The sequence below is a fragment of the Mangifera indica genome, chromosome 1 (genome assembly GCF_011075055.1).
Source record: "Mangifera indica cultivar Alphonso chromosome 1, CATAS_Mindica_2.1, whole genome shotgun sequence".
Lineage (NCBI taxonomy): Eukaryota > Viridiplantae > Streptophyta > Magnoliopsida > Sapindales > Anacardiaceae > Mangifera > Mangifera indica.
In genome coordinates, this window is record NC_058137.1 from 9,911,009 (window position 1) to 9,983,097 (window position 72,089).

Consider the following 72,089-nt stretch of genomic DNA (forward strand, 5'->3'; position numbering starts at 1 on the left):
CAAAATAATCCATTTATATTGTGTCAATGACCTCCTTATTTTTTGTAAGGTCGAGGTGAAATTTATCCACCTCATCAAAAGCTCGCTTTGTTTATTTGAGAGATGGTCTGGGCTTAAAGTGAATTGTTCCAAAAGCAATGTCTACTTCTCCAAAGTGACACATCAAGAAAGGACTTGGTTGAAGGAGATCCTTGGTGTGGAGGAAGGTTCTATTCCTTCTAGATGCTTGGGAGTTCCCATAGTCTCTTCCAAGCTTTCTAAGGAAAATTCTAAGCCTCTAATTGATAGAATCCTTTTAAGGATTAATTCTTGGAAAAGCCATTCTTTTTAGCATTCAAAGTTATTGGTCCTTGCATTTTTTTCTTCTTGCTAAGATCCTTAAGCACATTGATAGTAGGCTAAGATATTTCTTTTGGAGTGGTATGGAGCACAACCATCATAAGGCTAAAGTTGCTTGGGATGACATATGTGTGCCAAGAAAGGAGGGAGGTTTGAGCCTAATGAAAAGCAAAGATTGGAACAAGCCAGCTATGGCTAAACATTTAAGGGAAATCATCTATCTGGAAAGCACTTCAAATTGGGTGGGATGGATTAAAAAGATTAGGCTTAAAGGTTGAAGTATTCAGGAAGTAAGGGCCACCAATGATAGCCTATGGTTATGGAAGAAGCTATTAAAGCTTAGGGAGGTCATGAGAAATAATGTGAAGCACATAATAGGGAATTGAGAGCAAGCCTTTCTTTGGATGGATAATTGGCATTCGGTAAGACTGCTTAAAGAGAGATTCGAGGAGTAACTCAGGGATGGACAATAATTCGAAGGTTAAAGATATCATCAAAGATGGGAAATAGCAGTGGCCCATGGTTAACGTGGCCTATATTTGGGAGGTTAAATTTTTGCTGAAAGAAAATCCAAGAGGTGGTAGGGATGTTAAAAATGGACCTCTAATCCAACAGGGAATTTTTCAATAAAAACCACTTGTAATGAAATTAAGGAGAAAAAGTGAGAGGTAACATAGGACCACTTGGTGTGGCACAAAAAATTTATTCCTCGGCATGCCATTATTCTTTGGATCGCCTTGAAGTAGAGATTAAGGATGAAAGATAAGTTTTGTAGGATAGGGTTGATTTTGGATGCCACGTGTCCTTTGCAACAATGTTGAGGAGGACATAAACAACCTCTTCTTCAAGTGTGAGTATAGTCACTATATTTGGAGAAGTATTATAGAGATAAACAACATGACTTATGTAAGACAAGATTAAGGGAGACTCATCGAGGACATAGCCGAAAATTGGAAGGGGAACATGCTTAAGCATATTATAGGGAAATTGGGTCGTAGCGCCACCATCTATGCCTTTTGGAAGGAAATGATCAATATAATCTTCTCAAGAGGATGCATTCTAAAGGAAATAATCAAGGAGAATGTTCGTAGGCTTATGAGAGACAAAGGAGCAGAGATGTCTAACATCAAACAAACTAGGGAAGTGTTAGATTTGAAACAAATAAAATAACATACCTTACTGAGTATTCTGTGCAAAGTTACAACAAGATTCAGAAAGCAGTGCAGCAAGGTAACAACTTCAAGATGAAAGAAAGAGAGTTGAAAAAAAGATAAATTTTGTTTTGTTTTTTCGGAAGTGTTTTTTCTTCATTAATTAAGGATACTTATACAAGAAGACAAGTACAAACAAGCCATACCAATGACCATACTTTATATACAAAAGTTCCTTAGTTTAAGGTAAGCCACACATTTTACTTGCTCAAACTGAAGTGACTCAATCAAATACAAAATGCTTAACCAAAAAAACAGTAAGCAAGTTACAACTCTAATATTCTAGTTTGCTAACATTCCTTAGAAATTGAAGTTGTTACACCAAGCAAGTGTCTCAATTTTTCAAATTGAGATTTAGGAAGAGGCTTGGTTAGAATATCAGCAACTTGATCAGTGGAGTTGCAGTGCTTTAAAGTTATTTCTCCTGATTTTTTAGCCTCTTGGATTGCATGAAACTTTACACTTATATGCTTGGTTCTTCCATGTTGAATGAGATTTTTAGCTATTGAAATGGTTGATTTATTGTCAACATAAATAGTAACACTCTTGGAGAAATGACAATCCAAATTTGTGAGCAGTTTCTTCAACCAACAGCTTGGTTTGCTGCATTAGCAGCAGCTATATACTTTAATTCAGCAGTGGATTGAGCAACAACCTCCTGTTTTCTTAAATTCCAGTAAAACATAGCTCCTCCAAAGTAGAAGCAATATCTAGAGGTGTTTTTATAATCATCTTGGCATCCTGCCTAGTCACTATCTGAGAACCTTATCAGCTCATCCTTTTGTTGACAAGAGAACCATAAGCCGTAGTCATAAATGCCTTTGATATACCTTAAAATTCTTTTGGCAATTGACCAGTGGAAAATGCTTGGTTCTTGCATAAATCTGGACAGTAAAGAGGTGGCAAACATTAAATCAGGTCTGCTAGAGCATAAGTAAAGCAAACATCCCATTAATCTTCTATATTGAATGGCATATACTTTTCTAGCTCCATCATTTTTCATAGGCTTTATATTAACAGCAAGTAGAGTGGAAACTGACTTGCAATTTGTCATATGGAACCTACTCAATAAGTCTTTGGCATATCTTTCTTGCAAAATGAAAATTCCATCAGGAAGTTGGAGAATTTCCAAGCCAAGAAAGTACTTCATCAGGCCAAGATCAGACATCTCAAATTCCTTTTCCATGCTGAGTTTAAACTCCAACAATTGAGCAACATCTCCTTCTGTCACCAATAAGTCATCAATATACAAGGATACAATGAGTTTAACTTCATCATTTTGTTTCTTGATGTACAAGGTAGGTTCACTTTGATTGCATACAAATTTTAGGCTTAGCAAGTGACCATGTATTCTACTATACCAAGCCTTAGGAGCTTGCTTAAGCCCATAAAGAGCCTTGTGTAACCTATAAACACACTCTTCTTTTCCTGGAATTACAAAGCCTTCAGGTTGATGAACATAAATTTCCTCATCCAGAATTCCATTCAAGAAGGCTGATTTGACATCAAAATGATGTATCTTTCAGCTTGCTTTAGCTGATAAGGCTATTAAAAGCCTAATTGTGTCATACCTTGCTACAGGAGCAAAGGTTTTAGAAAAATCAGTCCCAGGTTGCTGCATATACCCTTTAACCACCAATCTGGCCTTGAGTTTGTTGACTGAACCATCAGGTTTTAGTTTTGTTTTGAATATCCATTGAACCCCAATTGGTTTGTGGCTTACTAGTTTTTCCACTAAGCTCTAGGTTCCATTTTTTGTGATCATATTCAATTCCTCTTTCATGGCATTTAACCATTCATTATTTGAGGATGCTTCTTCAAAGTTCTCTGGTTTTTTCAGAACTAAATTACACCTCCTATAAATGTCATCAAGTGACCTCATTCTTGAAGCAGGAATTATCTCGTCATTGTTGCTTTCATGTAACAAACTTTCAGCCTTGGAAACTGATTCTGAAGAAGTTATGGGCTGAGAATGGTCATCTAAATTATTTTCCCAATTCCAAGACTTTGCCTCATCAAATTCAACATTTCTACTAACCACAACACTTGAAGTTTGAGGAAGGAATATTTTAAACCCTTTTGAGACAGAACTATAGCCAATAAAAAATTCCAATGTCAGCCTTGGAATCCAGCTTTGATCTTTTCTTTTGTGGAACAAAGATATAGCAGATACAACCAAAGGTTTTTAGATGATCCACTGATGCTTTTCTTCCATGCCATTTTTCAAAAGGAGTAGCATTATCTAATGCTTTGGAAGATAGCATATTCAATAGGTATATGATAGTATTGGCAGCTTCTGCCCAAAACCTTTTTGGTAGCCTTTTTTCAAATAACAAGCATCTTGCCATTTCCATTATTGATCTATTTTTCCTTTCACTAACCCTATTTTATTGAGGGGTATAAGGAGTGGTAAGTTGATGGATAACTCCTTCATTTCTACAATAATCAGCAAATGCATGAGAGGTGTACTCACCTCCATTATCAGTTCTTAGAATTTTAATTTTAGTTGCTGATTGTTTTTCCACTTCCAATTTGAATCTTTTGAAAGTGTCTAGGACTTCACTTTTTAGCTTGAGAAAGTAACCCTAACAATATCTAGTTAGGTTATCAATAAAGATTAGCATGTATTTGCTTTCATTCAATGATAAGGTATCCATAAGACCACACAAGTCAAAATACAGCAGCTGAAGTTTTTCATTTGCTCTCCAACTGCCTTTTGTAAAAGGCAGCCTAGCTTGCTTCCTAAATTGACATACTTCACACAACTCTTTGGGGTCAACTATGGCAAGTAAATTCAGAACTAGTTCATCATCATGCATACTTTTCAAAGTAGAAAAATTGAAGTGTTCTAGTTTACTATGCCACAATTTTGATTCATTAACAACTGTGTTTGCTGAATTAGCTTCTAGAAATTGCCATTTGATAGCAAAATTATTGTCTTTCATACCCATTAACATGACCTTAAGACCATTCTTATCAAAAATAAAGCATGTATTATTCTCAAAGTTGAGAGAATATCCATTTTGCATTATTTGACCGACACTCAGCAAATTGTGACTTATATTTGGAATATGAAGTACATCATGTATGAGTTTGGTACCTTTTGGTGTCTTGACTAGGACTGATCCTTTGCCTTTGACCTCCAGCAAGTCTCCATTTCCTATTCTGACTTTAAAACAGAAAGCAGAGTCAAGATTGGTGAAAAGTGAAGCATCATGTGTCATATGGCTTGAACAACCACTGTCAATCAACTAGGCTGTAGGTGTTTGATTCTTTTTTAAAACATGACATGAAGCCATAAACAAACTTTCATTTGAGACTTCTTGATTTTCAATAATTTGAGCTTGCTAAGTATTCTGACCTTGGCTTGATGGCTTGTTTCTACACACTTTATCAATGTGTCCTTACTGATTACATAGCCTGCATCTTACATTTGGCCTAAACTAGCAATTGTTAGGAGAATGACCTTTTCTTTTACAGTGAGGGCACAAAATAAGCTTTCCTTCCTTATCAATTTGTGACTTGTTCTTATCTCTTTTTTCATCTCTTCTGCCAAAAGATTGTTTCTTGTTGCCATAATCACTCCTGTTTTTATCTTGAACTCTTATACTCAAGGCTTGCTCAGTTGAATCTTTCTACCTTAATGCCCTTCTTTAGTCTTGAGCTTTCAAGGCATTCAACACCTCAGATAAGGTGAGTTCAGAGAAGTCTTTGGAGTCTTCCAGTGAAGAGATCTTAGCTTCATATCTCTCTAGAACAGTGACAAGTATTTTTTCCACAACCCTTTGATCAGAAAGGGTCTCTCCCATCAGCCTGATTTGATTCACCACTTTGAGCACTCGGTCTGCATATTCTTTAACAGTTTCTACTTCCTTTATCTTCAACACTTCAAACTCTCTCTTTAGGTTCAAGACATTCATTTGTCTTGACCTCTCATTTCCTAAGAAGTCTTCCTTCAACCTATCCCAAGCTTCTTTGGTTGTTTCACATAAAACAATTTTTGTGAAAACAGCATCAGTTACTACTTGATGGATCATAGACAAGGTTCTAGGACTCTTGGTCATCTCTTCTTCATGCATTCTAATTTGGTTCAAAGTTGGATTAGGTCCCAAAGGAGAAGGTTGTTTCTCCTCCTCAACATACTGCTACAATCCTAAACCCCTCAAGAATGCCTTCATTTTTACTGCCCATATGTGATAATTCTCACCATTGTATATTGGTGGTGACATAGAAGAAGACAAGGATGCCATGGAGCAATAATTGAGTAAATGGTTTTTAAGACTGGTTTATTATTATTTTTTTGGACAAGTTTATACACCTCTTAAGATCTCAAAGCTTTGATACCATGTTAGATTTGAAGCAAATAAAATAACATACCTTACTGAGTATTCTGTGCAAAGTTACAGCAAGATTCAGAAAGCAGGGCAGCAAGGTAACAACTTGAAGATGAAAGAAAGAGAGCTGAAGAAAAGATAAATTTTGTTTTGTTTTTTCGGAAGTGTTTTTTCTTCATTAATTAAGGATACTTATACAAGAAGACAAGTACAAACAAGCCATACCAATAACCATACTTTATATACAAAAGTTCCTTAGTTTAAGGTAAGCCACACATTTTACTTGCTCAAACTGAAGTGACTCAATCAAATACAAAATGCTTAACTAAAAAAACAGTATGAAAGTTACGACTCTAATATTCTAGTTTGCTAACAAGAAGGGCAAATTTTGGTGAGAAGATGGTATCTTCCTAATTGCATTTTCAAGCAAGGCGATGATGTCTCAACAAGGAACCAATGAAGCACAATTTTTTTGAGCTAACCCTTGTGTTTGCTTTGCAGGTTTTGCCCTTAGTTATTGCTTTTTTCGTTGAGGTTGCAAGGCCTAGATTGTTGGCTTATTGGTTTATATAGCATAGACTAGTTGAAGTTATGGCAATTAAGAAAGTTTATATGCTTCAGAGGAGGATTTTGCCTAGCTGAAGTTTTTCTTTTTAAGCCCTAGTTAGTAACTGCTTTCTACCTCAGATGGTTACTACAATCTACATAATGTCCCAAGTGTAATTGTTATTTTTTGATCTTGCTCCTTGGCATCCAAATGCTGCCTATTATGCCAACTCCATTCAATAACAGTATGGTAATTCTACTCTTCTCTAGTTGTTGTTATGTCCATTCGAGCTTAATTTCCTTCAAAAAAGATGCCTGTAGATGTTAGACAAGGCATATTTAATAAAACAGCTCCAGGAAATCCCAGCAAAACTAGTAGGTTACAATAGTGTTTATGCAGGAAAGCTTCTGCACCTGCTGCCCATATTGAAGTTGCTACTGCTATTTCTGCATATTAGAATATAGAAACAACCCTTAAATGATTACCAAAAGGTGAAGCTTGTTGCCTCTCAACATCAGGCACATTCTGGTCTAGATTTGTAGCAAAGTTTCAAGCTTCTTATAGCTCATTTTGTGCCCCAGATTACCTCCTCATAGAGCAAATAGTTATTACAGATTGTGATCTTGCCTACTTAGTTTTCGGCTGCCTGTTGGTTGAGCCAAATTTCAGCCTCTTTGCATGGAAAGTCTTCTTGAAGTGCTATGTGTTAATTCCATTATGTTGCCACTATTTTTGTCTTGAAAACTTATGTGTTGTATAGATCTTACTCAAAGGGAAAGCATTTTTAGATTGGTTGTACAATCTCCTCCCTCTTGAGCTCTATCTTTAGAAAACCTTAGATAGAAGCTCAAAAGGTAGATTTCTTTTATGTTGGTTTATTGGCTTTGCTCTTGTTTGTAATCACTGTCCTCTGTTTGGAAAGGCATTGTTTTGGGCTCTTTCTTCTAGGCCTGTGTTTTTCTTTTTAATATATTTTTTGCTTAGCGAAAAAAAAATAACTTAAAATTTTTTGGGAAAAAGACTATTTTCCATCCATTTTTTAGCCCTATCTCAAACGCACACCCATGTCTGATAAAAAACCCAAACACTCACCCAAAGTTTAATCTGTTTGCTTCCACCCACATATTTTCTGTTAGATTAAAGGGTAAATTCATCATTTTATCAATAATATTAAATAATTAAAATTTTATCCCATTTACCTCTCTTTAATTTGAAAAACTAACATTTATCCCCTGAATTAAGTTTTAAAAAATTCACTTTTCCCCTTGAAATGCACCATTTTTTCGATGATGGCAGAAAGGTTTTCGTCCAGAGGTCGACCACCTTTGGACGATAATGACCTTTGGACGATGATCGTCGTCCAGATATGGATGACACTTTGTCGTCCAGATCTTTGGAGGACGAATCGTCGTCCATTCTGGACGACAAAGCATCGTCCAGAATAGACGACTTTAGACGACGCTCATCACTCTACCTCCAGCCACATCGTCACCGGTGGTCGGAGGGAAAGTGAAAAAAAATTAGGGATTTGGGGGGGTGAAAATCACTTTTCAAAGTTCAAGGATGGGGGTAAAAGTTAATTTTTAAAATCGGGGGTGGGGGAATGCGATAAAATCATATAACTGGAATATAAAAAATAAAATGATGATTTTACCCCTCTATTTAATGAAAAACTTAATGATGATTTAGAGATCGGTGGGTGCTTGGATTTTTCATCAAGCGTGAGTATGTTTTTGAGATAGGACTAAAAAATGGGTGGGAAATTGTTCTTTTCCCAAATTTTTTTACTTAGATTGAGCTACTAATTTGTGGTATAAATTACAATCCATTGTTGAAAAACTGTTAACACGGTATGCAAAATAACTACTTGTAACTTTCTGTTTACCAATTGTTATTTTAATCAAAGATCGTAAAATATAGTCATCATTTTTGTAAAAAATTTAATTGGGTATAACCAATCTTTCAAAAATTCGCAAAAGTTAAAATGTAACAAGTAATAGGCTAAAACGCTTATTCCCACCAAAGTTTTAGTCTATTATCAAATTTTCACCTACTAAATTTTAAAAACTTAAATACCCATCTGTTAACTATTAAAATTAGCAAAATTTATTAAATTTAATAGCATAGTTGTTATTTAACCATTAATATTAAAAAAATAAAATAAAATTTTATCTTGTTTCCAACCCTTAACGTTAAAAATCAATAATTTTTCCTTAAACTTAAGTTTTGAAAAGTTATATTTTTACCCTCTAAGGTTTCAATCTTTTACTTCTTTAACAACCAGAATCTGACTGAGAATCAATGACGCTCTCTCTTCTTTTTCTATCAGTGCTCTCTCTTAGTCCATGGAGACAATGAATCAATAGAAACAATGAAGATGACAAAGGGTGTTCAGCGAAGACAATGAATCGACACGTGTTCTTTGTTGGATTGAATTGGTTTCATCATCTTGGCCAAATACAAGCGCCCTTCATCTTGATTGAATTGAAGACGAACACAAGCTCCAAAGAAAAGGTCATCTTGACTGAAAAGAAGACAAACACAATTGCCTTTGTCTTATGAAATTCAGCCAATCCGGTGGCTGCTTCTATAATCAAGAGTGATCGAAAACACTGAAGAAAGGTCGTCAGTCTCAAAAATGGTAGTCAAAGCTTTTGTTGTCATTGAAAAATGGGTTGCTTTTTGAGTTAACCCGATTAGAGAGAAAATACAACTTTTTAAAACTTAGTTTTGAGGGGAAATTGTTAATTTTTAAAACTAAATGGTGAAAATAAGATAAAAATTTTATTTTATTTAATATTACTAGTTAAATGACAATTTTACCCTTAGATTTAACAAAGTTTGTTAATTTTAATAGCTGACATAACCTTGGATGGGAATAAGTCTTTTGGCCTAAGAATATTACATAACTAAAAATTTGGATCATAATTTTTGTGGTTTTTAATATATCAATGTCACTTTACGTGGCATCATGTATGTGATAAATGGTAAATTTACCCTTTCTATAATCAATACGATATTGACATTAATACAACACCAATTGAGATTTAAAATTATGGTTCAAAATTTGTATATAATAATAGCATTAATGGTATTTAATAAAAAACCATAGTGCATACAAGGGCAGGGGATTGGGATTCGAGAGAGAAAGACGAACATTAATATATAAACCATTTGTAAACCAGCCAGGTGAGTTTCTGATTTTATAAACAAATGTATAACAATTCATCTTGCCCAAAATGAGCTGAAATTTGTGGAATTTTGCTTCATATTATTGAAAAACAAGATCTTGGAAGAGTTTGATATCCCAAGGATTTTCCCAGGGTGTTGACAAATTAATACTCACAATTTTGACATCTCATGGTCCAAATTATCCAAAGGATTTATGTGTCAGTTTGAAAATGACAAGCTCCATCTTAGTTTGGTAACAGAGAAAGTTAACAGTTAAATTTTCTTGAGTAAGACTAGAGGAGGTCCTTGTAACAATTATTCGAACCCCTGCTTCTTGTTTGTGGATATTAATGAATCCATTTCAGACAATCACACCAAATACATTTTTTCCTTGTTGTTTGTGGGGGATGCAATTATAAGTCTTGTTGAAAATGAGAGAGGCGAGGCATCTTCTAGGAAAAGATATAAAGTTGAAATACTTAAAGATTGATTTTAAAAAAACCTCAATTACGACTTCTTGGCTTAGCTCTGCAAGTTTTTTTATTAGTTTCGGAGTGAGGACCCCATGACAATTTTACAGGCCATCTTTTATGAAGCCTCTTGTGTCATAAAATAATTGAGACTTCCATGATCAAAGAAGCAGCACCCTCACGGCATCTCTAGGAAACAATATAAAGCCAAAGCCTAAAATGCAGAGAACTTAGATGGAAAGACTCAATTATATGATGCCTTAGTCAATGACTTCTTGCTCTTCTTCCACTGTTGCACATCAATACCTAACCTTGCTATTCTAAATTAAATATGATGCCTTAGTCAATGCAGTCAAGGTGAAAGTGTGTATAAAAAGATTTTCATATGGAAATTTTCTTTTCAATAATATTATATATATAAACTATTGACAGCAATACCTAACCTTGCAACTCTAAATTAAATTATCAAAAACAGGAAAATTAACTAATCAATATTATAAATTAAAGTAAAATAAAATAAAAAATAACAGTCTAGGAGAAAAAGATTTTCTGGATCTTCATGTTAATTATGAAAAAACCCACAATAGTGGATTCATTATCATATCTTAGTAAGTAATATTTAAACTTATTTACAATTAGTTTGCAAGTATGGCCAACAAAGTATAAGAGAATTATTTAACCTTTTTTATTTACTACTCACTATCTAAAAAATCTTTTAGAAACCAAAATCATGTTTTAATACTAATTTATAACACATTCTCTAGAAATACTACTTTTGAAAGAGAAACGTTATTACACTTGATCAATTTAATATAATAATAATTTTAACTTACATAAATTTAAGATAAAATTATAAAATTATTTAAATATCCTTCTTTATAAATATTTTAGCATAAACAAACAACTATGTCCAAAAACAAAGAAGTATAATCTATCATAAAGTGTGTAGTAAAACTTAACATAACATATGTGGAAATAGTCTCCTAAATACTCTTATCACTCAAAAGATAATGATCATAATGTCCTAATGTCAGTTATATGTTCAATGACCTTACATTACAATTGTAATCCTTACCTGTTACGTGCAAAATATAAAAATATGAAATTAAGTTATATTTCACCCCATAAATAAGAGAACTTAACCTACAACTTAAATGTTTAACTCTCTTATACTTTGTACTTATTCAAACTTAACTTTGTGCTCAAGAGTGCACCTTTAGACATTGAGCTTGGAGAAAGTGGAATTTACATGACTTTGCAAGCTGAGAAACAAAATTCAACACCAATAGTAAAATCATAGAATACTAAACTTCTACCTAATTTTCTTAATTTGATCACAATAGGCTATAAAATCATATTATGTATGATTTAGGAATTAAAGCACACTTGTTTGTGTCATTTGTTTGTCTAGAGAAGATTGATTATCAATCCATAGTGCAAAGTCTTCCTCCCTAGGTTTTGTAGAATGTGCTTATAGTACCAAATAACTTATGCGCCTTTTATAAATAGGTTAGGGGATCTTGTTTGTATTAATTTATTACCAAAGGGTTAAATGGTCAATTAGGTTCTCCCACAAAAAAGCCCAATAACCTTTATATCAACCCACACATACAATCCGAAATTAATAATTACAACATCAAGTGTATTGATTCGCTTTTGAGTGATCATATTGGGCCCATAAAATAAAATCTTTCTAAAGTATACATTCATTCAGTTTTATTAAACAATAAATAACTATTTAATCAATATATTATTCCAATAGATTTATCTTGTCTTGGGAACACTTTTAGTCCCTGTGCTACAATAAGTGACTCTTTTAGTCCCATTCAGCTACCACAGGAACCACTTTTAGTCCCTATGCTACAATAACCCACTCCAACGATATAAGCACTGTCAAATCCCTAGGAATCCACTACATAGAAAAGAGAAGACAAAAACTTAGTCTAATGGAAAATTGATATGTTATTCAATGAATGAAAAACTAATACAAATCATACTTATATATGGTAAGGAAATCCCAAGTACAATAGGATTTTAATAAAAAAAATATATATAGAAATAGGAAAATAATAATAATAATAAGAATCCTAAATAAATGAGGATAACAGCTAAAATTAAGAATAGATAGAAATTCAAAAAAAAAAAATTAAGATAGTACTTAAAATTAGGAATCCAAATAAACTATAACAACTACCTTCTAATTCTAAAGCTTTATCAAGTCTGAATCATTGTCACAATATCTATACAAACTATTTCTTACAAAATGATGTTGCAACCAACTGCTATATATTTGACATATATAGAATCTCCCTTAATTATTTATTTTAATTTTAATATAAAATCAATCAATTTGTATAAGAGAGATTGTCTATGAAAAGGTTTTATTTAGTAGACAGCAAAAGAAAGAACAAATTTTGTAAAGAATGAGCCAGTTTTTTATTAAGCAGAAAAAGGAGTGTCCACTGTGTTTACTATTAGATATTTAAGCCGATTCTTACCCAACCCATAAAATTTAGACTTCATAAAATTAAGGCCAAAGGAGTATTTCCCACCCAAATTTTAATACAAAGAAAATACATACTCATGGGGTTTGAAAAACCCAAGTACCTACCCATAAGCCAATTGTTGTTAAAATTTTCTATTAGAACCAAAAATAAAATCGTTGTTTTACTAATAATATTAAAAAATATATATAATTTTATCTCATTGTCCTCCTAGAGTTTTGAAAACCTACATTTCAACCCCCAACCTCAACTTTGAAAAGTAACTTCCCCCCCCCCCCCAAATTCTAGGGTTTGCTCCAAACTCTGGCAGCTGTGACAGCTACAGTCAATCAATTCCTGAGTCGACTGGTCTTCTATGCATCTTTGATGATGCCAGATGAAGGTTGATAAAGCCTTGACAACGATGAAGCCCAAAGACAAAAGGGCTTTTTGAAATCGAGTCTAATCAATGAGAATCTGTCACAATTTTTCATTGATTTAGCTTTGGATCTATATGATCATTGACGAAGGCCTATTCTTTGACCATGAACATGATGGATTCTTGCCGTTTAAAGTTGATTCAAAGAAACTTCTTCGTCTTCACGCTTCATTGACAATAATAATGGGAGACACACAAAAGACAATTGACACCTCAACTGATTGGCTACCACCGTCATTGTTGCTAGAGTTTGTAGCAAACCTTAAGGATCTAGGGGAAAAAAGTTACTTTTCAAAGTTAAGGTTGGCAATGAAATGCAAGTTTTCAAAACTTTATGAAAGAAATAAGATAAAATTATATATTTTTTAATATTATTAGTAAAATAACGATTTTATCTATGGTCTAAATAGAAAATTTTAATAGTAATTGGTCCATGAATGAGTATTTAAGTTTTTTAATCTTCGTGAATGTGCATTTGTCTTTGCATCAAAATTTGGGTGGGAAATATTCCTTTGACCTAAAATTAATAGACAAAAATGATAAAAGATAATGGAACCTAATTATTGATACTTTCCTAGACTAAAATTTATTATTGAAAGAAATTAATTTTCAATTTTTTATTAAAAAGTAAACTTTTATTATTATTTTTTAAAAGATATCAAATTATCACCTAACTTTCAATAATATTAAATAGAAATCAAGGAAACTATACATACACATATAATGTAGGTACATAAATAATGTATTATCATATAATTAGATGATTTTGATTTAAAGATAAAGTAACACTCAATCATATAATGACATATTATCTTTATACCAAAAATGTGCACATATAGCATTGCTCAATGTAAATAATGTGGTAAACCTTTTATTAAAAATGCTAACATGATCATTTTGGTGGTTTTTTTAAGCAAAAAACCTTGGATTGCTCCAAAGGCAGACATAAACCACTAAATCAACTCATAAAAACTTTAAATTATATTATTTAAGTTCCCCAAATTTAGTTTTACAACAATTTAAAAAAAAAAACACACAATCAGGATCAGCAAAACCCATCCAAAATAAGTAAAACTCAACCAAAGTAATTTTTTGTTTTGTTTTTTATTGTTGGGAAATTTTTATATTGAAAGTTTGGAGTTTGTTTTTTATTTAAACTTAACAAGAAGCTCATGAACAATGGTAAATAAGAATTTCTTTGGATTTCAATAAAACATTAGTTTAATTAAAATGGACAAATACACATAAAAAGGGAAACAAGTTTTATCATTTGAGATATTTTTTATTCAAAAAGGAAAGAATTTAAATGAACAAAATATACTTAAAATTTTGAAAGAATTTTTTTAATTCATGTGTTGGTCACGTGAATTTGGTGACTTAAGTGTGGATGAGTTCTAATTTTGGTTGTGTTTGGCCTATTTTTTATGAGGTTTGTTTTCTTGGTGGGTATTATAGTTTTTGTGGAAAAACATTTGGGGACAATGGTAAAAAATTAAAGATTAGATCCGTTTATATACAACAATTTATTAGTTTGTTGTTTATAACAAAAAATTAAAAAATCCGTTCCGAAGAAAAAATTGTCTCTTTAATAATAATAATAATAGTAAAACAAAAATTCATGTTATTAACTTTTATTAACATTAAAGATTAGATCCGTTTATATACAACAAAATATAAGTTTCGCGTTTATAATAAAAGTTTAAAAAAATCCTGTTCAAATGAAAAATTGGTCTCTTTGATAATAATAGCAATAATAATAATAATAGTTGGCTTCCTATGCTGTTTTCTCAACAGGTAAAATAGAGAAGGAAAAAGGCAACTTCCTGGAGAAGAGATGAAAGAGATGCAATTATGCAAAGATAAGTATAAAATTACCCAAAAAACAATTTTTGAAAGACCTACAGATGAAAAAAGCACGTCGGTTAGTATGAAAGTCTCTATCCGTACACTTCATACCTATAATATTATTCAATAAAATATTATCCTTATGATAAATTCAATTTTAAAAATGATGAATTGAATGGTTGGTGGTATAGATTTTTGTCAATCGCTTTGGATGACTTAGTCCTACTGCCCTTATCATTTATACTTTTTTTTTTTTTTTTCAAAAGACTTATTCCCACCCAAAGTTTAGTGTATTCCTAAATTCTCATTTGTAAAGTTTTAAAAACTTAAATCCTTACTTATATACTATTAGAATTAACAAATATATTAATTTTAGGGATAAAATTGTTATTTAACTAATGACATTAGAAAAATAAAACATTGTCTCATTTTTCCTCTTAAACTTTAAAAATTAACAATTTCTTCTAGGTTTAAATTTTGAAAAGGTACATTTCCCCTATGATATGTTTAGAGTTTCTCTGGTGATCTCTCTCTCTGGTGGCAAACTTGATGCTCTCTCCCTTCTCTGACAACAAACGTCTTTGTTGTCAATAAAGATATTTCATCATCAACAACAAAGACGAGATTTTTGTCTCTGATGAAGACATTTGTTACTGGAATAGGGAGAGAGTGTCGAGTCCGTCGCCAGAGGGAGCAATCCAAAAGAAGGGAGAGAGCGCCAAAGAAACTCTAAATCTAGCAGAGGGGAAAATATAAACTTAAGCTTGGGGGGAATTGATAGTTTTTAATGTTTTAAGGAAAAATGAGATAAATTTTTGTTTTTTAAATATCATTGATTAAATGACAATTTTACCTCTAAAAGTAATAAATTTTGTTAACTTTAACAACTCATTGATAAATATGTGAGTTTTTAAAACTTTGTGAAAATTTGGAAATACACTAAACCTTGGGTGGGAATACGTCTTTTGGCTTTTTTTTTTTTAAGCACAATGTTTGAAGATGACAACGCCACTTATTAAGTTGAGAAATTCTAAGTGTAGAGAGTTTTTAAATATATATGTAAGTGTGTGCGTGTATATATATATATATACACATTTATTATATAACAAATTGTTATTTTATTCTTAATTTAAAATCATCTAATCACATAATTATAAATTATTTGTATATTTAATTGTGTATTAAAAATACCAACACAATTTTAACTTTGAAAAAACACTTGTTTATTAATTTTTTTTTTTATAAAATAGTTAAAAACAAAAAATTGCTCAACTAATTAATACTTTGCCTAAAAATAGTAAAGAAAATTTGCTAGTATAAATATAGATAAGGGTCAATAATAAAATTATATGCTTTGAGGCAATATATAATTTTAAAAAATATTGGAGGTGTTAATGATATTTTTGGGGGGATTAGAAAAATTAAAATATGTTTGGATTTTTTTTAAATTTTACAATTAAAATATCCCAAATTTAAAATTGAACAAAATGTTAAATGTAACAAAGCAAAGGTAAATGTTATATTACAAATTATTAAAATTATAATTTTATTTTAAATATATATAGAGAGAATTTGATAATTTTCAAAATAAGATGAAAAAATATTCATTTGTCTTTAATAAGTTTTTAAAAGTATATATATTTTTACAATCTCATAATACTATTTATCAAGGTTTTAAAAACCGAATTGAAATATGAACAATTTTGTAGTCTGATTCTAATGGAATTGGTTCAACTATTTTGATCAGATGGTTTAATCGAATTTTTAATTTTATATAAAAACCTAAAAAATTTTGATTTGATTATTTGTTCAAGTGTGTATAAAACAAAAAGAAAGATAGGTACATCTTACCATGTTTCAGAATTTAGAGAGTTAACATAGTTAAAATTTTAACTCATAAAATCATTACACGTGTTCAACGATCAATTATTTAGGCTGTTCCAGATTTCACGTATAAATTGCACATGATACAGCATGAAAATTATATAAGCTGTTGAAATAAACTAACAATATTAAACACAATAAAAAAATATTATGATTGATTTCTTACAAAATAGCCATTAGAATTAGCATCAGCGTTAGAATTAGCATCAAAACCTATTTGTTTATTATTTTCTTACAATATCCTACATTTTTCTTTCAATAAAGGCCAACCGGCTATTTTCCACCCGAGTTTTACTTTAATCTAAAAAATATACTTATTCTTAAAATCCAAACACTCTCCCATGGGCTAGTTGTCATTATAATTTTCAGTTATAAGCAAGGGTAAAATCGTTGTTTCATCACTAAACCCTAAATTTTTAAAAGTTAATACCATTTTCTTCTCAAGTTTTAAAAACTAACTTTTCACCCTATTCTTAAAGTTTGAAAAGTTTAGATTTCATTTATAGGGTTTGTTTAGCTTCTTCGGTCACCACCATTCCGACCATCGGTTGGCTTTTTTCACCAATCTTCTAGATCCAACAATGAAGGACAGTCACCCAACGACCATGAAGGACGATGATTGTCGTCATTGCGTTTGGAAGATGCAACAAAAGACGACTCTTTATCATCCTTCATCGTGTTGTCTAGACACTACGATGCTTCAAATTAACTAAACTTTAAGTGAGTTTAACTAAACTAAACTATGATCACAAAATAGTGTAAAGATTTGTGCAAGTTGGAGGCAAATGTAGACATAGAGAATGGAGATCTGTGATTAAACATGAGCAAGAGAAGGCAAGAGAAGAAACTTAGCAGAACCAATAAACAAAGACACTAGCTACTAGAAAAGAGACTCCATAAAGACTAGGAAATAGAAGGACAAGAGGTTGGAGATAAGTAGGAATAAATTCTCTCTAAAGAAAGGAAAGGCAAAGAAGGCATTGAAATGTCCAGAAGAATTATGGAGCCAGAAAGATTTATTTGAATGAGTGATTCACAGTGAAGATTTCGGTAAAAGAAGTTGGCTACTAAGGGCAGAAGAAGAACATTTGCAATTTGAGATTTTTTTTTTAATTTCAACTCATTTGAACCGGGCAACAAGTGAACTGCAGAAAATTGGGAACCAGCTGTGAACTGTTGGTTCACCCATGGTCTAAATGAAAAATTGCATAAAATAGTTTTTTGTTTTAAAGTAACCGTCTAAACCACCAGTTCATAGTTCTATCGATCTAGTACGATTTTGCAAACAATGTTAGTTATATCTCAATTTGCGTGGGTATTATAATATTTTAGACATTGTAGACAAAATAATAGTTGCTTATACTACTATCATAATATATATTTGAATAAAATAACATAAATACACTTTGTTTGTCAAAAATTAAACAAAAAATTTATAGCTAACTTTTAAAGAAGAATTAGAAAAAAGTTTTTCCATATTTAAAAAGTGAAAATATATCATTTTATCATACCTAAACTAGTAAATAATAATTTGGCCCTTTTTAAATATGATTAAATTATTTTTTGGATAATCTTTAGGATGAGTCAAATTTCCACACTATAAATTCAAAACTAACCCAACTCCTTAAAAAAATAGAAAAGGCCAAAAAACTTATTCCCACTCAAGGTTTAATGCATTGACAAAATCTCACCTACTAATTCTAAAAAGTCCTAATACTTAATCGTCAATAGTTATAGTTAGTTATAATAAAGGTATAATTATCATTTAACCAGTAATATTAAAAAAAGTAAGATTTTATCTCCTTCCCAACTTAATTTTGAAAACCAATAATTTTCTCTTTTGAAAACCTACTCTACCCCACTAGAGTTTTATTTTGTTTTACTCATTCCAATTGCCCCCTTATCTTTGAAAAACACTACAACTGAAATTTGAAGTTTTTGTGGCTAACTTTTACACTTCTCTTCCTTTCGGTAGTGTTTGTGAGTTTTAACTCTGTTTTCTAACTCTGTTTTCTTCCTTGTCTCTAGCCCTATTTTCTTGCACTACTATCAATTTTTTCCTTTTTTGGGCAACTGTATGTTCAACCTCTCCTCCCTTTATTTTTCTTTCCCATCTTACACTCTTTTTGTTCTTCATTTGCTTTCTTATAGGTTTACTTTCTTCCCACCACCTCTCATTCTCTTTTTGACTGACATGTTGTATCATCAAACTGGAAATTTTAAGTGAAAAAGAAGATGCAAATAATGTCATGCATGTAGGTAGAACAAAAATCAAATCATGATTAAGACATATAAAAGAAGGAGGAAACTTTTACCTACTCTTTTGCCTCCTATAGGGATATAGGATAATGGATTAAGCTCCTCACTTGAAGAACCTCCAAAGGAGTACACCTTCCAAGCTAAATCTTAAAGAGAGGGAAGAGTTTTTAATTTGTTTTGAGAGAGAGTAAACTGCAAGAATGCTTATATTTTTCAAAATAAACTAAAATGCACTTTATATAATGGTGATCCATTTTGCAATTTCAAAATTCTTATTTGGCTCAATAAATTCATAATTTGAAGCCTTACCATGCATATATATGAAATATATACCTTAGCCACTTTAATTTCATCTTACTAACATCTTAACATTAAAAATATTATTTTTACAACCAAATAACATTGTATATGATTTTCATTATCCTCTAGAAAATGCTAGCCATCCTTGGATAATTAATCCTCCATTTAGAAAGCTTGATTTATTGGTAAGATCCTTTAAGTTCACCATGGCATAGCTGTGAGTCCTTTTTTAGACGATCTGAAAGTACATTAGAAACTTAACAACTATGGTAAACATCTAGCAATGTGTCATAGCCCCTAAACCATAATTAAAAAAAATACTCTATTGAACCTAATATCTCTGATCATATATTCCATGTAGGTAATATCCTTCCGTTGTTCAATCTAGATCAATTTCAAACTCATGGATTATCGAAGTTCTAATGTTGATTCTTTACGAATTATCGATTTAAATATTCTAAACATGTCATAACAAACATCCTTCGTATGACTTGCATTATACTCTAGCCAGAGATTCGATTTTTAATATTTATCGATGCTTGCTTCAAAACTGAGATCTAGGTTGAATAAATGAATATTCAAAACCTAATACTTTCCAAGTCAATGGATCATATCTTGACCATCATTCTTCTCCATATATAAATAGCACATGACCAGTATGACTTGTCTTATGGATACGGTTGATCCCATATACATACACCAAATGAATCATACATATTTGTATTAGATCTGACTATGACATTCAGGTCAAAGGATTACTTCGTACACTAATATAATCTTACGATAAGTAATTGACTATGATTTAATAACCATGTGACTTATCATTATTTGGTCTTGTTTGAAAAATGGTTCTCTAACTGTTAATCCACACCAATACCATAATGACATGATGTAAGCGAAAATAATACTAATCCAGGATTATAAGAAAAACATACCTGGTTTACTTAATCTAACAATTAATGATGATTGGTGATTTGATGCAGTCTTGACGATATCCACAACACACTTTGTTGATTTGCTTCCTTGTTTCTATAAAAATTCTTTTAGAGAATAGAAGAGAAAGAGTATTGTGTTTTCTGTGTTTTAGTGTAAGAAATCTCTCTCACAATGGAAGTTACGTCAGTTTAAATAAAGAGGGAGAGTGACAGTTATCTTTAATAACTGCCAAGGGCAAAATCAAAATTATTGCATATTATGGGTTAACATTGTATTTGTAGCCTTAATGGATCGGGTCAATCCATCATAGGTAGACTGGATTCAATATCTACCATTCACACATGATGGAGTGATCCGAATCACAATACTCTTCCACAGAAATCTTACAAAATAGAGTAATTCATACTGGCAAATGTGTCATGTGACCCTATGAGCAACCTATAATTGTGAGCTAATTTACTATACATCTTTTAGAAATAACATAGTTCCTTCAACCCAAAAAAAAAAAAATAAAGTGTTAGTCTCACAGTACCCCAAACTTACTCAACAACACTAGCTCTCTTTAATCCCTCATTTATTATTGTGTTATATTCCTATGTATCCAATAACCACTCAGTCGACATCTGAATAACCAATGATACGCAAATCCTTTCTTTGGTAGCACAAATAATAATCCATAGTGTCTTTCAGATATCTCAATATCCTCTTGATAGCTTTCTAGTGTTCCCTTCCTAGATTTGATTAATATCGACTAATCAATCCGACAGCGAAGCATATATCGAAGCCAATACATATCATCGCGTATATGAGACTTCCAACCGTATTTAAATAAGGTACTAAGGACATTTCATTTCTTTTGTTTTGAGTCTTTGGACACAAATCTTGGCTTAACAAATCACCTTTTGACACAAGATTATCTATTATTAAATTCAAGTAAAGATCGATGATCATCAACAAACCTATATAATATTAGAATACCCTTACTAAAATCGATTATTTGCACAGATATGCTGCTATATTTGCATTTGAATTGATAAAGCATTTGAATTAATTGACCCTTGGTACCTCATCCACTTATCAGATGGCTTTCACAGGGGCTTGCAGTTTGTCATGTTGAATCATTTTAGAATCTTTTGGATATAACGCTCTTGTGATAGAACCAAAAGTCTCTTTGAATGATCCCTTTTGATTTTTATACCTAAAATATAATCTGTTTCACCCATATCCTTCATGTCAAAATTTACAGATAACCAATTTTTAATGATCATCATATATTCCAAATCATTCCTAGCTATTAGCACGTCATCCATATAAAGAGATAGAATTGTAAATTTGTCATTAAACTGTTTAACATAGATATAGTGATCTTGTTCTAACATCTTAAAATTATAAGATAATATTGTCTTATGAAATTTCAAGTACCACTGTCTTGATGATTGTTTTAGGCTATATATTGATTTTTGGAGCTTGCATACTTTGTGGTTTTGGCCTTTTACCACAAAACCTATAAGCTAATCCATGTAGATTTCTTCATCAAGCTCTCCATTAAGAAAAGCTATTTTAATCTGATGCAATTCTATATCTAAGTATGCTACTATAGCTAGAATGACATAGATTGAAGTAAATCTCACAACAGGCAAAAAGGTTTTTTTATAATCTATACCTTCTTGTTGGGTATAGCCTTTTGCCATTGGGCGAGCTTTGTATCTATCTATTGAGCTATCTACCTTTCGTTTAATTTTAAGGATCTATTTATTCTCAATAGGTTTTCGACTGAGCTGTAAGTCTACTAGACTTCAAACTCGGTTAATTTCCATGGATTTCATTTCTTCCTCTAATGTTTCTTGCCACTTTTCCTTATTAAGGGATGCTAAAGCTTCTTTGATATTTTTAGGCTCATCGTTTTCAGGAGGAGCAGTTATGAAAACTTTATTTTCAATTTAGAAATGTCTCTTAGAGATTCGAGAACGTTCGCTTCTATGCAATTAAGGATCTTCACTCCCACTATCCAAAATAGGTTAGAGCATAACCTTATTACTCTCACTATCTATAACAGGTAAAGACATCGTCTCTTGTGACACAACTAATGGTCGTTGAGATGAACCTTCTCCACATTCCTCTTCTGTTTCATACAGATGAAGATTTTTATCAATATCACCATTTTTAAGAAATTCATCTTCTATGAATGTCACATCTCAGGGTTCTATTTTAGTCATTCTTCCATCAGAGTCCTCTCCTATGAACACGTACCCTTTAGAGTATTCAGAGTATCTTATAAAAATACATTTCTTACCTCTTGGACCTAATTTACCAAATTTATGGAATGTGTCATGGATATATGCAGTAGACCCCTAAGGGCGCATCATATTTAATTCAGGTTTTCTACTTGTCTATAACTCATAAGGAGTGGAAGTTACTAACTTAGTGGACACACGGTTAAGTATATAAGTCACAATCATTAAAGTATCTCCCTAATACGAAATTGGAAAATTTGCTTGTGCCATTATAAACTTAACCATTTCTAACAGAGTTCAGTTCCATCTCTCCGCTACACCATTTTGTTACGGAGTTCTGCGAATCGTTAATTGCCTCATAATTCCTTTTTCACTAAATAATTCCTTAAATTTGATAGAAAAATATTCACAATCTCAATCACTTCTCAAGGCTATTATTCTTTTATGTAACTGATTCTTAACCTCATTCATATAATGTCTAAAGCAATCTATTGCTTATAACTTATGGGAGATCAAATAGACATAACCAAAACGTGAATAATCATCTATGAAAGTGATGAAATAAAATGCTCATTTTCTAGCTCTAACATTCATAGGGCCACAAATATCTGAGTATACAAGTTACAGAGGAACTTTAGCTTTAACAGCTTTGCCAAAAGGTTTTCTAGTAGTTTTTCCTGCTAGGTAATACTCACAAATAGGCAAATCTAATTTCGTAATAGGTCCTGATAAACTTTTACGGGCCAGTCTGTTCATTCTCTCTTAACCAATATGTCATAGTCTAGCATGCCATTTATTTGCAACCATATCTAGACTATTAGGAGTTGTAAATAACGAAAAACTAACAGAATTATCATTAATATAATACAAGGTGTCCAACACCTTAAAACTTTCAGATAGAAATCCAAATCCATAAAACACTTCATCATAATAAAGTTTGACCAACTTTGCAAGAAAATAAAGCAATATCCTAGTTTTAACAGAACCATTATAGAGACCAAATTTCATCGAATTTCTGGAGCATATAAAACATCATGTACGTACAAGATTTGACCACTACACAAAACCAATTTGCATGTGCCCATTATAGGACTTAGCAACATATGTATGAGTATTGGGTCTAGTAGCCTCTAGGTGTTTAGCTTCCAGTTCAAGATGGCGAACAATGTCATCAAAAATCCTGATGTTGTCATTATAGGTCATATTCACTTTCATGTGCTCCTAACTATCAGACAGAGATCGTATAACAGCCTGTATTTGTTGTTCATCAGTCAATTCATGCCTAGCTTTCTTCAGCTCAGTTATCATGTTTGACATTTCCCTCAGATGTTGCTTCATTGGCTTATTGGAAACTTTTTTATATGTATCGAACTTGATGGTCAACTACCTTAGTTTAGAGACAGTCGTTCCTCCAAACTTTTCTTTCAATGCCACCCACATAACATTTATAGTTTCAAATTGCTCTTACTAATAAGCAATATCATTATTCATTGAGCTGATGAGTATACCTATGGTAGTCAAATCTTTCTTTTTCCAAGCATTATAAGTGTCCATATCACACTTATGTTGGGCATTGTTAGGATTCTGCCCCTCAGCCAACTAGGGCTCTTCCATGACCTGATTAACATCTTCCAAGGCATCCTGTTCATATAGGATATAGTGCATTCTCATTCTTCACATTTTATAATTGTCCTCATTCAGTCTTTCTCCTTTATTTGAATTAGTAATTATATTTTTCGAAGCCATTTGTATATATAACTACAGAGATACACAACACAACACCAATAATAAGATACATACACATTTTATTGTCGTAATTGTGCATTAAAAAAATAAAATATTCCACAGAAGACATAGAGTCAAAAGTTTACTATGTTCCTAATCATCGTCTATGGCACAAATGTTTCACATTTTAACAATTAATCCAATCGCGTTAATGTATATTTTAGAGGAGAATAATTAAATTCTATCAGTCTCAGAATTCTCATAAATAATCATAATATATATTATATTTTATCAACATAAAGTTGAACATATCCATAAATCAAAGAGGTTCAATACCATAACATATTAATAAATGAACAAATACCCATGAGAATAAATATGGACATGAAATTCAATGACTATGACTGACTTTTGAACTATCCTTGGCTTGAGATTTGTACGATTTAAAACAGGGCATCTTGATAATCAAACGCTCTCCATATTTATAGGGATTTGATCTCTATCAATCAGATTGTGAAAAGACATTTTCTCTATCTCTAAAAATATTAGGAGTAACTTTATCTAAGATAAAGTTATTATACTGCTTGCGATAACTTACATGCCTCGTACTTCATTTATTTGGGAAAATAAAGAGAGATGTTGATTTTCTTATATTCATTACAATTATGCGTTCTTCAGCGAGCTATAATTCATCTACACGTTGCCAATAATTCTTGAATTTTTTGTCTTCAATAAGATTAGAAATTATTGATGTCTAATAATCTGGTAATGACCTTAGTAATCTAGATATCCTCTTATTTTCAGTTAATTTTATGCCCTTGTCTTTTAAATCATAATATCTCTCATGCATGACACCAAGGTGAGTGAAAAGAATGTGCACTGGATTCATGTTATAGTTCAGATAGTAGTCTTTAGTCAATATGTTCACCCTATATATGACTAACAAATGGATAATAATAAATTATACATGCATAACAATATAAACAACACATGTTCACATGTTTAGCAATGTATAATTCAAAACCATGATCAAAATAACATTTATAAGTGTTCAATTTATGCATAAACAAATCACATAAAATAGAATTTGAGTTAATATAAGCTCCCAGACATAAATAGAAGCAGCACACACTCCTACTAGGCAAAACACTGGCTCACGCACAACCATGCACCGAAAAACATAATTCATGTGTCGAAACTAGGTCGTCACATGCTGGAGTAATGTCTCACGCGTTGGTCAAACATTAACCATTGGCTAGTCAATTGTTTGACCATTAACCAATCACCATTGGTTGGGTTGACCTGTTGACTAAATGGGTTGACCCATTGACCAATAGGTTTTGAGTAACCTATTAACCAATTAGGTTCGACAATTGGGTTTTCCTAACCCAATTGCGACCCGCGATGTAGTATGAACCCTAATATTTTGATGGAAAATTGGTCGTCTATCGACCACCTAACAACGATGATTTCATAGGGCTTTTGAATCTCGTTGTGGTAGATGCATATTTATGGAATATTTGATGAAGACGTTGTCGGATTTTGGTGAATTAGGTGCAAGAATGTCACGACTTTGGGTGAAAAATAGGCCACTGAATTTTGTCTAATTTCATGCGAATTTGGTGCAATTTTTTCTAATTAAACATGCATCTCATATCCAGAATTCATCATAACATGATTCTAGGCAGCAATTTCACAAAATTGCAATGAAGTCATCAATAATCAGAATATGTTCATACGTATTATTTTAAAGCAAATTACTATTCACACAAATTTAATCTCTAAACATGCTTCTTAATCATGTTTATTTCACCAACATCACAATTGCACAGATATAATAAGGCTCTGATACCAATGTAAGTGAAAATAATACTAATCCAAGATCACAGGAAAAACATACCCAGTTTACTTAATCTGACAATTGATGATAATTGGTGATTTGATGCATTTCTGACGATATCCACAACACACTTTGCTGATTTGCTTCCTTGTTTCTGTAAAAATTCTTCCAGAGAATAGAAGAGAAAGATAACTATGTTTTTTATGTTTTAGCATAAGAAATCTTTCTCCCAATGGAAGTTACGCCAGTTTAAATAAAGAGGAAGAGTGTCAGTTATCTTTAACAACTGCCAAGGGCAAAATCAGAAATATTACATATTTGCAGCCCTAATAGATCGGGTCAACCCATCATGGGTGGATCGGATCCAATACATAACCATCATCATTACCCACACTAATGTCATCTCATGACATTCAACAAATATATTTGATATACCTACTATCTGATATATTTGCCAAAGTTATATCAAGTTCGTAAGGAATAATTTGACGACTTAGTAAGTATATTAAGTGAGTCATCTGGACAATTCATAAACATTCTTTATATCATCGTAAATAAAAGAACAACTCATGCATATGAACAAAAAAACTACTTCTTTTATTAATACATATTATCTATACAAAATAATACACTTTTTTAGAGAAAATGATAATACATTAGGGGGTGTATATGAAAATTTTAAATTGTTAAGGGTGTTTATGATATTTTTCAAAATGATGACGTCTCAATTATAATATTTTATTAGTAATTTATTATTTTAATTTTTAAAAGGAGTATCATACAATATAATACACTATATGGCAAATTGAGTTTTTGATATATGATACAAAACATGATTCACTACTATAATTCGAATATTTTAAAATCATTTTATATATATATATATATAAAATTGAATTATAGCTTTATAAAACATAATATACACATTTAAAATAAATATAAAATATAGATATACAATATACTTGTACAAAAAATGACAAAATAAGTATGAAAAACAAGTTGTATACCTAATTGTTTATTGAAATATTTTGTCAAATATAGTTTTATATATATTTTCAAAATACGGTTTACGATATGGTTCGTTTTGAAAATCATTCAAACTGCAATCTGAACTGAAAAAAAGGGTTTGAAAATTTTCAATCTAAATCGAACTATTTTACAAACTAAACCAAACCAAACCATAATTTTTAAGCGATTTGGTTTAATTTTACAGTTTAAACGAAATTATGCACACCCCTAGTCTTTACGGCTTTTAGAAAGAATTTAAAAGCTGGCACCTTGAAAGGACCTGGACCTAAGTGTTACTGTGAGATTCTATTGGACCTTTTGAAAATAATCCTCACCGACTAAAAGGACTTAAACTTAATAATGTAATAAAAATCATTTTCTCAGTTATTTATTTGATGTGTTGTTGAACCCTTTATGTCAATGCTAATGTGAAATAACTCAAACCACAAGGAGTTTAATGGCTTCCTCTTCCTCTTCTTCTTCTTCTTCTTCTTCTTTTTATTCCACTACTCCTAAACCAAAATACAAAGTCTTTATTCGTTTCCGAACTGGGGACACCCGGACCAGCTTTACCAGTCATCCGTATGAAGAACTGTGCAGGGAAAATATTGCTACTTTTATTGAAGATAAACTTATCGAAGGAGATCAAATTCCTTCAACTCTTTTCTATGGAATCAAACAATCGAAGATCTCGGTTGTCAGTTTCTCTGAACCATATGCTTCCTCCATATGGTGTCTCGAAGAACTCGAAAAGATTCTCGAGCGCAATTACCAGTATCGTCAGATTCTAATCCCCGTCTTCTATAAAGTAGATCAACAGATGTAAGGAACCAAACTAGCTCTTTTGTTGAAGGATCTTCTGAGCTTGAAGAACGGTTTAAGGATGATCGAGAGAGGTTGCAGAGATGGAGGATCTCTCTGAGGGCTGCAGCCAACACATCTGGCTTCGATTCAAATATCTGTAGGTAGATGTTAATTTATTTATAAATGCCTTTTACATAGTAATTTTACTTTCAGCTGTTTAATTGTTAAATTATTTATTTATTTTTTCAATCTTTGCTTGGAGTTAACTTTAACAATATGCGTTTGAAAACATACTAATTGTGATTTTGTTTATTTATTTATAAAAAGAATTTTTTTTTTTTGTAATTTTATCATGTAGTTCTCTTAAAAAATAATATCTCAAATTTATTAACAGAATAAAAGAGAAAAACTGAATAACTTCAGTAGGCAAAAACTAGAAATCCCAAAAAAATATTAAAATAATATTAATTTTGTTAGTTGGCAGTTTTATTTTGGATGAATTTGAATAAATTTTACGTTCCTTTTCTTACCGAGTTATATTGATTTGAGTATATTTATTTACTTTATCAATTTTACACACTCTAGTTCCTAAAGAGAAAACCTATTAAAGTGAGAATATGATTTACAAGGTAATACAACATTTGTCTGAAACATTAATTTTTTATAGTTTGTATAGAATGTGTTTTATTTATTTGGAATCTAAAATTTATTTAGTTTATTTTTGGCTAAATCATTTGATCGGATTATTATAATTTTGTGTAGAATGTGTATTTTTATGATCTATCAAGTATGTTTCTTTTTTTTAGGCTTGAGTATTAAATTTTCCATTTAGCATTGATTTTGTATATACTTATTGGCCAAAAGACATATTCCCACCGATGGTTTGGTACAAAAACAAATACACACTCACGAGATTTTTATATCCCAAATACTTATCCAAAGTTTAGTCTATTTTCATACACCAAAAAAGTTTTTATTAGTTGTAAAGATAAAATTGTCATTTTACTAGTAATGTTAAAATAAATAAATTATATCTCATTTTTCTCTTTGGTTTGAAAAACTAATAGTTTTCTCTTATGATTAAGTTTTAAAAAATTCACTTTTCCCTCTAGGGTTTGAAAAACAAATCCGGCCAACTAATACGGTGAACAACGACCTCCCTCTTTGATATTTCTCTCTTGACAACTCTTTCTCCTATGACGACGAAGGAAAAAACCTTTGTCTAGATTATTGTATGATTTGGTGTCACAAGAGAAAGAGTTATCGGGAGAGAAACGCCAAAGGGGGAGGCAACCATTCACCAGATTAGTTGAGTAGATTTGTTTTTCAAACCTTAAGGGGGAACGGTGAATTTTTCAAAACTTAATCTTGAAGGAAAATTGTTAGTTTTCCAAACCAGGGGAAAATGAGGTATAATTTTTTTTATTTTAATATTATTGATAAAATGATGATTTTACCTTTAACCCTAACATATTATACTTGAGTATGTGGAAATAGACTAAACCTTGCATAGGCATTTGAGTTTTTGAAATCTCGTGTGTATATTTGTCTTACACCAAGCCTTGGGTGGGAATATGTCTTTTGGCCATTCATTATTGATATCTTTTGAGTTTCACATAAGATATTAATAATTAATATCTTCTAAACCTAAAGGTTACTATTAGAAAATAATTTAAAATGAAAAAAATATAAAAATTTATAATTTATATTTTAGGATCTAAAAGGTGAGAGGGTGAGGATGAGTTTCTTTTTTAGGACATTTGATACTAGATAAGTAGGTAAAGGTTAAGATTTCAAGTGTTTTAGGGTTGGGGTTTTTAGGTGTGGTGTGTAGTTTGTGTTGAGGCTAGAATGTGGTTTCGTTTTAGGCAAATTTTGTGTTCTATGAACAGTACCCATTGGTGAACAGTAACTTTCGGTAATAGACAGTAACTCTAAAATGAAGAAAATCACAAGTAGCTCACACAAACAACCAAAGCTCTGATACCAAATGGTGCATATTTCATCAAAACATACAACAATCAACCAAAACCAAGAAAACTGTTTTTACTGCTTATTTGATATGTGCAGTTTTTTTGTTCATTTAAATGGGTAGCCAAAATAATCTCTAAATCAAACCAAAGTCATATCAATACAAACACAACACAAAGAGTTTTCTTTCAAGCTATGGTAGCCCTCAAGATTCAATAGATAAAGTAGTCAAAATGCTGATAAAAGTTAGTGGCAGAAAACATAATTTTAGAGTAACTTTTTGCCATAAGTAAAAATCACACACATGCACACTCTAATTTGGATTTCTAAGGAAACATAAAATGTAACCAAAGCATAAAAGAATGTTCCACCAACCTTAATGGATAAAGGAAAGATAAGTGAAAGCTTCAAAGCTTCTCAACAAAGTTTATAAAATTTCCAATAATAACTAATGAAATACATGGTGTGAGGCCACCTTTTATATAATGACAGGTTGGTGGCAAAGTAGACATCCTAGGTAAAAATCAATTAAATTTTGAACTGATTTTGATGGTACCCAATTTAAGGTATACACAACTGTTTGGAGGGTATATCCCTACAATGACATCGACAAGTCTATAAAGCTTACCATTGATTGTACCATATCTAATAAAGTACGATAATTTTTTTAAATACACTATTATGTTGAAGTGTGTATAGAGGTGTCATTTGAGAAATTATTTCATTGTCTTTCAAGAATTCCTGAAATTGTGTACTCAAGTATTCTCCTTTACGATCTGATCGTAGAATTTTAATACTTTTTCCAGTTTGTTTCTCTACTTCATTCTTCAATTATTTGAACTTTTCAAAGGATTTTGATTTGTGTTTTATTAAATACAGATACCCATATTGAGAATAATTATTAGTGAAGGTAATGAAGTAATGAAAACCTCCTTTGGCCATATTATTAAATGGTCCACATATATCTATATGCATTAACTCTAGTAATTCTTTAGCACATTCCCGTTTATTCTTAAAGGGAGATTTGATCATTTTTCCTTGAAGGCATGATTCAGAAGTTAGATAGGATTCAAAATCCAATGAACTTAAAGTCCAGCTTTCTCCAAGTTAAATCAATCTTCTTTCTCTAATGTAACCTAATCTATGATGCCATAAAACCTTAGGGTTTGTTTAACTTTGAATTCTTTTATTAATAACAAAATTTATATGATAATTATTCAATTCCAATACATACAAACCATTTGTATTTATAGCTTTGCCCACAACAGTATTTTCACAAAATATCAAACACTCGTTTCCATTAAATTTAACATTGTAACCAGGCTTACATAATGTATAAATGGAAATGATGTTTATAGTGGCTTTGCAAAATACAAAACATTATAAAGCCTAAAAATATGCTCTGATAGTAATCTAACTTGGCAAGTTTCCATGGGTTCAACTGCAATCATTGCTCTATTTGCCATCTTCAAAATCATCTTGCCTTGTGATAAAACATAACTATTCTGCAGTGCCTGCATAGAAACACACATATAAGACGTAGCTGTTGAATCTATGATCTAGGAATGATTATCTAAATCCAAACTTAATTCGAATTCAATGACTCAACAATGGATTATACTTGTTTTGTTCTTCTTATGGTTGTCCAGGTATAAGGGATAACTCCTCTTCTAATGTTCATCCTTTTGGCAATGAAAACACTTTCCTTTTTCTTTTGCCTTCTCCATCTTGGTAGCATCTTTCTTAAAATTCCTTTTCTTGGATCCAACATTTGAACCTTTCTTTTATTACTTTTCGGGCCCCTTATTGGCTTTACTAGTAAAAGTTGCATAGACAACCACATGTCTAGAGTCATTCTTCCCTTGCTTATAAAACTCTTAGAGCTCATTGAGCAACTCAAAGAGTGTCCACTCTATCGGACTCAAATTATAGTTGGTTATAAATGGTTTATAAGTTGGTGGGACAGACTATAGAATCAAATTCATTTTGATATGGTTTGGTAGGACCACAAGCCAAACGTCCAATTGTCATAATGCATTGATCATCTTTATGACATGTTCATCTGGGGGCATACCTTCTCTTAATCTCATATTAAAGAGCGAAGTGCGTAGCTCATACTCAACTATTCTTGAGTTCTCACTATACAACTCTTGTAAAGCAACAAGGATATCATAAGCCCCTGAAACATTTTCATGCTTGGTTTGGACCTCCATTTTCATTGAGGCTAGCATGTAGCCTCGAGCTTTCCTATTATCTTCAACTCATGCCTTGAAAGTCTTTCGTTCCTTATTGGAGACATCTGGAGCTATATCAATAAAAGGCAGTGCTTCCAAGATGTAACCAATCTTTTCAAAGTCTAGTACTATTCAAAGATTTCTTAACTAATCTTTAAAGTTGGGTCCAGCCAAAATATTATTATCCAAGATCCTTAAGAGTACATTGTTGGCTTTTCTTCAAATATATCACAATTAAACGAAAATATTGCAAAGAGAAAATAGTTTTATTAGTTTATCAAATACATGAATTTAAACCTTTCTTAATTTCATAATCTTATGAGCTCCCACAATTTTATTCGACTCCTACACTCCCTTATACAAGATCCGAAAATTCTGTTAGATTAAATTTCTTAGTAGGGAATTGAATTTTTGTTAAACTTAATCAGCCTCACATAATAGAAATCTTGGTTAATTAAATTTAATAAGTAGGAAGCTTTTTCCATTTATATCCCTATATAAGACTTGATTCATTTAGCATGTCCTTCGCTCCAGATACCTCACATAATAGAAATCTTGACAGCTTTGGCTAGTTAAATCAAACCATCACACTTTCCAGAAATGGCATTTTCATCATATCCTTACATAATAGAAATCTTGATCATGATAAAAATAATCATTCAAGAACAAAATAAATTTAATTTCATGACATAAATTCTACATCCATCACATAATAGAAATATTGAGATATTAAAATTTATGTTATAGAGTTTAATTATCTCATCATGAGAGGTATAGATTTAATAATTTTAATTAAGTTCAATTAAGCATGACATACATACATTTCATATATGCATAATTTAAAACATGGTGGGGTGGTTACGGGGTCAAAATGACAACCTGATGGTAAATTATTCACCTAGGTCTATGTCTTTATGTGGATCGCTATTTGGATCATCTTCAGATCCCCGTCTAATTGCTTTCATTACATTTGAAATTAAGGTGCACAGACTCGATAAAATAATATTAAATAAATGGGATGGGTTATTTAATACAAACCCCTTAATTAAAAAAAATACTACAACCTAATTATTTAAACATTGAAAAATGGCCAATTACACCAATGATCATCCCATAATCATCCATCTATCCAACATTCACGTTAACATTTAATATAAATTATGAACTCAACTAATTCATAATCTATTAAATATTAATTCATAATATATGACCTAATCAAAATCATAATTAACAACATGAAATGAGTCAATCATTTAAGTATAAATAGCATGACGTATATTATTAAAATATTCATAATATTTATTTTAGGTAACATTTACCTAATATTAGACCATGATAACTTTCACATTTAATCAACATTAAGTGTTAGTTGACCTTGTGTATCTTTATCAACTTATACACTTAATCATATTAATGCAAGTTGATACTTGTACACAATATTTCATTCAACTATTGTACCTAATCTCATTAATGCAAACTGATCCTTGTACACAATCTTTCATTCAACTAAAGTGAACAAAACCATGCACATCATCTCATGGCTCATATACATCCATTACCATTCAAAACAACATGCAAATACTTTCACCATGCATCATATCCTTTTAGATTATATGTAATTATATACATTAATCACATACATCATAATTTTCACCCAAATGTCTTAATTAACATTAAAACATCATTTGGCATGTCCAAATGTGAACTTAAAAAATGATCCAGAATTTTTTATGAACAATTTCAACATATATATGCAAATGAATTAACATATCTCCATACGTCAAACATTCCTATGCATATACCATACGTGCAGTCTCTTAATTCATGCATTTTATGTACAATACACAAAATTAGCATAAATTTTTCAATGTATATCATCATATACATCCAGCCAACATGCATTAATAAAAATTCCAGGATTTAAATTTCAATTCTTAAGCCAAAAAGCACATGTATGTCTAAATCAAGGACATAGACATGCATCCTATGAACACTACATCATATACATGCCTTAAAGCACTTATTCATCATCTTAAAATTATTAGAACATGGAAAAAAGAATAAAATTCACCCAAGAAAGATTCAGCCAAGAGTCATAAAGCAAAACATGCTTGAAAAGCTTGATTTCCTAGCAAACTAACAACATGCATGTACACACATGATACATATACATACCCTTATGTATAAAAATCATATATTTAGCTTCAAAAAGACATGCAAGGTGTTGAACCATGCTCTAATACCATTTGAAAATTTTAGGCGAAAAAGAAGATGCAAAGAATGTCATGCATGTGGGTAGAACAAAAATCAAAGCATAATTAAGGCATATAAGAGAAGGAGGAAACTTTTACCTACTTCTTTGCCTCCTATAGGGATACAAGATGATGAATTAAGCTCCTCACTTGCAGAACCTATGAAAAAGTGCTCCTTCCAAGCCAAATCTTAGAGAGAGAGGAGAGTTTTTAGTTTGTTTTGTGAGAGAAAGTAAAGTGCAAGAATGCTTATATTTTTTCAGAATGAACTAAAATGCACTTTATATAATGGTGACCCATTTTGCAATTTCAAAATTCTTATTTGGCCCAATAAATTGATAATTTGAAGCCTTACCATGCATGTATATCAAATACATACCTTAGCCACCTTAAATTCATCTCACTAACATCTTAATTGTTAAAATGTTATTTTTCAACCCATTTAACATTTTATATGATTTTCATTATCCTTCGAAAGGTGCTAGACATCCTTGGATAATTAATCCTCCCTTTAGAAAGTTTGGTTTATTGGTGTGACCCCTTAGGTTCATGATGGCGTAGTTGTGAGTCATTTTTCAAATAATCTGAAAGTGCACCAGAAAATTAACAATTATGGTAAACATCTATCAATGTGTCATAGCTTCTAAACCACAATAAGGAAATACTTCATTAAGCCTAATATCTTTGATTGTACATTCCTTGTAGATAATATCCTTCAGTTGTCTAATCTAGATTGATTTCAAACTCATGGATTGTCAAAGTCCTAATTTCAGTTCTTTGCAAATCATCGATTTAAATATTTGAAACATGTCATAATGAACATCCTTCATATGACTTGCATTATACTTTAGCTAGAGATTTGATTTTCAGTATTTATCGATATTCGTTTCAAAATTCAGATTTGGGTCGAATCAATAGATATTCAGAACCTAATACTTTCCAAGTCAATGGATCCCATCTTTACTATCATTCTTCTCCATATACAAATAACACATGATTGGTATGGCTTGTCATACGAAATATGGTTAACCTCGTATATATACACCAGATGAATCATATGTATCCATATTAGATCTAACCATAATGTCTCAGGTCAAAGGATTACTTCATATACTAGTACAATTTTACGATAGGTCATTGACTACAATTTAATGACTATGTAACTTATTGTTATTTGGTCATGTTCGAAAAATGGTTCTTTAACTATTAATTTATACCAACACCATAATGACATAACCATTGTCGTCACCTACACTAATGTCATCTCATGACATTCAATAGAGGTATTCGATATGCCTACTATATAATATAATTGCTCAAGTTATATCGTGCTCATAAAGAACAATTTGACGACTTAGTAAGTATATTAAGTGAGCCATTTAGATAGTTCATATACATACGTTATATCATCACAAGTAAAGGAAAAACTTATGCATATAAACAAAAAGACTACTTCTTGTATTAATAATTCATATTAATGTACATACAAGATTAAAATGCCCCCTACAATTGACAATATGAATGGTTCCTAAGGCATACACTAACACAAACTGCTCTTCATTCTTAAAAACACCATTACCATATTCTTTTATTGAAAACACTTCTTCACCTATCATTTGACAATCTTCATCTAATTTCACTTCTCTATCACCTTTCAAAACGCTTTTATCTACAAAAACTCCACCATTTTCCTCAACCAAAATTTCTAATTTTTCTGTCTCTTTACTCTTTTCTCGACCTTTCTAAATTAAATTCCCCTTACTTTAATTCCTTCAAACTCCCTTCTTCCCAACATCTACTTCATTTCCCTTAGCTTTATCTCCATTTCCTTCACTAAGTTCACTTATTTCACACTCATTTTGCACACTTTCCTTCTTTTCACAAATGCTATCACAATAGTTTTCCTTAAATTTCTTCTCTTTAGCTCCAATTTCCCTTTCACGATGAGGGTCACAATCCGATGAATTGTATCTTCAGTGTGATCACCAATGAATCCTCCAAGGTTACAATGATAAATTTATAAGTGAAAAATTAATGGTAATTTACTTGTTTTTTACTAGCTCAAGATTTTAATCCATTAGCAAAGTTGCATTGGGTGCGAGCTTATGGTTTTTTAATTTAAAGGGTGAGTATGTATTTCCCAAAACTTTCAGTGGGAAATAACTATTTTATAATTTTAGTTAGTGTGAGCATTTTCCTAGAAAAAGATGTGAAAGAGATGCAAAGCAAAGGCTTAGACACAGTGGAGAGAAATAAAATTTGGTCCCTTAGCTATGACCTGGATGGTGTATTCCCAATAGAATGTGATACTAACATTTAGGTCTTTATCTGAGTATCAACTTTCTATGACTTATTTGAATATATAAATAGCCTTAATCTATTAATTTTTATTTTTATAATTTTCTTATAACTAATGGAGCAGTTTCAAATACTAACTAGAATTTTTAATTAGCAGTTGTCTAATTTTTTAATAATTCTATCAATTTTTAATTTTTTTTATATAACAAAATATTAATGGTCTTTATTAGGGGTGTTTACGGTCCAGTTTAGTGTGGTTTGAGAGATTTTTCAAACCAAACTGAAAAAAATGATTTGAAAATTTTTCAAACTAAACTAAGTCAAACCAAATTGAAAAAATACAGTTTAGATTATGGTTTGAACTATAATTATTGGTATTTAATAATACACGATATGTATTGTATCCTACAATATAAATGAAAAATGATACGTATTATAAAGTGTATCAAATTAATACGATACAGTAAATGTATCCTACAATACAATACATATTATCTATACGAAATAATACACTTTTTTAAAGAAAATGATAATGCATTAAGAGTGTATATGAAAATTTTTAAAATGTTAAGGGTGTTTATGGTATTTTTTAAAATGATGACATCTCAATTATAATATTTTATCAATAATTTATTATTTTAATTTTTAAAAAATATATCATATAATATGATACACGATATAATAAACTGGGTTTTTAATATACGATATAACACACGATTCGACTACTATAGTTTGAATCTTTTAAAATTTTTTATTTATATATATATAATTAATTGAATTATAGTTTTCTAAAACATAATGTGCACATTTAAAATTAATATAAAATACATATATATATATATATATACACACACATAATATGCATGTACAAAAAATGACAAAATATGTATGAAAAAACAAGTTGTACACCTAATTGTTTATTGAAATATTTTGTCAAATATAGTTTTTTACATATATATATATTATAAAAATACGGTTTACGATATAGTTAAGTTTGAAAATCGTTCAAACTGCAATCCGAACTAAAAAAATAGTTTGGAAAATCCTAATCCAAATTGAACCATTTTACAAACCAAACCAAACTAGACTATAATTTTAAGGGGTTTGGTTTGATTTTACAGTTTAAACTGAAGTATACACACCCCTAGTCTTTATGACTTTTAGAAAGAATTTAAAAGCTGGCACCTTGCTAGGACCTGGACCTAGGTGTTACTGTGAGATTCTATTGGACCTTTTTGAAAATCTAACCTCACCGACTAAAAGGACTTAAAACTTAATAATGGAATAAAAATCATTTTCTCTGTTATTTATTTGATGTGTTGGTGAACCCTTTATGTCAATGCTAATGTGAAATAACTCAAACCACAATGAGTTTAATGGCTTTCTCTTCCTCTGCCTCCTCTTCTTCTTCTTCTTATTCCACAACTCCTAAACCAAAATACAAAGTCTTTATTATTTTCCGACGTGGGGACACCCGGAGCAGCTTTACCAGTCATCTGTATGAAGAACTGTGCAAGGAAACTATTGCTACTTTTATTGAAGATAAACTTATCAAAGGAGATCAAATTCCTTCAACTCTTTTATATGTAATCAAACAATCGAAGATCTCGGTTGTCATTTTCTCTGAACCGTATGCTTCTTCCAGATGGTGTCTCGAAGAACCCGAAAAGATTCTTGAGTGCAATTACCAGTATCGTCAGATTCTAATCCCCGTCTTCTATAAAGTAGATCAACAGATGTAAGGAACCAAACTGGCTCTTTTGGTGAACGATTTTCTGAGCTTGAAGAACGGCTTAAGGATGATTGAGAAAGGTTGCAGAGATGGAGGATTGCTTTGAGGGCTGCAGCCAACACATCTGACTTCGATTCAAATAATCTGCGTTTGAAAACATACAAATTGTGATTTTGTTTTATATAAAATGATGATTTTTTTTATTTTATCATGTAGTTCTCTTAAAAAATAATATCTCAAATTTGTTAACGGAATAAAACAGAATAACTGAATAACTTAAGTAGGCAAAAACTAGAAAGCCCAAAAAAATATTGAAATAATATTAATTTTATTAGTTGGCAGTTTTATTTTGGATGAATTTAAATAAATTTTATGGGCTTTTTCTTTCCGAGTTATATTGATTTGAGTATATTTATTTACTTTATTAATTTCCCACACTCTAGTTCCTAAAGAGAAAACCTATTAAAGTGAGAATATGATTTACAAGGTATTACGAAATTTGCATGAAACATTAATTTTTTAAAGTTTGTATAGAATGTGTTTTATTTATTTGGAATCTAAAATTTATTTAGTTTATTTTTGGGCTAAACCATTAGATTGGATTATTAAAATTTTGTGTATAGTATTAAATTTTCCATTTAGCATTGATTTTGTAGATACTTATTGGCCAAAAGACATATTCCCAAAGGTTTGGTACAAAAACAAATAAACACTCAAAAGATTTTAAAAACCTAAATATCCACCCTAATTTAGCCTATTTCCACACAACCAAAATTTTTTTATCAGGGTTAAAAATAAAATTGTTATTTCACTAGTAATATTAAAATAAATAAAATTATATCTCATTTTCTCTTTTAGTTTGGAAAACTAATAGTTTTTCCCTGGGATTAAGTTTTGAAAAATTCACTTTTCCCCTTAGGGTTTGGAAAACAAATCTAGCCAACTAATATGGTGAACAATGGCCTCCCTTTTCGATGTTTCTCTCTTGACGACTCTTTTTCCTATAATGACGAAGGATAAAACCTTCCTCTAGATTACTGTATGATTTGGCACCATAAGAGAAAGAGTCATTGGGAGAAAAACGCTAGAAAGGGACGCAACCATTCACTAGATTAGTTAACAGGATTTGTTTTCTAAACGCTAGGGAGAAAAGTAAATTTTTCAAAACTTAATCTTGGAAAAAAACTGTTCGTTTTCCAAACTAGGGAGAAATGAGCTATAATTTTATTTATTTAATATTACTGATAAAATGATGATTTTACCTTTAATCCTAACAGATTACACTTGAGTGTGTAGAAATAGACTAAGCCTTGCATAGGCATTTGGGTTTTTGAAATCTCATGAGTGTATATTTGTCTTTACACCAAGCTTTGGGTGGAAATATAAGGAACTTAGAAGACATATTCCCACCCAAGGTTTGGTGTAAAGACAAATACACAAAGGCATAATTTCAAAAACTCAAATATCTACCGAACGTTTAGTCAATTTTCACACACTCAAGAATTTTCTATTAATTTGGAAATATTAAAATAAATATTAAAATAAATAAAATTATATCTCATTCCCCCTTTAGTTAGGAAAATAACAATTTTCCCTAAGTTTAGGTTTTGAAAATTTCACTTTTCCTTTTAAGGTTTGGAAAACAAATTTGACAAATAGCAACCTCCCTCTCCAACATTTCTCTCCCACCAACTCTTTCTTTCGTGATGACAAATCATGCGATCATCTAGACAACGAAATATTGTCTCGTTGATACTTCGTCATCTAGGAGAAAGAGTCATCAGAAGAGAAACACCAAAGAAGGAGGTTGTTGTTGATTGTATTAGTTGGCCAAACTTGTTTTCCAAACGCTAAGGGGAAAAGTAAATTTTTTAAAATTGAATCCTATGGGGAAAAGAGATATCATTTTATTTATTTTAATATTACTGGTAAAATGATAATTTTACTTTTAACCTTAATAGGAAATTATTGGGTCTATGGAAATGGACTAAATCTTGGTGGGTATTTGTGTTTTTGAAACCCCGTGGGCATATATTTGTTTTTGCATCAAACCTTGGGATGAAATATGTCTTTTGGCTATAATGAATAAACATGATATCATGAGAAATTGGTGCATATTTCATCAAAACATGCAACAATCAATCAAAACCAAGCAAACTATTTTCACTATTTATTTGGTATGTGTAGTTTTTTTGTTCATTTAAATGGGTAGCCAAAATGATCTCCAAATCAAACCAAAGTCATATCAATGCAAACACAACACAAAGAGCTTTCTTTCAAGCTATGGTAGCCTCAAGATTCAGTACATAAAGTAGTCAAAATGCTGGTAAAAGTTAGTGGTAGAAAACATAATTTTAGCACAATTCTCTACCATAACCAAAAATAACACACATGCATACTCTAATTTGGATTTCTAAGGAAACATAAAATGAAACCAAGGCATAAAGTAAAGTTCCACCAACTTTTCCACCACCAATCTTCCACCAAGAATGATTGGATAAAGGAAAGATAAGTGAAAGCTTCAAAGCTTCTCAACAAAGTTTATAAAATTTCCAATAATGACTAATGAAAAACATGGTGTGAGGCCACCCTTTATATAATGAGAAGGTTGGTAGCAAAGTAGACATCCTAGGCAAAAATCAATTAAATTTTACCAAAACCCCGTAAATTAAGCCAAGCCACCCTCATTCCCTAATTAATAAATACAAGACAAAATATGACACTTTTTTCCCTAAATCTAGGAACCATTTCTTGTAAATTTGTAACCAAGCTTCCATTTAGTTCTAAGTGAACTAAATGTACAAGTTTGAGTTATAAATGGGCTTCAAAAGAGGCTTAGGTAGATTGGGCTTGGAAATGCATCATGTGAAGCTTATTTAGGGCCAAAAGAGCAAACTACTCAAGGGGTTCTTGAGTCAAACTAATGAGGCTATGCCCAAAAGTGAAGTTGGGCCAAAATTGAAGGTGCAATGCTTCCTTTGGCTTGGGAATTGCTAGAACTTCATCCTTCTTGGTTTCAAAGGCTACATGGAGGCTTAAGGATGACTTGGAACCCAAGAATGACAATGGAGTTGTGTTTGCATCATGCTCCCATTGCACATATGGTGAGATGGCTATCCTCCACATATGGTGACACTCACACTAAAGGTAGTTGAAACTCCTCCCATTTCATATGAAAGATTCACCTTTTGGTTTATCTTCCATCAATGCATAAACTGGTTGATGACAATTAAAAGCTTTTTCTACTTGTGTTCCACTCATAAACAAACTTTCTTTCTTGATTTCTTTTCCCTTGATAGACTTATGAACTTGTTGTGGACTAAGAGAGTTTAAAGTGATAGTCTTGCCATTGAATCTAAAGGAGTAAATATTCTTCTTGCCATCATGCTTCACTTCCCTATGAAATTGCCAAGGTCTTCCCAATAACAAGTGACAAGCATCCATAGGAATCACATCACACAGAATCTCATCATTATAATGCTTGCCAATGGAAAAGGAAATCGGCACTTGCTTTGTAACTTGTAAGCTGGTTCCATTACTCAACCATTGTAGTTTGTATGGTTAAGGATGTGGCATGGTTGATAATTAATAATTACCTCCAGTAGTGTACCTTGATTGAAAAATATGAAGTCTTTGCTCTTTATGAAGAAGAGACTTGGCATGCAAAACCCTTTTAATGTCTAACAACTCTCCTTCATTAGTACCTTAGATGATCTCTTCTTCTTCTTCACTCTTGGCATTACCAAATTCATGGATGGAATCTTTATTTTCTTCTTCTTGAAGGGACTTCTTAATGGCTTGTATCTCCATTAAGGTCAAAACTTTCTTGTTAGGGCATTCAGCTTGGAAGTGTCCATAGCCTTGACATTTAAAGTACTTTTTATTTAAGAGATTGGTCTTCACCATTTTAGGTGTGTCCTTGGTTGACTCTACTACATTTTCCTTGCCATTCTCCTTGAAAGAAGAATCGACAACCTTTGTGTAGGATAGAAAACCTTTATGGAAGGTAGTTCCCCTAGTAAAAGATGTGTTTTTGTTAAATAATGTCCCCTTAGAGAATGACTTGGAAACCATGGGCTTCATGGCCTTCTTTTGCTTTTCAACCTTAATGGCCAACTTGCATACATCCTCAAAGGTGTAATAAGGTTGTAACTCAACCATATTAGCTATGTCTTGGTTTAATCCACCAAGAAATCTTACAATGGTTTGTTTTTTAACCTCCGACAAGTTACTTCTTATCATTAACTTCTCAAATTCTTTAAGGTAATGCTTAACACTATCACTACTTTGCTTGAGAGTGTGTAGTTTGAGGTATAGATCTTGTCTATGGTTTTTGAGAAGAAATCTCTTCTTCATAAGCTTCTTAAGCTTTTTCTAATATCTAAAACTCTCTTTGCCGTCTTTTTCACTTTGCTTTTTCAAATTCTCCTAACATAAAGATGTATAATCTTTGAATTTCAAGATGGCTAGTTTACTTTTTTTCTTATCTGGGTAACTTTTATACTCATACTCTTTCAATGGAATGTAACTAATCAACAAAGTCATCAGGGCTTATACTTCCTTCAAATTTTAGGATATTAATTTTTAATCCCTTATCATCATTCTTATTTCTCCTTGGTGCCCTTTCTTGTTCTTCTTCACTTGTTTTATTAGAAAGAATTAATTCCTCTCCACAGTGCCTAGGAGGAGCATGTGGTTTAATGTGCCTTCTTGGAAGGTGTTGTGGGGTCAAATGAGGTGGAGGGGGTGCATGGGTTTATGTTATAGCCATGTCCCTAAGGTATTGCATGACTTGAGTTAGCTGGTCTTTAAGCTCCTTAATCTCCCCTTTTAACTCTATATGGCCAACTTCCCAAGGGTAAAAGGGTGAAGGGGTTGAGGATGAGTTTCATTTTTAGGACATTTAATAATAGATAAGTGGGTAAAGGTTAAGGTTTTAAGTGTTTTAGGGTTGGGGTTTTAAGTTGTGGTGTGTAGTATGTGCTTAGGCTAGAAAATGGTTTGGTTTTAGGCAAATTTTGTGTTCTATGAATAGTATCTGCTGGCAAACAGTAATTTTGATAATGAACAGTAACTTTGAAATGAAAAAAATCACAAGTAGCTAACACAAACAACCAAAACTTTGATACCAAATGGTGCATATTTCATCAAAACATGCAATAATAAATCAAAACCAAGAAAACTATTTTCACTGTTTATTTGGTATATGCGATTTTTTTGGTTCATTTAAATGGGTAACCAAAATGATCTCCAAGGCAAACCAAAGTCGTATCAATGCAAACACAACACAAAGAGCTTTCTTTCAAGCTATGGTAGCCCTTAAGATTAAATAGATAAAACAATCAAAATATTGATCAAAGTTAGTGATAGAAAACATAATTTTAGCATAACTCTTTGCCATAAGCAAAAGTAACACACATGTACACTCTAATTTGAAAAGGTATAAAGGAAAGTTCCACCAACCTTGTGGTCTTCCACCACCAATCTTCCACAAAAAATGAATGGATAAAGGAAAAATAAGTGAAAGCTTCAAAGCTTCTCAACAAAGTTTATAAATTTTCAATAATGACGAATGAAATATACGGTGTATGGCCACCCTTTATATAATGAGAGGGTTGGCGGCAAATTAGACATCCTAGGCAAAAATCAATTAAATTTTACCAAAACCCTTTATATTAAGCTAAGCCACCCTTACATATCATACCTCATTCCCTATTAATGAATACAAGATAAAATAGGACACATTTTTCCCTAAATCTAAAAACCATCTCTCCTAGCTTTGCAACCAAGCTTCCATTTAGTTCTAAGCCAACTAATTGTACAAGTTTGAGTTAAAAATGAGCTTCAAAAGAGGCTTGGGTTGATTAGGCTTGGAAATGCACCATATGAAGCTTATTTTAGGCCAAAAGAGCAAACTACTCAAGGGGTTCTTGAGTGCAACTAATGAGGCTATGCCTAAAAGTGAAGTTGAGTCAAAATTAAAGGTGCAATGCTTCCTTTGGCTTGGGAATTACTAGAACTTCATCTTTCTTGGCTTCAAAGGTTGCATGGAGGCTTGAGGATGACTTGAAACCCAAAAATGACAATAGAGCCTTGAATGCATCAGAAACACAAAGCATATTAATAATCACTAATGCCTTTTCAATTCCCAAAAATATAATATTGATTTTATTTTTTGGATAATATCTTTTAGCTTTGCAAGATATTAACTATTAATGTTTTGTAGAGAACTCAAAAATATTAATAATTAATAAATATGATAGCATGTGAAATACAAAATATATTAATAATCATTAATATCTTTTCAGTTCCAAAAAATATGATATCAATTTTTATTTTTTAATCATTTGAATAGTATCAAGTCATGTCAAGTCAACCCACAGGCTTGGTTTCCAAGCCTTAGCACAACCCAAATAACTTGCAGATCTGACACGTCTCGCTATAGTAGTGGGTCATGCCACCTATGGGTCCATCATCATATACAACTCTATAAGGAGTTATTATAACACCCCATTTTTAAGTAACCCTTATAAGCTTAAGAAAACAATCATAAGGGGGTGTTTGGGTCGCACTAATGTGTGATTAATTATTTTAGTAATCTATCTTTTATTATTTTAATAATAAAGATTCTAGTTATCATTTATTACTAAGGTGATGTAATAGGTAATATAAAGAATCATCTAATTATCATATTCGTCTAAAATATTAAAAAAATACCAAGGTAATTTTAACTTTATTAAATTTTATCCTTACTTATTAGATTTTTAAGACTAAACTACCCTTATTTTCAATTAAAATAATTAAAATAATTAAAAAAATAAGAAAATAACCACAATTTAGTGACTTAAAAGAAATTGAGCATCTTTTTGGGTGATAAACAAATATGACTAGAACCACTAATTTGTAGAAACCAACAACTGATGTTCAATAGTCACATCATGATATATAAAATGATGATGGTTTACAAGAAGTGGAGCCACATGGTTATGTGGAACATTATGATGATGATTTATTAAGAGTTTAAAATGTTGGCTTCAATCCAAGAATTTGATGATGATGACTTGATAGATTTGCATGATGTCAATGTATTAGAGACTATGGAGGAATGGGTGCGCGGCAATAACAAAAAAGTTTTGAATTGAGGTTGCTTTGATCATGGAGACAAAGGATATTAATTATGTTAACTTTTCATCTATAGTCTTATAAATATGAAAGATCTATCTAAGAGAGAAGAAAAGAGGTAAAAACATAGATAAGCTACCTTAAAAGGTAATTCTATATTTTTTTCAATACATATCAATTAATACCTATATTATGAATGTAGACATTTTAAGTAAGCCACATAAAATACCTCTTATTTTATATCTCTTTCTTCATAATTTCACTTTTATCATATTGTATTGTAATACACACATTAGATTTTTTTCATATTCTAGGAGCTATTACTTTAGCTTAAACCTAAACCTATTTGCACAAGAGTTAAAATTAATAAAACTATATGTACAAATAATATACATAATTTTTTATATAAATAATGACATGTCCCTATATGATTGACTAATTTTGGATTGAAGATAAAATAACTATAAATCATATTACGATATATTATTAAAATTGCCTACATTTGTTACCTATAAGAAGCCGCAACAATAAAAAGATAATTTTCAAGTTGGAACTTCCGCAGAAAGTGAAAGCTGTTAATATAGCATGACAAACACGGTAGTCAGACTAAGTCATTCAAAGCCAAAGTAACCAAAGGCTAATGGAACTTCGTTGAAGATTACATAGTATTCCATTCTGCTACGCAACAAAATTAAGTAAAATCAACGAAGCTATAGATGCTTATAAACAAGGGAACGAACTTCCACAGAAAGTGTCAACACATGACAAACACGGTATTCCATGTACCAAAGGCTAATGGAACTTCGTTGAAGATTACATAGTATTCCATGCTGCGACGCATCAAAATTAAGAAAAATCAATGAAGATATAGATGCTCATAAACAAGGGAACGAAACTTCATTTCATCAAGAGAAGTTCTCCCTTGATTAGTCCACGTACGGTAAAGAAAAAAACTAGTTTTTAATGTACACGAACGTAACTTCAAGATCCTAATACAAAAACAAAGGAATGAAAAGGTTAAATTTATAAACTGACGGGCCCAAATTAACCTCACCTATCTCTTATGATTCCGAGTTTTTATAATTTTTAGGGATGCAGGACATCTTCCGGGAAAAACAGATGAAATAGAAATAAAGTTTAATTTCACTGAAAGCGTGGCAGGTAAATTAATCGGAAGTTGTGAAGCTTCATAAAAATTCCAGAGAAATTGCTATATAAGAAGAAAAAAAGATGTTATGTTCCAATTAATCAATGCCTTTGATTTCATTTCATTAAGTGAACATTTCAAATCTCTCGTTGTTCTAGCTTTGTTATATTTTGTTCTTTAAGAGAGAAGACAAATAGAGATGGAGAATCATCAGAGTACAGAATCATCGGCATCTGACAAACATACAACCATTCATGATTGTGCTGAGTCAGGGGATATTGAGGCGTTTCAGAAGCTCCTTCAAGATAACCCGTCTCTTCTCAATGAAAAAAATGCAATTGTAAGGCTAATTTTTTATTAATTTTTAATTAATATATATATCCACTTGAAAGCATTAGATTTTTCAGTTGGTTCTTAAGAAGTTTTCGAAGTGGAAGTAGAAAAAGGGTTTTGGATAATTAAAGAAGGGAAGAAAAATTAAGTTTCTTTGCAGATTAATTAATCTAAGTACAATAAGATGAGTGTGTTTACCATCCAATTTATGAATTAATTTTGGATTAAGTGCAGATGTTGGAGACACCGCTTCATCTTTCTGCTGCTACCAACAGGACAGATATAGTGAAATTTCTGCTTGAGTGGAAAGGAGATGATAAAGTTGACTTGGAAGCGAGAAATATGGTATGTGTTCTACAATAAAGTTGACATGGAAGCGAAAAAATGCTAGTAAAAAAAAATCTGTTGTATAGTTTGCGTTTTTGATCTGTTGAGTTTTGCAGTATGGAGAAACTCCATTGCATGTAGCAGCCAAGAATGGGTGCAACGAAGCAGCAAAATTACTTCTTTCTCATGGTGCTCTTGTTGAAGCCAAAACTAAGGTGCTCTATACATATTTGAACATTATATTCTCGTTCAGAAATGCTTCTTCTGAAAAATGTGAGAGTGATATATTTTTCTTCTTTTTTTTCCACCATTTTTACATGCAGTATGGAGTGACACCATTAATGCTTTCTGTTTTACACTCAATTCGAGCTAAAGACTGTTCAACTGTCGAGACATTGCTTGAGCACAAAGCCGATTGTGATGCTACAGATGATGTATGCATTTTATATTCTAAAATAATTATTTTTTTTACTTGCTAGCTAGCAGAAATTGAAGTAACTTTGAATGCAGAAGGACATGAATCCTGTAGATTATGTTTCAAAAATCCAAGGTAATGGGAAGTTGCTTGATTTAATACTCCCTCGTCAACAAGAGGAACGACAGAAGAAGTTACAAGAAGCATGTAGCAAGCAAAAAGAAAGGATGGATGCCCTCGAAAAAGAGCTGTCAAATATTGTGGGTATGGATGAACTCAAGATGCAACTTCGAAAATGGTCAAAGGGCATTCTTTTGAATGACAGGCGCAGGGCCATTGGATTGAAAATCGGCACTGCTGGAAGACTTCCTCACATGGCATTTCTAGGAAATCCAGGAACGGGTAAAATTGGAACCATAAACCCTAAACCAAATATTTTTGTTTAATTAAATATTTTTTTTCATAATTGACAGGTAAGACTATGGTGGCTCGAATCCTTGGTAGACTACTCCATAGTGTGGGAGTTTTGGAAACCGATAAAGTAAAAGAAGTTCAAAGGACAGATTTAATTGGTCAATATATTGGTCATACTGGACCAAAGACTAGGAGTAAGGTAGAACAATTTGCTTTGCATATCATATGTTAACATTGGAAGAAATTCATTCATTAAAAACTCTATATAATTTGATGGACTTGTATTCTTTGTTTACCTTAGATTTTATGTTTTATTTTGACAAAAAATTAGTTAATTTTATTCTCAGATCAAAGAAGCCGAAGGAGGCATTCTTTTTGTAGATGAAGCATATCGACTAATACCTGAGGAGAAAAGTGGCCGTGATTATGGATTAGAAGCCTTAGAAGAGATAATGTCTTGCATGGACGATGGAAAAGTTTTAGTCATATTTGCTGGCTATAATGAAGCAATGAATCGTGTAATATCTTCTAATGAAGGTTTCAGCAGAAGAGTTACTAACCTTTTTAATTTCAAAGACCTGAGCTGTGAAGAATTAGCTAATGTTCTCTGTATCAAGATGAAAAATCAGCCGAAGGATAGCTTGTTGTATGGATTTAAATTGCATTCAGATTGTACCGTGGACGCCATTGCAGAGTTAATAAAGACAGAGACAATAAAAACACAGCGTATGAAGATGAATGGAGGTTTGGTGGATATAATGTTAAATAATGCCAAGGGGAATTTGGATCTTAGGCTTAGTGATGATTGTGCAGAGAGGGATGAATTGCTTACTATCAAATTAGAGGATTTTGAAGCGGCCATGGAGTTTATACCCGAATAAATGTTTGGCTTTATGCCTTTTTGAATATTTGAGTGTTGGGAAATTTTAATTTGTATTTGCAGCAAGTATTATAAGAATTTTAAATAATGAAATTAATTTTTACACTTTCCTTGTCATTCCTCTCTTTACTACTTACTAGTATTTCACTTTGATTAACTAGTTCTGAATACCCTCACGATGAGCTACTCTTTACAACTAGTTCTGAATACCCTCAAATGAAATTTTTTTAATGATAAAATACAACCTGTCATGTGCGTCTTTGTGTTTATCAAAAATGATGGTTCATGTTAATAATTGAGGACACTCACTCTTAGTATTTTCCCAAAACATGGACAAGTGAATTGTGTCACCAGCCATGCAAGAAAATGAGGTGGAGTATACGTCACCACCGCCGACCTAAGAACCGTCATGAAACCTGGCACAGGTTCTCAGGATAGTATATGTCTAAAATACCACTTGCTTTGGCCGCCAACGCCAAGACAACAAGAGTTGGTAGTAGACTTATTTTGGTGTCCTTTAAGTTTGTCTTCTACGGAAAGATAGTAATGCCACTTTGATGTAAAAAAATTTAAGTAGGTCATTTATGATTTTCAGAATGTAATGAAGTTTGGAACCACTAGCACTTTTTTGTGATCAATGAAGAAGGATAATAATATTGGAATCTGTGAAAGATTCATAAGAACATGATTGATAAGTTAATTAATAAGAACAAAATTAGCCAGGTAATCCTATTATAAAATAAAATAAAAAATAGCAAAATAATTTTTTATATATGAATTGTAATGAACTGGTAGCGGTGGAAAATGGATGGAGGGTGGGTGGAGGAGAGTGGCAAGTTAAATTTTTAAAGAAAGAAAGAAAGATTAATGGATGGTTTTGGATCAGTTTATGGATTTCTGTAAATACTTTAAGTAAAATAGTCCAAATTACTCTTACCTAACCCTAATGAATTGTTAATGAGAGTTTACAAATTTTTTGAGCGGTTATCTTTCGTAAATGCGGACAAATGTGAAAACAATAAAATAGAGGAAGGCAAGACAACTTGTCGGGAAAAAGAATTAATTAGCAGTCAATAGCGAATATATGTACAAAGGCCGCGGATTCTGCCTTGAATATTGTCAGGAAAGTTGACCAAAAATAGGAATGAATAATTTAGAAAGAAAGACTTTTAGGGCAAATGAAAAGTAGGGTTGCTTTTGGCTCAACTTTTCTATCACTTAAATTTTCAGGAAAGCAATTCACTTGGATATTTTCAAAGAGCATTGACTAAAAATAGTGATGAATAAAAGTCATATTTAGATTTATTTCACTATATATCACACACTTTTTAATCTGATTACCGAATATTCCTCAAGAATCACTTTTTTCATTTTTTTTTAATGAATTAAACTTTAATATTTAACTTAATTTATAATATTTATTTATTTTTATTAGTAAACCAGTGTTATAAACTCTTTGATGACATGTACGTATTTATGTACATCACATAAATTAAAATATACTTGCATTGTTATTAGATGAACCACCCAACAAAAGATTCTCCAATTATTATTATATATAGTTACAAAAGAAATGGCATATAGTAAGTTGTTTCAACAAATTTTCATTTATGCTTGTCAGTACAAGATGTAAAATGTCAAGGCCAAAGATGTAAATTCCCATTGGTGTACACGTGGCTTGTATTTGCCTGATACATGTACATGTAAACTTAACTTGAATTGGTTAACTTTAAATTGATAAAAAATACACAAAATCTAAGTAATAGATTCTCTCTCCTGCTCTTCGATTTTCATCTCGAAACATTTTTCTAAGTTCTTTTTTTTTTTTTTTTATATGGCCTTCACAATTATGTTTATGGTATTAGAGCCATTTGACAAGTGTCTATGATGGAAAATATTTAAGTACCTGTTTTTTATTCTTCCTTTGGTCTTTAGAAAGGTGTGGATTCTATGATTATCTTTACAAATCCTAACTTACAAAAAGGCTCTGCTTCTTTGTCAATCTCCTCATAAAGTCTACGAGCCATCTCACCAAAGTTGTCTAAATCAAACTACTGGTTTTAGAAATATCAAGTGTTGTCTAATGTTGCAAACCATGATCTCGAGGAGCATCTCATTGGAGTATTATTGCAACCTACTCCATTCAATCATGTGAGGTTTGAAGATCCTGCCTCTTCAACAATAGTGGTAAAAAAATGTTAATCCTAAGTATGTTCTTTGGAAAAACATTGATAAGATGTTGCTTTGTTGGCTTATTGCATCAATTTGAGAGCAAATCTTTCTTGTTGTGTCTAAGTGTCACTTTGCGATTGAGATATGAAATTTTTTAGAAAGACTTTTGTTAATGCCTCAAAAACTCAAATTTTACACATTAGAAACCTATTGCAAGCAACCAAGATGTCTCAAAGATGAAAGGGTATGCAGAGACTCTAGAGTCAGTAGGTTATCATGTTAGTGACTTAGAGCTTATCAACCATATTCTTGATGGCTTAAGACCTGAATATGATGTAGTGGTGGCTAGTTTGATCACTAGGATAAAATCTAGTTTTGAAACTCTTAGTCTTGAAGATGTCATGTACATTTTGCAAAAGCATGAATTGGGTTTAGGGAAAGTCAACACTAGTCTAAGCTCTAATATAGCTTTTGAGTTTCATAATGCAATGGTTAACATAACTAGTCTGATTAATCCACATTATCTATCTCTTGCTAGTTATTATGATAAGCATCTAAGCCAACCGACCATAAGTTCAACTTATGGACAATGAATCTACTACTTTAATACCACCACAAAATCAATTTAGGTCTACTTTTCAGCCTAAACCACAAAACTTAACAAACCATCCTATACATCAGCCTAGTTATCATTATAGTCATTCACCTGTCATCAATGGAGGAAAAGGTGGGGGCAAATTTTCTAGGAGAGGTAGAATAGTTTGCCAAGTGTGCAATGAGATTGGTCATACAATTTTGCACGTTATTCCTCATTGTTATTATTTTGATTTATAATTCCCTTATGTTGTGTGGAAATTTAATTCAATCTAATAGAATTACTTATCTTTTTGCATTTAGGAAGGTTTGAGCATTTTTGGAGTAAGTTGGGTCAAAAAGATGAAAAAATTGGAGCAGACCTATTAATCTGAAAATTCCGTGAAGCTGACTAGGCATGGGCACGTGAAATGACGAAAGCAGAATTCAGAAATAAAATTTGGATGTCCAGATCAGCTGCAAAGGTCCACAAAATATCAAGATTTACTTCCTAGAAAAGGGATAATTACTAGCTAGAAAAGAGGATTAATTGAGATAGATAAGGAAGGATATTTTTTTAGGAAGGATATACATGTCCTTTCCTTTCTTTTTGGGAAGATATGTATCACTTTGCTTGGTTGGATTAGGAGATTAGGATTGACTTTCAATTTCCAAATTTTTAGTAGGGAGATAATATATATATTTTTATTATTATTTTGTTGAGGGAATTTCACCATTGTAATTAGAGAATTAGAGAGCAAAATATGGTTTACAATGGCTGAATAATTTTTCTTGGTTGAAGGGATTTGAAACCATGGAACTACAATGATTGTGAGATTTATTTTTGTTCTTTAATGCATCTTTTTAATTATTTGAGTATTGATTATCTTTCTGAATTATTTTTCATGATTGTGTTGATTGATTTTTAAGGTGCGCAATTAGTTTATCAATTAATATAATCTACAACTAGTTTAGGTGCTGAATTCGTAATTGTTCAATCCATCTAATCAAAGTGGCAGCTAGGTTTATCATTTGTTGCATCAGAAACTATAAATCCTAGGAAAATAATCAACTGGATTAAATGCAACGTCGTACGTTTGCGTTATCTTGCTTCGTTGGTCTTTCTAATTTGTAATGCTATTGTTTAATTAAATTCAAGATCGTATCTGAATTATTAATCAATAAGAGTTAATTGAAATATATGTTTTTGGTTAACTAATCATAAGGAAGGACAGGTAAATTTAATACCACAACGAATATTTGAATAATTAATTTGATATTTTGTTTCAATGATTAATCATAATTCCAATGGTGGATGTGACCGTAGACCAAGGTTTGTTTAATTGATTATTCGTTTTAATTTATTTCGCTGAATTTTTTTATTTATTATTTCTAATTTGCATTCAATTCAAAACCCCCCTTATTTCCTTGTTTCGATTTAATTGTGACAACATACTAATCAAAGCTCTTTGAGAGAACGATCCCTACTTTCCTTTACAATATTTTTGTTGCAGGAATTTAGGATTTAATTTGGGTGTCAACGACAGCACGTACCACATACTCTGTTGATGTCCCTTTCAAAATACAACCCCTACAACATCTCATCCACATCAATCCAATTCCAACTACATTTCTACTGCTTCTTAAAATCATTCTTACCTTTTTAACAATAATCATTAGGTTTATTATATACAGAATACCGTACAATCACTTTTCACAACTCAAATAACCAATTCTGCCATTGTTCAAAATTACTCTTGGTACATGGATTTAGGTGCAACTGACCATGTAACTCATGACGTATCTCAACTAACTACAATAGCCAACTACAAAGGGAATGATCAATTTTAGGTTGGCAATGGTGATTCTTTAAATATTACTCAAGTTGGTCAAGTTCATATCCTTAGTCAGTTTCATTCTAAAGCTATTTACCTAAAAAATGTACTTTGTGTTCCTCATATAATCAAAAACTTGTTTAATATTTCAAAAATTACAAAAGATAATCAAACTATTATTGAGTTTTATGCTAATTAGTGTATCATTAAGGACAAACTCGCTCAGACAATACTACTATGAGGACACCTTAAGGATGGTCTATATTAGCTCAACATTCCCACCTATACAAAGTCTCAATCCTACCTTAAAGATATCTCAACCTATTTCTACCCAAAAACATCTATTGCTTAACATATTGTGCACCAGTCATTATTTCAAGCTTTATCTTTAGTGATTCTAATAATTCTAATTTTGCTTATGCTAATACTAAGTTGCTTTCGACTCTTCAATTGTGAACATTGTGCAAGATTTTGAATTGTTACATTTTCCCAACAAAAATAATAAAATCCAATCTTTTGTTATATCCAAAAGTGATATTGATGTGTGGCATAATAAATTGGGTGACCCAAATGCAAAATTTTGTCACAAGTACTTAAATCTAATAATATTGCTTTTAATTCTAATTGTTATGTTTCCTTTTGCCATGTATCCCAATTAGGCTATTAAACTCTTAGGTGTTTTGATTCTGTCAAAACTAAGTTTAAAGTTATTAATTTATATATATTAAGTTAATTAAATTCATAGCATAAAATTCTTATGATCAAATGTTAGGCAAAATTTATGTTTTCAACTTTTCAGACAAATAACTCTCATTCTCAAGTATGGGATGCTGATTCCTTTGCTAGTTTCATGCATGTTTTTGTAAGTTTGGAGCTATCAAAATTTTTGACAAATGAATAGGGATGCCCATTCCTTAAACAAGGATGTCCATCATTATTATTAGATACCCATTTCTTTACCTAGGATGTCCATTTCTCTATTGATCCCTTACCCATCCTTTCATGTTTAAAGCATTTCGGGAATTGAATTCTAAAGGTATAAAGAGGGATGCCAGTCCTAGAAAAAGGGATGCCTATCCCTCGAGTGGCATATTTAAAAAATTTGACCATTAGGCGTCTGATTGAAAGTTGTCAAAGTCAGAATGTGTAAAAGGACACTCATCACTCAGAATAGAATACCCATCCCATCGTATTTTTAAGGCCAAACATCATTTTCAAAGCTCAATGGATACATTATCCTAACCAACAATCATTTGAGCTATTTTAGTTATCCAAGACTATTAATTAAAGACTCTTTGACAGGGAATAGGTTAGAGACTATAATATAAAAAACTTATACTCTTTTATCCTCCAATTCCTTTCACACAAGTTCATAACTCAAAATTATTAAAGGAGTAAGTCTTCTTCTTGCCATCATGCTTCACGTCTCTATCAAATTATGAAGGTCTTCCTAATAACAAGTGACAAACATCCATAAGAATCACATCACACAAAATCTTATCATTATAATGCCTGCCTTGCAACTTGTAAGCTAGTTCCATTACTCAATCATTATAGTTTGTATGGTTAAGGATGTGGCATGGTTGATAATCCAAGTTTGTCTACTAAGATGGATGAGACCACTTTTGCATAACTCCCACTATCAATAATTAAAAAACAAAATTTACCTCTAATAGTGCACCTTGATTGAAAAATGTAGAGTCTTTACTCTTTATGAGGAAGAGGCTTGGCATGCAAAACCCTCTTAATAACTAACAACTCTCATTCATGAACACCTTGGATGATCTTTTCTTCTTCTTCACTCTCGAGATTACCAAATTCATAGATGAAATCTTTATATTCTTCCTTTTGAAGGGACTCCTCAATGGCTTGTATCTCTATTAAGGTCAAAGCTCTTTTATTAGGGCATTCAACTTAGAAGTGTCTATAGTCTTGGCATTTAAAGCACTTTTTGTTAAAGTGGTTAGTCTTCACCATTTTAGGTTTGTCCTTGGTTGGCTTTTCCATATTTTCCTTGCCTTTCTCCTTGAAACTAGAATCGACAACTTTGTGTAAGATGGGGAACCTTTATGGAAGGTAGTTCCCCAAGTAAGAGATGTGTTTTTGTTAAATAATGTCCCTTTGGAGAATGACTTGGAAACCATGAGCTTTACGGCCTTCTTTTGCTTTTCAACCTTAATGGCCAACTTGCATACATCCTTAAAGGTGCAATAAGGCTGTAACTCAACCATATTAGTTATGTCTTGCTTTAATCCACCAAGAAATCTTACATTGGTAACTTTTATACTTAAAGACTTTTTCAATGGAATGTAACTAATCAATGAAGTCATCAAGGCTTGTACTTCCTTCAAATTTCAGGATATTAATTTCTAATCCCTTATCATCATTCTTATTTCTCCTTGGTGCTTTTCTTGTTCTTCCTTACTTGTTTTACTAGAAAGAATTAATTCCTCTCCACAGTGTCTAAGAGGAGGATGGGGTCTAATGTGTCTTCTTGGAAGGTGTTGTGGTCAGTTAAGATGGACGAGGTGCTTGGTTTATGTTATAGCCATGTCCCTAAGGTATTGCATGACTTAAATTAGTTGGTCTTTAAGCTCCTTAATCTCCCCTTTTAACTCCATATGGACAACTTCCAAGGGTGAAGGGGTCAAGAGGATGAGGATGAGTTTCTTTTTTGGGACATTTAATAATAGATAAGTGGGTAAAGGTTAAGGTTTTAAAGGTTTTAAGGTTGGAATTTTAAGGCGTGGTGTGCAGTATTTGTTTAGGCTATAATATGGTTTGGTTTTAAGCAAATTTTATGTTTTATGAATAGTATTGTTGGTGAACAGTAACTTTCGATAATGAACAGTAACCCTAAAATGAAGAAAATCACAAGTAACTCACACAAACAATCAAAACTCTGACACTAGATGGTGCATATTTCATAAAAAACATGCAATAATCAATCAAAACCAAGAAAACTATTTTCATTGTTTATTTGGTATGTGTAGTTTTTTTGCTCATTTAAATAGGTAACCAAAATGATCTCCAAGGAAAACCAAAATCATATCAATGCAAACGCAACACAAAGAGCTTTCTTTCAAGCTATGGTAGCCCTTAAGATTCAATAGATAAAACAGTCAAAATGTTGATCAAAGTCAGTGGTAGTAAACATAATTTTAGCACAATTCTCTGCCATAAGCAAAAGTAACATACATGCACACTCTAATTTGAAAAGGCATAAAGGAAAGTTTAACCAACCTTATGGTCTTCCACCACCAATCTTCCACAAAAATGAATGGATAAAGGAAAAATAAGTGAAAGCTTCAAAGTTTCTCAACAAAGTTTATAAAATTTCCAATAATGACTAATGAAATACATGGTGTGAGGTCGCCTTTTATATAATGATAGGGTTGGCGATAAAGTAGGCATCCTAGGAAAAAATCAATTAAATTTTACCAAATCCCTTTAAATTAAGCTAAGCCACCCTTACATATCATACCCCATTCCCTATTAATGAATACAAGATAAAATAGGACACCTTTTTCCCTAAATCTAAGAACCATCTCTCGTAGCTTTGCAACTAAGCTTTCATTTAGTTCTAAGCCAAATAAATGTACAAGTTTGAGTTATAAATGGGCTTCAAAAGAGGCTTGGGTAGATTGGCTTGGAAATGCATAATGTGAAGCTTATTTTAGGCCAAAAGCGCAAACTACTCAAGGGGTTCTTGAGTCGAACTAATGAGGTTATGCCCAAAAGTGAAGTTGGGCCAAAATTGAAGGTGCAATGCTTCCTTTGGCTTGGGAATTGTCAGAACTTCATCCTTCTTGGTTTAAAAAGCTACATGGAAGCTTGAGGATGACTTGGAACCTAAGAATGACAATGGAGCTGTGTATGCATCGGAAACACAAAACATATTAATAATCACTAATGACTTTTCAATTCCCAAAAATATAATATTAATTTTATTTTTTGGATAATATCTTTTAGTTTTTCAAGATATTAATTATTAATGTTTTGTAGAGAACCCAAAAATATCAATAATTAATAAATATGATATCATGGGAAATACAAAATATGTTAATAATCATTAATATCTTTTCAGTTCCAAAAATTATAATATTAATTTTTATTTTTTAATCATTTGAATAGTATCAAGTCATGTCAGGTCAACCCACAGGTTTGGTTTCCAAGCCTTGGCACAACCCAAATAACTTGCAAATCTAACACGTCTCATTACAGTAGTGGGTCATGCCACCTATTAGTCTATCATCATATACAACTCTATGAGGAGTTATTATAACACCCCATTTTTAAGTAATCCTTATAGGCTCAAGAAAACTATCTTAAGGAGGTGTTTAGGTCATACTAATATGTGATTAATTATTTTAATAAACTATCTTTTATTATTAGCATTACCTTGTTTAGTTCATTGGGTAGTAAAAGATTTTAGTTATCATTTATTACTAAGGTGATTTAATAGGTAATATAAAGAATCATCTAATTATCATATTCATCTTAAATATTAAAAAACTACTAAGGTAATCTTAACTTTGTTAAATTTTATCCTCATTTATTAGATTTTTAAGATTGAACTACCCTTATTTTCAATTAAAATAATAAAAAAATTAATAAAATAACCACAATTTAGTGACTTAAAAGAAATTGAACTATTTTTTAGGTGATAAACAAATATGACTAGAACCACTAATTTAATACCAAAATCACCTTCCACCTCTTTTATATAAACCCTAAGCTTATATCAACAAAAGAGCATCACAATCACACCCTACAAGCTTGGCAATTTCACATTCTCACCCTCTCACTCAAATTCCAACATCATGATTTCAATTTCAAAGAAAGAAGATCATTATATCAAGGTATTTAAATGAAAATTAACTTAAAATTTTATTTATTTGTTGATCATGTATTATTTTGTAGTGTGTTGAATTTAAGTTTTGAATTATATTTCAAAATGTAGAATGATTGAAAGATGCTTAGTGATATTTTAACATGTGGGGGTAAACTATTATTTTACCATTTGGAGGGTAAAATGATATTTTTCAAATTTTGTAGCTGCAAAAACATAGGATAACTTCAAAATGGGCATAATGGATATTTACCATGTACAGGTCGAATGATATTTTACCATTCAGGGGGTAAAGTAATATTTTTAAATAGTTTATTTAATCTTGTTAGTTATGATACAAAGGAAAACTTTGAAATGAGTGCAATAGATATTTTTTGTGGGGGTAAATGGATATGTTACCATTTAAGGGTAAAATAATATTTGCCAAGTTTTGTAACAAATTTTTTAAGAGTTTATTTCCTATTGTAAGTTACGACACATAAAAAAACTTTAAGATAGGTATAATGAACATTTATTATGTGGAGGTAAATTGATCTTTTATCATATGAGGGTAAATTGGTTTTTACTATAAGAATGGTGAATTGATATTTTAATATATATAAGGTGTAAACTGATAACGTAACCATAAATCACTAAAACTCTAAACCCTTAATTTAGTATTTTACACATGAAATGGGTAAACTAAAATTTTATGAGATTATATTTGTACATTCTATTTTGAATTTTTCTAATAAATTTAGTTTTGAATAAATCTATTATAAGATTGATTGGAATAACAAATTATGCATTGATCCATTATGGATGGGAATGGATAAAAAGAGATAATAATTAAATGGAATATTATGGAGGGCAACAGAGAATGGTTGAAATCCTTGCAAACAAGACATTTAAGGGATTAATCTAATTGTTTAGTAATATTTTTTATATTGGTTGAGAGTAGAACAACATTTTTTTTAAGGATGAATCCAAGAAGTATCACAAGTAACATGCCTGTCAACATCGTAAATTATTAAAATATTGATTATCTTAGTGGTTTTCTTTTTAGATGAGAGAATGAATTTAAAAAAAAAAAAAACTATTTGTAAATCTATAGATACATTTGCAAAAATCAACAACTATGATGTTCAATAGTCACACCATGATATATAACATAATGATGGTTTACAAGAAGTGGAGCCACATGGTTATTGGGAACATTATGATGATGATTTATTAAGGGTTTAAAATGTTGGCTTCAATCCAAGAATTTGATGATGATGACTTGATAGATTTGCATGATGTCAATGTATTAGAGACTATGGTGGAATGGGTACACAACAATACCAAGAAAGTTTTGAATTGAGGTTGCTTTGATCATGGAGACAGAGGATATTAATTATGTTAATTAAGATTAAAAATCCTAACTCTCCTAATTTGAATGTAACTTTTCATCTATGGTCTTATAAATATGAATGATCTATTTAAGAGAGAAGAAAAGAGGTAAAAACAAAGACTAAGCTACCTTAGAAAGTAATTCTATATTTTTTTCAATACATATCAATTAATACCTATATTATGAATGTAGACATTATAAGTGAGCCACGTAAAATACTTCTTATTTTATCTCTCTTTCTTCATAATTTTACTTTTATTATATTTTATTGTAATAGACACATTAGATTTTTTTTCATATTCTAAGTGTTATTACTTTAGCTTAAGCCTATTTGCACAAGGGTTAAAATTGATAAAACTACATGTACAAATAATATATATAATTTTTTTATATAAATAATGACATGTCTATATATAATTGATTAATTTTGGATTGAAGATAAAATAGCTATTAATCACATTATGATATATCATTATTTGTATATAAAAATATTATATTATTTGTATACATAAGACTACATAGCTTAAAATTGCCTACATTTGTTACCTATAAGAAGTCACAACAATAATTTTCAAGTCGAAACTTCTGCAGAAAGTGAAAGCTATTAATATACACAGCAGTCAGTTTAAGTCATTTAAGCCAAAGTAGCCAAAGGCTAATGGAACGTCATTGAAGATTACATAGTATTCCATGCTGCTATGCAACAAAATTAAGTAAAATCAACGAAGCTATAGATGCTTATAAACAAGGGAACGAGCTTCCACAGAAAGTGCAGTTGTTAATATGCCTTTAGTCAACACATGACAAACACGGTATTCTATGTACTCAAAGGCCAATGGAACTTCGTTGAAGATTACATAGTATTCCATGCTGCTATGCATCAAAATTAAGAAAAATCAATGAAGATATAGATGCTTATAAATAAGGGAATGAAACTTCATTTCATCAAGAGAAGTTCTCCCTTGATTAGTCCACGTATGGTAAAGAAAAAAACTAGTTTTAAATGTATGCAAACGTAACTTCAAGATCATAATACAAAAACAAAGAAATGAAAAGGTTTAATTTATAAACTGACAAGCCCAAACTAGTTCTTAAGAAGTTTTCGAAGGAAGTGGAAGTAGAAAAGGGTTTTGGATAATTAAGAAGGGAAGAAAAATTAAGTTTCTTTACAGATTAATTGTTAGTATATAAGGGTGTAATTACAAGGTAATCAAACCTTGAGGGATTGAGATGTAAGTCAGGAAATGTAATAGGCTTAAATGCCACTTGATAATAACTAAGGCGGGAATTTGTCATTCTAACCACATGTATATAAAAGCAGTGGTCACATGTAATTGTTACTAAGTATTAATAAAAATTTACTCTCTCTTTCTCTCTTCTAAATTCTATAGAGTTCCTCACTCTCTCCCTTCCATCTTCTTTCGTTCATCTCTCATCACAGAACTAGGGTTAGCTTTTCTATTACACAAATCATTCATCGTTTCACATATCCTGTCATGGTATTAGAGCCAAAGACTCGCATTGTCATTTCTAGATTGTGGAGAAAGAAAAAGAAGAGTGAGATATCAACAAAATTGTTGTAACAATGATTCTCTCTTTTTTATATATCTATGTTTGCTAATTTTGTTTAAGATTTGTATTGTTCTAATACACATGCATGTTTCTTTATATGTTCAGTATGCAAGACTTTAGATCTGGTTCATTATAATATGTTTGCATGTTACCTTAATGTTGATATCGTTGTGGATCTGTGTAATTCTAATGGACTGGAACATTTATTTTTTTGTTGTTTGTTTTTTTAGATACAAAGTGTCAGATTTGATTCATTGATAACATGATTGCATGTTTTTTTTAGTGTTGGTATCTCCGTCGATTGGTATGAGTCCAATATATGGCAATATTTTTTTTTGTTTTTTTCTTACAAAGTATCAGATCTAGTTCATTATAACATGATTGCATGTTACCTCAGTGTTGATATCTCTATAGATCTGTGTGATTCTAATGGACTAGAATATTTTTATTGTTTGCTCAAGTTTTTCCTAGGATGTAAAGTGTTTGATCTGATTCATTGATAACATGATTGCATGTTTTTTTTCTCAGTGTTAGTATTCTAATAGATCTGTGTGGCTCTAATAAACTGTAAAATTAGTTGTTCTTTCTTTGAGTGTGAAGTTTTCAGATCTGATTCCCTATAAAATGTTTGCATGTTATCTCAGTGTTGATATCTTCATAGATCGATATAGTTCATTACTATTTGTTAATATCCTTTCATTTTTTTATGAATCTGCATTGATTTGTATTAGTGCTTGAATTGTTTTACCTAAATTGTTTACATGTCATTTTTGTGCTGCAAAATTAGTTGCTCTTTCTTTGAGTGTGAAGTTTTTTCAAATCTGATTCCCTATAAAATGTTTGCATGTTATTTCAGTGTTGATATCTTTATAGATAGGTGTAGTTCATTACCATTTGTTAACTAAGTTCATTATTAAAATTGCCTTACTTAAAAACTAGATTTTTTGTTGTGATGTTATATCTCTATTTTTTTTTGGTATTGTAATCAGTGTGTAATCTACTTCCTAGTTACTAAAACTGGCAACCAAATGGTGCAATGCTACCGGTGAGAAAGAGGAGATTTATTTAAAAACCTCACCCCTCTAGTATAAAAAAGTTATATAACTTTGATGTAGGTTATAATAATGATTATAACACCACTAGAATTGCAATTTTTGTTCATGTTGTTGATACTTGCAGTGTTTGTTGAATAATCCAAGTTTTTTTTATTTGTTGGTGCATTATAACTGTAACCCTGGTTTTTGCTTTTGATCTTGTTAAACTTTCATAACTCAGACCCTATGGAAAACTCAGCTAGTTCTATTACAGAGGATATCTCCACTTGTGTAGGAACCTCTAGTTGTTTCTCTCACTTACAATCCATTAATCCCAAACTGGATAAATTTTGGAGGTTACAAGTCTTGTTCACTGTTGGTGCTCATAATCTAGACAGTCACCTTTTAGGTTTCTCAACCTGTCCTCTTCCATAGATACAAATTCAAACTGAAGATCAACTAATCATCAATAAACCAAATCCTGAGTACTCACTTTGGCAAAAGATTGATAAACAGTTAATGAGTTGGCTTATGTCTTCTATCTCTACATGCATGTTTAGGGTCATATCCAAATGTCAACATGCTCATGATCTATGGGTCACTCTGGAAAATGAATTCCTATCTGAGTCCAAATCTCAACTCTTGCATGTTAAAAACCTAATGCAAAACACAAAAAAGAACAATATGAACATTATTGAGTACTTTGAGAAGATGAAGGAATATACTGAGGTTCTCATGTCTGGAAGACATAATATTACTGATGATGAGGTTTTAAGTCACATTTCAAATGGATTAAACTCTGACTATGGCTCGTCTATAATTACTCTTAATACTAGAATTAAATCTAAATATGACAAACCTACTCTTCAAGATGCTCAATACCTGTTACAAAAACATGAACTCAGACTTGCTAAAGCTTAACAATCCCTCACATCTACTGTGTCTTTTGACTTTCATGGTACTCATGTTGTCAATCTAATAAAACCCTCAGAATAATTACCTGCACCTACCATAAACAGCCTTAAACTATCTCTTACCCCTACTGAAGGTAACAAACATTCATACATTGAAAACTATGTCTCATTTGGCCTCGTGAATTATGGTCAACACACCTATAACAAGACTCCACCAACTTATTATAATCAGACACATTTTAGTGGTCCTCTTAATTTTAAGCATTTTGGTCAGAACACTTCCTTTTTTTAGCCTTATAATGGTTCTGCTAGGGGTAGAGGAAAAAGTGGAGGAAAGGGTCATGTTATTTGTCAATTGTGTAACAAACCTAGGTATTCTACAATTCAATGTTATCATAGATATAATCCTAATTACAGCACTCAAAACATTATGCCTCAATTCTATCCTGGTCCTGTTCTATCAACTCAACCTCATTACTCTCAGCCTGTGTCCTTGTATCATAATACCTATCACCATTTAAAGCAATCTCAGCCAGCGTTAGTTCCACACACACCTCAGTTTTATAATCTTGGCACTACACAAACACCTTATAATGTACATCAAACATATCTTACACAAAACTATCTTCAACCCAGTGTCACTCCTCACAACATTGTCAAAGCACCTTCCAACATTGCTTCAGGTATCTCCAATACACCTATAGCCAGTCCAACTACTCTTCAAGATGGTGCTTGGTTTATGGATTCAGGAGCCACTGATCATGTAACTATTGATCCCTCTCAACTTGCAATAACCTCCACTTATCAAGGCACTGATCAACTTCAAGTGGGAAATGGTAAGAATTTTCCTATTTCCTATATTGGTCAATTAGTCTTACCTAGCTTTATTCACAACAAAGCTGTGCACTTGAAAAATGTTCTCTGTGTCCCTCTTATCACTAGAAATCTCCTCAGCATATCCAGAATCACCAAAGATAATAATATTCTTGTTGAATTCTCAATTGACAAATGTGTGATTAAAGATAGACTAAGTAATGTTATCCTATTGCAAGGAACCCTTAGAGATGGCCTATATATGCTCTTTTTGCCCAAGCCATCTGGTTCCCAAACTCAAGGCAAGACAAACTTTGATATTGGCTTAAAGGAGTTTATATATCCTTATCTGCATTCCAAACAGAATAAATACATTAACAAATCTTTCTGCTCTGTAATTTAGAAGGATAACAACTCTAGTAATAATAATAACATTACTATTGTCAAAAATAAATAATTCTTGAATGATAATGTTCATTGCAATTCTTTTCATGATACTGATGCTTCTAATAATGTTGATAATGTTCATTGCAATTCTGGTCATGATACTGATGGTTCTAATATTGTTGATGTATTCATTGCAATTCTATTCATGATATTGATGCTTCTAATGGCAATTCTCTTAAGAATCAGACAATTAAGGATACAAACTGTCAAGCTACTAGTAAGACTTCTAAGTCTGAATTAACTCAAGCTCTCTGACACTCTAGGTTAGGTCATCCTAGCTCAAAAATTGTCACTGCTATTCTCAAACTTATGTATCCCTCTAAGAATTTTCTTAGTAATAGTTACTTCTATAATGCATATCAGTTTGGTAAACTAAGGCAGTCCAGTTTTCTTATGTCTCAATCTAGAGCTTTTAAACCTTTTAAGCTCATACATACTGATATTTGGGGACCTTCCCCAATCGTGTCATCTGAGGGATATAGATACTACATACATTTTATTGATGACTATAGTAGGTTCATATGGATTTTTCCTTTGAAGTTCAAATCTAAAACTAAGACCACCTTCATGACATTTCATAGATTAGTTGAAAGACAATTCAACTGTAGAGTCATATGTGTTTAGTCTGATTGGGGAGGAGAATATAGGCCTTTAGCCTCATATCTAACTAGTTTGGGAATTGTTTTTAGACATCCCTGTCCCTACACTCATCAACAAAATAGAAGAATTGAAAGAAAACATAGGCAAATAGTTGAAAGTAGTCTCACTTTGCTGGCTTATAGTGGTATGCCACTTAAATACTGGTGGCTTGCCTTTCACACAGTTGTGTACCTTAGTAATAGACTTCCTTCTCCTGTTCTTGATTCTCAGTCACTTTTCAATTACTGTTTCACAAAAGTCCTAACTATCTTACTTTCAAAGTGTTTGGGTGTGCTACTTTTCCATATATAAGACCTTATCAGTCACATAAATTTGCCTTCCACACAAAAAAAATGTGTCTTTGTTGGTTATAGCCTATCTCGCAAAGGATATAAATGTCTGTCCTCCTTAGGAAAAATTTACATCTTTCAAAGTGTAAAGTTTAATGAAATTGTCTTTCTTTTTCTGCATGATCCACAGTTTAAACAAAGTCCCTCTCTTTAAAAATGATTTGTCTTCAATATGAAGATAAGGGTACTATAACATATAAATTCCCTCATCTACAAATTGTTCTCCAAAGATAAACAAGTCTAATTCCAGCATGTCTGATAGTAAATTATCTGCTCTTGCACCTGATAATGTTCAGTAATTCTCTGAGAACTACATTCTATCTGTTGGTACACCAACATCTCTTCCAGTTCAACCTAAGCCTACTATTTCTAGGTCACAACTAAGCCAATCTAATGCTACCTAACCTTAGTCTCCATTCTTAAATGATACTCAATCTAATCCACTAGGCATTAATGTCATCAGTCAAAGTCAGCAATTTGAAACTGCTGGTCTCAACACACATCCCATGTTAACCAGAACTAAAACAAGAAAACTTCCAAAACCAAAATAGTGCATTACCTCCAATGTTACAAGATATTCTACACGTATGTCTCTCATTTCATCTATTGTCAAAACTGAACCTCAAACAGTTACAGAGGCCTTACTTGATTCAGACTGGAAGCAAGCAATGTAAGATGAGTATAATGCCTTAGTTGCTAACAACATCTGGATTTTAGTTCCTATGTCTAATGATATGCATGTAATTGGGTGTAAATGGGTTTTTAAAGTGAAACACAATCCAGATGGGTCTGTTCAGAAGTATAAAGCCATATTAGTTGCCAAGGGTTTCCAACAAACACCTGGGATTGACTATTTTGAAACTTGTAGTCCTGTTGTTAAATATGCTACTATTAGAATAATTTTAAGTGTTGTTAGTTACAATTGGGAAATTAAACAAATTGATGTGAATAATGCCTTCTTAAATGGTGATCATATTGAGACTGTGTTTATGAGCCAGCTAGAAGGGTTTTCTGAATGTGCTAAGAATGGTAAGCAGGTGTGCAAGTTAAATAAAGCCTTATATGGACTAAAACAAGCTCCAAGAGCTTGGTTTGAGAAGTTGAGAAATGCATTTATGGCATGGGGATTTGTTTCTTCTATCTTTGATACAAGTTTGTTTATCTATAAATCTAGTCATGTGATTATGTATGTACTTGTGTATGTTGATAACATTTTGTTAACTGGAAATCATAGCTCTGTGATCACACAAGTCATTACTCAATTAAATCAAGCATTTGCATTAAAAGATTTGGGTGTTTTACATTTCTTCTTGGGTTTTGAAGTTTTTCGTAACCACATTGGATTGCATTCGAGTCAAACTAAGTATGCAAAAGATTTTTTGTCAAAAACAAACATGTTTGAATCCAAACCTTGCATCACTCCTTTTACAATTAAAACCAAATTGTATCCTGGAGATAGTGAAAAGTTTGAACATCTATCATTGTATAGGAGTCTAATAGGAGCCTTGCAGTATTTAACTTTCATTAGACATGATATTGCATATGATGTCCACAAACTTAGTCAGTTTCTGCAAGCTCCTACTAAATTACAATGAAAAACTTGTAATCGAGTACTGAGGTACATCAAAGGAACACTTGATTATGGTCTCTTATTTCATAATGTGTCTAATCTATAGTTAGAATGCTATTCTGATTCTGATTGGGCTAGTAGTCTACATGATAGACAATCCACCACTGGCTATTGTGTCTTTCTTGGTAAAAACTTAGTTTAGTGGAGTTAAAAAAAATAGAAGATGGCTGTCTTATCGTCTATAGAAGATGAGTATCATGCACTAACACACATAGCCACTGAAATTGCTTGGTTAAAGTCTTTGTTTAGTGAATTGCATTTAGAATTTCTCAAACCACCAGTCATCTAGTGTGATAATCAAAGTGCAAATGCACTTGTTGCAAATCTTGTTTTTCATGCACGCATGAAACACATTGAAATTGATGCTCACTATATAAGAGACCAAGTTACTGCCAAAAATGTTGTGGTTCAGTATGTACCTACTGAACACCAAAACATAGACCTTTTCACCAAAGCATTGTTAGCTATTAAATTTGAGAATATTCGTAATGCATTAAATATGTGCAGTATGAGTTCCATGGGAAATTCTTGGAATAGTGGCTACTTAGCTCTGTTATCAGAATTGTTTAAATGATGCACAGACTATTGGGTATGCTTCTGTTTTTTTTACACTGCTGATTTACAGATATCTTATATGGGTATAAATACAGGCAAAGTGTTTGGGTAATCATATTGTGATCATGTAACTTGTTGAGCTATGTGTTGTCCTGATGTCAATATCTGAATGGTGCATAACCTGTTGACCTGTACTGTTCTAATATTAGTATTTTGTTTGTGCATAACTTGTTGATAAATTGGCTTCTTGTAATTTTTTTGCAAAACTTACTGATAAATTTGACTCTTGAAAGTGGTTTTGTTGATCCTAGAAGCTGTTTGTATAGTGTGATACTGTGATTATAAGAAAAAAAAAAAGGTCTACTGCATGCTGATCTGGTGGTGTGAGAAAGTGATTGGCCGAATTTGGCGCTCTACTAGTCAGAACATACAAAAATTGGCTGGCAGACTTTGAGACTTTACTAATCAGAAGGTATGAAAAAGGTAGTTTCCTAAACCTCTCAAATATAATTTATTTTGGCATCATTGTTATTATGGTATCCTGACATATTGAGCTAGAGGTGAAAAAAAAAAAAAAGGTTGGACTGGCAGAATTTGAGACTTCACTAATCAGATGGTATGCAAAGGTAGTTTCTTTTGGAAATCTCAAATAACTTGAATAATTCTTGATATTATTGCCATTGAGTGTAAAAAAAAAAAGGAGAAGGAAAGAAAAAAAAGAGCGAAGGAAAGAAAGAAAAAAAAAAGAAAAAAGAAAAAAAAAAGAGAAAAGGAAAAAAAATGAAAAAACTGAGAAGAAAAGAAAAAGGAGTCTGAGTCTGTCAAGCACAGCTAAATCCCATACTGATCTGGAAATTCCACTTCAAGGCACACTGCTGTAGCACTGCTGAATTCCATACCAATCTAGAAATTCCACTTCAAGACACTACTGGGTAGCATTGTTTTCTCACATACTTGTACTGGAAGTTACCAAGGGATATTGTGTTTAGTGACAAGAACAACAACAATCATTCTTGCTCTTCTTAAGCTTTATTCTAGTTTTCGAACTGAGGTGCACTCTGGGGTGGAGAAAGAGTGCTGGTGAAAATAGACCTACAGAGAGGGTCAAGCTTAAGGGGGGATGTTAGTATATAAGGGTATAATTGCAAGGTAATCAAACCTTGGAAGAATTGACATGTAAGTCAGGAAATGTAGTGGGCTTAAATGGCACTTGATAATAACTAAGGCGGGAATTTGTCACTCTAACCACATGCATATAAAACCGGTGGTCACGTGTAATTGTTATTAAGTATTAATAAAAATTTACTCTCTCTCTCTCTCTTCTAAATACCAGAGAGTTCCTCACTCTCTCCCTTCCATCTTTTTTCGTTCATCTCTCGTCACAGAACTAGGGTTAGCTTTTCTGTTACACAAATCGTTCATCGTTTCACATATCCTGTCATTAATTAATCTAAGTACAATAAGATGAGTGTGTTTACCATCCAATTTATGAATTAATTTTGGGTTAAGCGCAGATGTTGGAGACAACCCTTCATCTTTCTGCTGCTACCAACAAGACAGATATAGTGAAATTTCTGCTTGAGTGGAAAGGAGGTGATAACGTTGACTTGGAAGCGAAAAATATGGTGTGTTCTGCAGTAAAGTTGACATGGAAGCGAAAAAATGCTAGTAAAAAAAAAAAAATCTGTTGTATAGTTTGCGTTTTTTGATCTGTTGAGTTTTGCAGTATGGAGAAACTCCATTGCATGTAGCAGCCAAGAATGGGTGCAACGAAGCTGCAAAATTACTTCTTTCTCATGGTGCTCCTGTTGAAGCCAAAACTAAGGTGCTCTATACATATTTGAACATTATATTCTCGTTCAGAAATGCTTCTCCTGAAAAATGTGAGAGTGATATATTTTTCTTCATTTTTTTCCACCATTTTTACATGCAGTATGGAGTGACACCATTAATGCTTTCTGTTTTACACTCAATTCGAGCTGAAGACTGTTCAATTGTCGAGACATTGCTCGAGCACAAAGCCGATTGTGATGCTACAGATGATGTATGCATTTTATATTCTAAAATAATTATTTTTTTTCATGCTAGGTAGCAGAAATTGAAGTAACTTTGAATGCAGGAGGACATGAATTCTGTAGATTATGTTTCAAAAATCCAAGGTAATGGGAAGTTGCTTGATTTGATACTCCCTCGTCAGAAGAAGTTACAAGAAGCATGTAGCAAGCAAAAAGAAAGGATGGATGCCCCCCAAAAAGAGCTGTCAAATATTGTGGGTATGGATGAACTCAAGACGCAACTTCGAAAATGGGCAAAGGGCATTCTTTTGAATGACAGGCGCAGGGTCATTGGATTGAAAATCGGCACTGCTGGAACACTTCCTCACATGGCATTTCTTGGGAATCCAGGAACGGGTAAAATTGGAACCATAAACCCTAAATCAAATATTTTTGTTTAATTAAATAATTTTTTTCATAATTGACAGGTAAGACTATGGTGGCTCGAATCCTTGGTAGACTACTCCATAGTGTGGGAGTTTTGGAAACCGATAAAGTAAAAGAAGTTCGAAGGACAGATTTAATTGGTCACTATATTGGTCATACTGGACCAAAGACTAGGAGTAAGGTAGAACAATTTGCTTTGCATATCATATGTTAACATTGGAAGAAATTCATTCATTAAAAACTCTATATAATTTGATGGACTTGTATTCTTTGTTTACCTTAGAGTTTATGCTTTATTTTGACAGAAAATTAATTAATTTTGTTCTCAGATCAAAGAAGCCGAAGGAGGCATTCTTTTTGTAGATGAAGCATATCGACTAATACCTGAGGAGAGAAGTGGCCGTGATTATGGGTTAGAAGCCTTAGAAGAGATAATGTCTTGCATGGACAATGGAAGGGTTTTAGTCATATTTGCTGGCTATAATGAAGCAATGAATCGTGTAATATCTTCTAATGAAGGTTTCAGCAGAAGGGTTACTAACCTTTTTAATTTCAAAGACCTGAGCTGTGAAGAATTAGCTAATGTTCTCCATAACAAGATGAAAAATCAGCCGAAGGATAGCTTGTTGTAGGGATTTAAATTGCATTCAGATTGTACCGTGGACGCCATTGCAGAGTTAATAAAGACAGAGACAATAAAAACACAGCGTATGAAGATGAATGGAGGTTTGGTGGATATAATGTTAAATAATGCCAAGGGGAATTTGGATCTTAGGCTTAGTGATGATTGTGCAGAGAGGGATGAATTGCTTACCATCAAATTAGAGGATTTTGAAGCAGCCATGGAGTTTATACCCGAATAAATGTTTGGCTTTATGCCTTTTTGAATATTTGAGTGTTAGGAAATTTCAATTTGTATTTGCAGTGAGTATTATAAGAATTTTAAATAATGAAATTAATTTTTACACTTTCCTTGTCATTCCTCTCTTTACTACTTACTACTATTTTACTCTGATAAACCAGTTCTGAATACCCTCACGATGAGCAACTCTTTACAACTGAGTTTTTGCACTGAAGAATTACATTATATTTTTCAAATGTAAAAATAATTTGTTTGAAAATTCATATAAAAATTTTTTTAATGATAAAATACAACCTGTCTGTGTGTTTAACATAAATGATGGTTCATGGTAATAATTGAGGACACTCACTCCTAGTATTTTTCCAAAACATGGACAAGTGAATTGTGTAACCAGCCATGCAAGAAAATGAGGTGGAGTATACGTCACCACCGCCGACCTAAGAACCGCCATGAAACCTGGCACGGATTCTCAGGATAGTATATACCTAAAATACCACTTGCTTTGGCCGCCAACGCCAAGACAACAAGGGTTGGTAGTAGACTTACTTTGGTGTCTTTAAGTTTGTCTTCTACGAAAAGATAATAATGCCACTTTGATGTAAAAGAATTTAAGAAGGTCATTCATGATTTTCAGAATGTAATGAAGTTTGGAACCACTAGCACTTTTTTGTGATCAATGAAGAAGGATAATAATGTTGGAATCTGTGAAAGATTCATAAGAACATGATTGATAAGTTAATTTATAAGTACAAAATTAGCCAGGTAATCATATTATAAAATAAAATAAAAAATAGCAAAATAATTTTTTAAATATGAATTGTAATGAGCTGGTAGCGGTGGAAAATGGATGCAGGGTGGGTGGAGGAGAGTGGCAAATTGAATTTTTAAAGAAAGAAAGAAAGAAAGATTAATGGATGGTTTTGGATCAGTTTATGGATTTCCGTAAATACATTAAGTAAAATAGTCCAAATTACTCTTGCCTAACCCTAATGAATTGTCAATGAGAATTTATAAATTTTTTGGGCGGTTATAATGAATTGTCAAGGCAGAGTCCAAATTACTCGTAAATGCGAA

At 31.7% G+C, this 72,089-nt stretch overlaps 2 protein-coding genes and 1 pseudogene across 3 annotated transcripts; all 3 read left to right on the top strand.

The window, feature by feature from the left end:
- Positions 1–27,482: 27,482 nt before the first annotated feature.
- LOC123213535 (TMV resistance protein N-like) lies at positions 27,483–27,994 on the top strand. Its single transcript, XM_044633028.1, has 2 exons — positions 27,483–27,804; positions 27,879–27,994. The coding sequence occupies exons 1-2, from the start codon at positions 27,483–27,485 to the stop codon at positions 27,992–27,994; spliced, it is 438 nt and encodes a 145-aa protein (XP_044488963.1).
- Positions 27,995–46,657: 18,663 nt separating this feature from the next.
- LOC123193267 (ribulose bisphosphate carboxylase/oxygenase activase, chloroplastic-like) lies at positions 46,658–48,980 on the top strand. Of its 2 annotated transcripts, XM_044606147.1 has the most exons (7): positions 46,660–46,925; positions 47,153–47,263; positions 47,362–47,460; positions 47,569–47,679; positions 47,756–48,062; positions 48,134–48,273; positions 48,422–48,980. In XM_044606147.1, exons 1-7 carry the CDS (start codon positions 46,785–46,787, stop codon positions 48,953–48,955), a joined length of 1,443 nt encoding a protein of 480 aa, XP_044462082.1. In that variant the 5' UTR covers positions 46,660–46,784; the 3' UTR covers positions 48,956–48,980. The 2 variants fall into 2 exon arrangements, with proteins under 2 accessions (XP_044462073.1, XP_044462082.1); XM_044606138.1 differs by having other exon boundaries at positions 46,658–46,925; positions 47,362–47,679.
- A 17,269-nt stretch (positions 48,981–66,249) lies between these two features.
- On the top strand, positions 66,250–71,120 carry LOC123213703 (annotated as a pseudogene).
- The last annotated feature ends 969 nt before the right edge of the window (positions 71,121–72,089 follow it).

Excerpts from the sequence above, each read along its gene's own strand:
- LOC123213535 (XM_044633028.1), top strand. The coding sequence starts at position 27,483 with ATGGCTTCCTCTTCCTCTTCTTCTTCTTCTTCTTCTTCTTTTTATTCC. Across the intron at positions 27,805-27,878 it reads CGAGCGCAATTACCAGTATC|GATCTTCTGAGCTTGAAGAA; the intron begins GTCAGATTCTAA and ends CTTTTGTTGAAG.
- LOC123193267 (XM_044606138.1), top strand. The coding sequence starts at position 46,785 with ATGGAGAATCATCAGAGTACAGAATCATCGGCATCTGACAAACATACA. Across the intron at positions 47,680-47,755 it reads ATTGTGATGCTACAGATGAT|AAGGACATGAATCCTGTAGA; the intron begins GTATGCATTTTA and ends CTTTGAATGCAG. Across the intron at positions 48,274-48,421 it reads GACCAAAGACTAGGAGTAAG|ATCAAAGAAGCCGAAGGAGG; the intron begins GTAGAACAATTT and ends TTTTATTCTCAG.